Here is a 71,818-nt window from a genome sequence, read left to right on the forward strand (position 1 = left end):
TTAGTATGCAGCTCCCTTCTGAGGGAGGAGTTGCTCAGAAGTCGCTGGATTGAGCTAAGGGTCACTTGCCGCTCACAAAGCTTGCGTCCCGTATCGAACGAAATCCTTTGGCAGCGAAGCATACAGGCGGTCAACGTGGGGGAGGTACAAACCACAAGCTCAATCCAAAGGAGCGTGCATGCCTTGGAGGCAGCCGTCTGCTAGGCGCGAAACTGACAAGGCAGACACTTGGTTCTCACTTCGCTACTGTCCCGCATACAACGAAATGCTGTGGAAGCAGACCGTACAGGCAGTCAGGATGGCCGAGGTAAAGACCATGAGCTCAACTCTCAAACTGTGTATGCTTTGCAGGCCGATGTCTGCTAGGCGCTTATTCAGGGGAGCTAATAGAGCTACACTCAAACTGAACGAGGACGTTGGCAATCGCTCTATGGAACTCGGATACACGAGAGTGCAGGCCTGTCACTTCCACAAGATTTTCATGAAACCCCTTCCGGCACCTAACGTAACTATGCTACCACCTACGTCTACAGGCAGTCAGGATGCGGGAGGGTTCTGCCCTGACCTCAGCTCTCACAAGGAAGCATGCCTAGAAGCCAGCTTTCAACCAGCTGCCTTCTTATGGCAGTGAGAACGCAGCAGTATTCTGAGTCAGGAGGTTCCACGATTACCACTCTCCTGCACCTGGACATACCCCCCCCAGGTCTGCATTGTTCCACTTGTGTCTCAGAAGCCTCTGACAAACGTCTCTGGTGAAGATGTTGGAAACTCATTCTGCAGGCAGTGTGGAGCTGTGAGGGACTGAGTGTGAGCTCAACTCTCAGAAGTAAGTTGCCTCTGGACAGGGCGTTCAGCTAGCTTCTCACCTATGGAACTTAGCATGTAGCACCAGTCTCAGACAGAAATTACTAGGAAATCGCTGGATTGAGCTTGGAGGCACTTGTCTTGTGTGCCGGGACATTCCGCTTACCTCTCACAACACTTCAGTCACGCATCGAGCCTAGGCCTGTTTGCAGCGAAGTGTACGTGCAGGCAGGATGTGGGAAGTACAGGCCATCAGCTCAACACTCAAAAGTGTGTACGCCTGGGAGGCAGATGTCTGCTATCCACTCGTACATGGGAGGTAGAAAGTAGCTACACTCTGATAGAAGAAGGCCGTAGGAAATCGCTGTATTCAACTCAGATACGCGTGAGTTCAGGCCCAACGCTTCCACATGCTTTCCTCACCACGTCTCCCAGCACCTAACATAAGGATGTTAGCCTCCACGTCTACAGTCTTGGCAGGATGCGGGAGGGGTCCTGCCCTGAGCTCTGCTCTCCAAAGGAAGCATGCCTGCAGGCTAGCTTTCCACTAGCTGAGTTGTTATGGCCGTGAAAAAGAAGCAGCATCGTAAGTCAGGACGTTCCGTCAATACCCCTCTACCACCCCCGGAGACACAAACATTGAAGCCTGCACCTTGGCCCTTGCGTCCCACGAGCTTCCGACAAACAAGCCTAGTGAGGATATTCGTAACTCCACGTGCAGGCAGTGTGGAACTGGGAAGTACCGCGTGTCAGCTCACCACCTCACAGGAGGAAGTTCCCCAGAGAGATAGCTTTCAACAAGGTACTCGGGTTTGGAAGTTAGTATGCAGCTCCCTTCTGAGGGAGGAGTTGCTCAGAAGTCGCTGGATTGAGCTAAGGGTCACTTGCCGCTCACAAAGCTTGCGTCCCGTATCGAACGAAATCCTTTGGCAGCGAAGCATACAGGCGGTCAACGTGGGGGAGGTACAAACCACAAGCTCAATCCAAAGGAGCGTGCATGCCTTGGAGGCAGCCGTCTGCTAGGCGCGAAACTGACAAGGCAGACACTTGGTTCTCACTTCGCTACTGTCCCGCATACAACGAAATGCTGTGGAAGCAGACCGTACAGGCAGTCAGGATGGCCGAGGTAAAGGCCATGAGCTCAACTCTCAAACTGTGTATGCTTTGCAGGCCGATGTCTGCTAGGCGCTTATTCAGGGGAGCTAGAACCGAGCTACACTCAAACTGAACGAGGACGTTGGCAATCGCTCTATGGAACTCGGATACACGAGAGTGCAGGCCTGTCACTTCCACAAGGTTTTCACGAAACCCCTTCCGGCACCTAACGTATCTATGCTACGACCTACGTCTACAGGTAGTCAGGATGCGGGAGGGTTCTGCCCTGACCTCAGCTCTCACAAGGAAGCATGCCTAGAAGCCAGCTTTCAACCAGCTGCCTTCTTATGGCAGTGAGAACGCAGCAGTATTCTGAGTCAGGAGGTTCCACGATTACCACTCTCCTGCACCTGGACATACCCCCCCCAGGTCTGCATTGTTCCACTTGTGTCTCAGAAGCCTCTGACAAACGTCTCTGGTGAAGATGTTGGAAACTCATTCTGCAGGCAGTGTGGAGCTGTGAGGGACTGAGTGTGAGCTCAACTCTCAGAAGTAAGTTGCCTCTGGACAGGGCGTTCAGCTAGCTTCTCACCTATGGAACTTAGCATGTAGCACCAGTCTCAGACAGAAATTACTAGGAAATCGCTGGATTGAGCTTGGAGGCACTTGTCTTGTGTGCCGGGACATTCCGCTTACCTCTCACAACACTTCAGTCACGCATCGAGCCTAGGCCTGTTTGCAGCGAAGTGTACGTGCAGGCAGGATGTGGGAAGTACAGGCCATCAGCTCAACACTCAAAAGTGTGTACGCCTGGGAGGCAGATGTCTGCTATCCACTCGTACATGGGAGGTAGAAACTAGCTACACTCTGATAGAAGAAGGCCGTAGGAAATTGCTGTATTCAACTCAGATACGCGTGAGTTCAGGCCCAACGCTTCCACATGCTTTCCTCACCACGTCTCCCAGCACCTAACATAAGGATGTTAGCCTCCACGTCTACAGTCTGGCAGGATGCGGGAGGGGTCCTGCCCTGAGCTCTGCTCTCCAAAGGAAGCATGCCTGCAGGCTAGCTTTCCACTAGCTGAGTTGTTATGGCCGTGAAAAAGAAGCAGCATCGTAAGTCAGGACGTTCCGTCAATACCGCTCTACCACCCCCGGAGACACAAACATTGAAGCCTGCACCTTGGCCCTTGCGTCCCACGAGCTTCCGACAAACAAGCCTAGTGAGGATATTCGTAAGTCCACGTGCAGGCAGTGTGGAACTGGGAAGTACCGCGTGTCAGCTCACCACCTCACAGGAGGAAGTTCCCCAGAGAGATAGCTTTCAACAAGGTACTCGGGTTTGGAAGTTAGTATGCAGCTCCCTTCTGAGGGAGGAGTTGCTCAGAAGTCGCTGGATTGAGCTAAGGGTCACTTGCCGCTCACAAAGCTTGCGTCCCGTATCGAACGAAATCCTTTGGCAGCGAAGCATACAGGCGGTCAACGTGGGGGAGGTACAAACCACAAGCTCAATCCAAAGGAGCGTGCATGCCTTGGAGGCAGCCGTCTGCTAGGCGCGAAACTGACAAGGCAGACACTTGGTTCTCACTTCGCTACTGTCCCGCATACAACGAAATGCTGTGGAAGCAGACCGTACAGGCAGTCAGGATGGCCGAGGTAAAGGCCATGAGCTCAACTCTCAAACTGTGTATGCTTTGCAGGCCGATGTCTGCTAGGCGCTTATTCAGGGGAGCTAGAACCGAGCTACACTCAAACTGAACGAGGACGTTGGCAATCGCTCTATGGAACTCGGATACACGAGAGTGCAGGCCTGTCACTTCCACAAGGTTTTCACGAAACCCCTTCCGGCACCTAACGTAACTATGCTACGACCTACGTCTACAGGCAGTCAGGATGCGGGAGGGTTCTGCCCTGACCTCAGCTCTCACAAGGAAGCATGCCTAGAAGCCAGCTTTCAACCAGCTGCCTTCTTATGGCAGTGAGAACGCAGCAGTATTCTGAGTCAGGAGGTTCCACGATTACCACTCTCCTGCACCTGGACATACACCCCCCAGGTCTGCATTGTTCCACTTGTGTCTCAGAAGCCTCTGACAAACGTCTCTGGTGAAGATGTTGGAAACTCATTCTGCAGGCAGTGTGGAGCTGTGAGGGACTGAGTGTGAGCTCAACTCTCAGAAGTAAGTTGCCTCTGGACAGGGCGTTCAGCTAGCTTCTCACCTATGGAACTTAGCATGTAGCACCAGTCTCAGACAGAAATTACTAGGAAATCGCTGGATTGAGCTTGGAGGCACTTGTCTTGTGTGCCGGGACATTCCGCTTACCTCTCACAACACTTCAGTCACGCATCGAGCCTAGGCCTGTTTGCAGCGAAGTGTACGTGCAGGCAGGATGTGGGAAGTACAGGCCATCAGCTCAACACTCAAAAGTGTGTACGCCTGGGAGGCAGATGTCTGCTATCCACTCGTACATGGGAGGTAGAAACTAGCTACACTCTGATAGAAGAAGGCCGTAGGAAATCGCTGTATTCAACTCAGATACGCGTGAGTTCAGGCCCAACGCTTCCACATGCTTTCCTCACCACGTCTCCCAGCACCTAACATAAGGATGTTAGCCTCCACGTCTACAGTCTGGCAGGATGCGGGAGGGGTCCTGCCCTGAGCTCTGCTCTCCAAAGGAAGCATGCCTGCAGGCTAGCTTTCCACTAGCTGAGTTGTTATGGCCGTGAAAAAGAAGCAGCATCGTAAGTCAGGACGTTCCGTCAATACCGCTCTACCACCCCCGGAGACACAAACATTGAAGCCTGCACCTTGGCCCTTGCGTCCCACGAGCTTCCGACAAACAAGCCTAGTGAGGATATTCGTAACTCCACGTGCAGGCAGTGTGGAACTGGGAAGTACCGCGTGTCAGCTCACCACCTCACAGGAGGAAGTTCCCCAGAGAGATAGCTTTCAACAAGGTACTCGGGTTTGGAAGTTAGTATGCAGCTCCCTTCTGAGGGAGGAGTTGCTCAGAAGTCGCTGGATTGAGCTAAGGGTCACTTGCCGCTCACAAAGCTTGCGTCCCGTATCGAACGAAATCCTTTGGCAGCGAAGCATACAGGCGGTCAACGTGGGGGAGGTACAAACCACAAGCTCAATCCAAAGGAGCGTGCATGCCTTGGAGGCAGCCGTCTGCTAGGCGCGAAACTGACAAGGCAGACACTTGGTTCTCACTTCGCTACTGTCCCGCATACAACGAAATGCTGTGGAAGCAGACCGTACAGGCAGTCAGGATGGCCGAGGTAAAGGCCATGAGCTCAACTCTCAAACTGTGTATGCTTTGCAGGCCGATGTCTGCTAGGCGCTTATTCAGGGGAGCTAGAACCGAGCTACACTCAAACTGAACGAGGACGTTGGCAATCGCTCTATGGAACTCGGATACACGAGAGTGCAGGCCTGTCACTTCCACAAGGTTTTCACGAAACCCCTTCCGGCACCTAACGTAACTATGCTACGACCTACGTCTACAGGCAGTCAGGATGCGGGAGGGTTCTGCCCTGACCTCAGCTCTCACAAGGAAGCATGCCTAGAAGCCAGCTTTCAACCAGCTGCCTTCTTATGGCAGTGAGAACGCAGCAGTATTCTGAGTCAGGAGGTTCCACGATTACCACTCTCCTGCACCTGGACATACACCCCCCAGGTCTGCATTGTTCCACTTGTGTCTCAGAAGCCTCTGACAAACGTCTCTGGTGAAGATGTTGGAAACTCATTCTGCAGGCAGTGTGGAGCTGTGAGGGACTGAGTGTGAGCTCAACTCTCAGAAGTAAGTTGCCTCTGGACAGGGCGTTCAGCTAGCTTCTCACCTATGGAACTTAGCATGTAGCACCAGTCTCAGACAGAAATTACTAGGAAATCGCTGGATTGAGCTTGGAGGCACTTGTCTTGTGTGCAGGGACATTCGCTTACCTCTCACAACACTTCAGTCACGCATCGAGCCTAGGCCTGTTTGCAGCGAAGTGTACGTGCAGGCAGGATGTGGGAAGTACAGGCCATCAGCTCAACACTCAAAAGTGTGTACGCCTGGGAGGCAGATGTCTGCTATCCACTCGTACATGGGAGGTAGAAACTAGCTACACTCTGATAGAAGAAGGCCGTAGGAAATCGCTGTATTCAACTCAGATACGCGTGAGTTCAGGCCCAACGCTTCCACATGCTTTCCTCACCACGTCTCCCAGCACCTAACATAAGGATGTTAGCCTCCACGTCTACAGTCTTGGCAGGATGCGGGAGGGGTCCTGCCCTGAGCTCTGCTCTCCAAAGGAAGCATGCCTGCAGGCTAGCTTTCCACTAGCTGAGTTGTTATGGCCGTGAAAAAGAAGCAGCATCGTAAGTCAGGACGTTCCGTCAATACCGCTCTACCACCCCCGGAGACACAAACATTGAAGCCTGCACCTTGGCCCTTGCGTCCCACGAGCTTCCGACAAACAAGCCTAGTGAGGATATTCGTAAGTCCACGTGCAGGCAGTGTGGAACTGGGAAGTACCGCGTGTCAGCTCACCACCTCACAGGAGGAAGTTCCCCAGAGAGATAGCTTTCAACAAGGTACTCGGGTTTGGAAGTTAGTATGCAGCTCCCTTCTGAGGGAGGAGTTGCTCAGAAGTCGCTGGATTGAGCTAAGGGTCACTTGCCGCTCACAAAGCTTGCGTCCCGTATCGAACGAAATCCTTTGGCAGCGAAGCATACAGGCGGTCAACGTGGGGGAGGTACAAACCACAAGCTCAATCCAAAGGAGCGTGCATGCCTTGGAGGCAGCCGTCTGCTAGGCGCGAAACTGACAAGGCAGACACTTGGTTCTCACTTCGCTACTGTCCCGCATACAACAAAATGCTGTGGAAGCAGACCGTACAGGCAGTCAGGATGGCCGAGGTAAAGGCCATGAGCTCAACTCTCAAACTGTGTATGCTTTGCAGGCCGATGTCTGCTAGGCGCTTATTCAGGGGAGCTAGAACCGAGCTACACTCAAACTGAACGAGGACGTTGGCAATCGCTCTATGGAACTCGGATACACGAGAGTGCAGGCCTGTCACTTCCACAAGGTTTTCACGAAACCCCTTCCGGAACCTAACGTAACTATGCTACGACCTACGTCTACAGGCAGTCAGGATGCGGGAGGGTTCTGCCCTGACCTCAGCTCTCACAAGGAAGCATGCCTAGAAGCCAGCTTTCAACCAGCTGCCTTCTTATGGCAGTGAGAACGCAGCAGTATTCTGAGTCAGGAGGTTCCACGATTACCACTCTCCTGCACCTGGACATACCCCCCCCAGGTCTGCATTGTTCCACTTGTGTCTCAGAAGCCTCTGACAAACGTCTCTGGTGAAGATGTTGGAAACTCATTCTGCAGGCAGTGTGGAGCTGTGAGGGACTGAGTGTGAGCTCAACTCTCAGAAGTAAGTTGCCTCTGGACAGGGCGTTCAGCTAGCTTCTCACCTATGGAACTTAGCATGTAGCACCAGTCTCAGACAGAAATTACTAGGAAATCGCTGGATTGAGCTTGGAGGCACTTGTCTTGTGTGCCGGGACATTCCGCTTACCTCTCACAACACTTCAGTCACGCATCGAGCCTAGGCCTGTTTGCAGCGAAGTGTACGTGCAGGCAGGATGTGGGAAGTACAGGCCATCAGCTCAACACTCAAAAGTGTGTACGCCTGGGAGGCAGATGTCTGCTATCCACTCGTACATGGGAGGTAGAAAGTAGCTACACTCTGATAGAAGAAGGCCGTAGGAAATCGCTGTATTCAACTCAGATACGCGTGAGTTCAGGCCCAACGCTTCCACATGCTTTCCTCACCACGTCTCCCAGCACCTAACATAAGGATGTTAGCCTCCACGTCTACAGTCTTGGCAGGATGCGGGAGGGGTCCTGCCCTGAGCTCTGCTCTCCAAAGGAAGCATGCCTGCAGGCTAGCTTTCCACTAGCTGAGTTGTTATGGCCGTGAAAAAGAAGCAGCATCGTAAGTCAGGACGTTCCGTCAATACCGCTCTACCACCCCCGGAGACACAAACATTGAAGCCTGCACCTTGGCCCTTGCGTCCCACGAGCTTCCGACAAACAAGCCTAGTGAGGATATTCGTAACTCCACGTGCAGGCAGTGTGGAACTGGGAAGTACCGCGTGTCAGCTCACCACCTCACAGGAGGAAGTTCCCCAGAGAGATAGCTTTCAACAAGGTACTCGGGTTTGGAAGTTAGTATGCAGCTCCCTTCTGAGGGAGGAGTTGCTCAGAAGTCGCTGGATTGAGCTAAGGGTCACTTGCCGCTCACAAAGCTTGCGTCCCGTATCGAACGAAATCCTTTGGCAGCGAAGCATACAGGCGGTCAACGTGGGGGAGGTACAAACCACAAGCTCAATCCAAAGGAGCGTGCATGCCTTGGAGGCAGCCGTCTGCTAGGCGCGAAACTGACAAGGCAGACACTTGGTTCTCACTTCGCTACTGTCCCGCATACAACGAAATGCTGTGGAAGCAGACCGTACAGGCAGTCAGGATGGCCGAGGTAAAGGCCATGAGCTCAACTCTCAAACTGTGTATGCTTTGCAGGCCGATGTCTGCTAGGCGCTTATTCAGGGGAGCTAGAACCGAGCTACACTCAAACTGAACGAGGACGTTGGCAATCGCTCTATGGAACTCGGATACACGAGAGTGCAGGCCTGTCACTTCCACAAGGTTTTCACGAAACCCCTTCCGGCACCTAACGTAACTATGCTACGACCTACGTCTACAGGCAGTCAGGATGCGGGAGGGTTCTGCCCTGACCTCAGCTCTCACAAGGAAGCATGCCTAGAAGCCAGCTTTCAACCAGCTGCCTTCTTATGGCAGTGAGAACGCAGCAGTATTCTGAGTCAGGAGGTTCCACGATTACCACTCTCCTGCACCTGGACATACACCCCCCAGGTCTGCATTGTTCCACTTGTGTCTCAGAAGCCTCTGACAAACGTCTCTGGTGAAGATGTTGGAAACTCATTCTGCAGGCAGTGTGGAGCTGTGAGGGACTGAGTGTGAGCTCAACTCTCAGAAGTAAGTTGCCTCTGGACAGGGCGTTCAGCTAGCTTCTCACCTATGGAACTTAGCATGTAGCACCAGTCTCAGACAGAAATTACTAGGAAATCGCTGGATTGAGCTTGGAGGCACTTGTCTTGTGTGCCGGGACATTCCGCTTACCTCTCACAACACTTCAGTCACGCATCGAGCCTAGGCCTGTTTGCAGCGAAGTGTACGTGCAGGCAGGATGTGGGAAGTACAGGCCATCAGCTCAACACTCAAAAGTGTGTACGCCTGGGAGGCAGATGTCTGCTATCCACTCGTACATGGGAGGTAGAAAGTAGCTACACTCTGATAGAAGAAGGCCGTAGGAAATCGCTGTATTCAACTCAGATACGCGTGAGTTCAGGCCCAACGCTTCCACATGCTTTCCTCACCACGTCTCCCAGCACCTAACATAAGGATGTTAGCCTCCACGTCTACAGTCTGGCAGGATGCGGGAGGGGTCCTGCCCTGAGCTCTGCTCTCCAAAGGAAGCATGCCTGCAGGCTAGCTTTCCACTAGCTGAGTTGTTATGGCCGTGAAAAAGAAGCAGCATCGTAAGTCAGGACGTTCCGTCAATACCGCTCTACCACCCCCGGAGACACAAACATTGAAGCCTGCACCTTGGCCCTTGCGTCCCACGAGCTTCCGACAAACAAGCCTAGTGAGGATATTCGTAACTCCACGTGCAGGCAGTGTGGAACTGGGAAGTACCGCGTGTCAGCTCACCACCTCACAGGAGGAAGTTCCCCAGAGAGATAGCTTTCAACAAGGTACTCGGGTTTGGAAGTTAGTATGCAGCTCCCTTCTGAGGGAGGAGTTGCTCAGAAGTCGCTGGATTGAGCTAAGGGTCACTTGCCGCTCACAAAGCTTGCGTCCCGTATCGAACGAAATCCTTTGGCAGCGAAGCATACAGGCGGTCAACGTGGGGGAGGTACAAACCACAAGCTCAATCCAAAGGAGCGTGCATGCCTTGGAGGCAGCCGTCTGCTAGGCGCGAAACTGACAAGGCAGACACTTGGTTCTCACTTCGCTACTGTCCCGCATACAACGAAATGCTGTGGAAGCAGACCGTACAGGCAGTCAGGATGGCCGAGGTAAAGGCCATGAGCTCAACTCTCAAACTGTGTATGCTTTGCAGGCCGATGTCTGCTAGGCGCTTATTCAGGGGAGCTAGAACCGAGCTACACTCAAACTGAACGAGGACGTTGGCAATCGCTCTATGGAACTCGGATACACGAGAGTGCAGGCCTGTCACTTCCACAAGGTTTTCACGAAACCCCTTCCGGCACCTAACGTAACTATGCTACGACCTACGTCTACAGGCAGTCAGGATGCGGGAGGGTTCTGCCCTGACCTCAGCTCTCACAAGGAAGCATGCCTAGAAGCCAGCTTTCAACCAGCTGCCTTCTTATGGCAGTGAGAACGCAGCAGTATTCTGAGTCAGGAGGTTCCACGATTACCACTCTCCTGCACCTGGACATACCCCCCCCAGGTCTGCATTGTTCCACTTGTGTCTCAGAAGCCTCTGACAAACGTCTCTGGTGAAGATGTTGGAAACTCATTCTGCAGGCAGTGTGGAGCTGTGAGGGACTGAGTGTGAGCTCAACTCTCAGAAGTAAGTTGCCTCTGGACAGGGCGTTCAGCTAGCTTCTCACCTATGGAACTTAGCATGTAGCACCAGTCTCAGACAGAAATTACTAGGAAATCGCTGGATTGAGCTTGGAGGCACTTGTCTTGTGTGCAGGGACATTCGCTTACCTCTCACAACACTTCAGTCACGCATCGAGCCTAGGCCTGTTTGCAGCGAAGTGTACGTGCAGGCAGGATGTGGGAAGTACAGGCCATCAGCTCAACACTCAAAAGTGTGTACGCCTGGGAGGCAGATGTCTGCTATCCACTCGTACATGGGAGGTAGAAACTAGCTACACTCTGATAGAAGAAGGCCGTAGGAAATCGCTGTATTCAACTCAGATACGCGTGAGTTCAGGCCCAACGCTTCCACATGCTTTCCTCACCACGTCTCCCAGCACCTAACATAAGGATGTTAGCCTCCACGTCTACAGTCTTGGCAGGATGCGGGAGGGGTCCTGCCCTGAGCTCTGCTCTCCAAAGGAAGCATGCTTGCAGGCTAGCTTTCCACTAGCTGAGTTGTTATGGCCGTGAAAAAGAAGCAGCATCGTAAGTCAGGACGTTCCGTCAATACCGCTCTACCACCCCCGGAGACACAAACATTGAAGCCTGCACCTTGGCCCTTGCGTCCCACGAGCTTCCGACAAACAAGCCTAGTGAGGATATTCGTAAGTCCACGTGCAGGCAGTGTGGAACTGGGAAGTACCGCGTGTCAGCTCACCACCTCACAGGAGGAAGTTCCCCAGAGAGATAGCTTTCAACAAGGTACTCGGGTTTGGAAGTTAGTATGCAGCTCCCTTCTGAGGGAGGAGTTGCTCAGAAGTCGCTGGATTGAGCTAAGGGTCACTTGCCGCTCACAAAGCTTGCGTCCCGTATCGAACGAAATCCTTTGGCAGCGAAGCATACAGGCGGTCAACGTGGGGGAGGTACAAACCACAAGCTCAATCCAAAGGAGCGTGCATGCCTTGGAGGCAGCCGTCTGCTAGGCGCGAAACTGACAAGGCAGACACTTGGTTCTCACTTCGCTACTGTCCCGCATACAACGAAATGCTGTGGAAGCAGACCGTACAGGCAGTCAGGATGGCCGAGGTAAAGGCCATGAGCTCAACTCTCAAACTGTGTATGCTTTGCAGGCCGATGTCTGCTAGGCGCTTATTCAGGGGAGCTAGAACCGAGCTACACTCAAACTGAACGAGGACGTTGGCAATCGCTCTATGGAACTCGGATACACGAGAGTGCAGGCCTGTCACTTCCACAAGGTTTTCACGAAACCCCTTCCGGCACCTAACGTAACTATGCTACGACCTACGTCTACAGGCAGTCAGGATGCGGGAGGGTTCTGCCCTGACCTCAGCTCTCACAAGGAAGCATGCCTAGAAGCCAGCTTTCAACCAGCTGCCTTCTTATGGCAGTGAGAACGCAGCAGTATTCTGAGTCAGGAGGTTCCACGATTACCACTCTCCTGCACCTGGACATACCCCCCCCAGGTCTGCATTGTTCCACTTGTGTCTCAGAAGCCTCTGACAAACGTCTCTGGTGAAGATGTTGGAAACTCATTCTGCAGGCAGTGTGGAGCTGTGAGGGACTGAGTGTGAGCTCAACTCTCAGAAGTAAGTTGCCTCTGGACAGGGCGTTCAGCTAGCTTCTCACCTATGGAACTTAGCATGTAGCACCAGTCTCAGACAGAAATTACTAGGAAATCGCTGGATTGAGCTTGGAGGCACTTGTCTTGTGTGCAGGGACATTCGCTTACCTCTCACAACACTTCAGTCACGCATCGAGCCTAGGCCTGTTTGCAGCGAAGTGTACGTGCAGGCAGGATGTGGGAAGTACAGGCCATCAGCTCAACACTCAAAAGTGTGTACGCCTGGGAGGCAGATGTCTGCTATCCACTCGTACATGGGAGGTAGAAACTAGCTACACTCTGATAGAAGAAGGCCGTAGGAAATCGCTGTATTCAACTCAGATACGCGTGAGTTCAGGCCCAACGCTTCCACATGCTTTCCTCACCACGTCTCCCAGCACCTAACATAAGGATGTTAGCCTCCACGTCTACAGTCTTGGCAGGATGCGGGAGGGGTCCTGCCCTGAGCTCTGCTCTCCAAAGGAAGAATGCCTGCAGGCTAGCTTTCCACTAGCTGAGTTGTTATGGCCGTGAAAAAGAAGCAGCATCGTAAGTCAGGACGTTCCGTCAATACCGCTCTACCACCCCCGGAGACACAAACATTGAAGCCTGCACCTTGGCCCTTGCGTCCCACGAGCTTCCGACAAACAAGCCTAGTGAGGATATTCGTAACTCCACGTGCAGGCAGTGTGGAACTGGGAAGTACCGCGTTCAGCTCACCACCTCACAGGAGGAAGTTCCCCAGAGAGATAGCTTTCAACAAGGTACTCGGGTTTGGAAGTTAGTATGCAGCTCCCTTCTGAGGGAGGAGTTGCTCAGAAGTCGCTGGATTGAGCTAAGTGTCACTTGCCGCTCACAAAGCTTGCGTCCCGTACCGAACGAAATCCTTTGGCAGCGAAGCATACAGGCGGTCAACGTGGGGGAGGTACAAACCACAAGCTCAATCCAAAGGAGCGTGCATGCCTTGGAGGCAGCCGTCTGCTAGGCGCGAAACTGACAAGGCAGACACTTGGTTCTCACTTCGCTACTGTCCCGCATACAACGAAATGCTGTGGAAGCAGACCGTACAGGCAGTCAGGATGGCCGAGGTAAAGGCCATGAGCTCAACTCTCAAACTGTGTATGCTTTGCAGGCCGATGTCTGCTAGGCGCTTATTCAGGGGAGCTAGAACCGAGCTACACTCAAACTGAACGAGGACGTTGGCAATCGCTCTATGGAACTCGGATACACGAGAGTGCAGGCCTGTCACTTCCACAAGGTTTTCACGAAACCCCTTCCGGCACCTAACGTAACTATGCTACGACCTACGTCTACAGGCAGTCAGGATGCGGGAGGGTTCTGCCCTGACCTCAGCTCTCACAAGGAAGCATGCCTAGAAGCCAGCTTTCAACCAGCTGCCTTCTTACGGCAGTGAGAACGCAGCAGTATTCTGAGTCAGGAGGTTCCACGATTACCACTCTCCTGCACCTGGACATACCCCCCCCCAGGTCTGAATTGTTCCACTTGTGTCTCAGAAGCCTCTGACAAACGTCTCTGGTGAAGATGTTGGAAACTCATTCTGCAGGCAGTGTGGAGCTGTGAGGGACTGAGTGTGAGCTCAACTCTCAGAAGTAAGTTGCCTCTGGACAGGGCGTTCAGCTAGCTTCTCACCTATGGAACTTAGCATGTAGCACCAGTCTCAGACAGAAATTACTAGGAAATCGCTGGATTGAGCTTGGAGGCACTTGTCTTGTGTGCAGGGACATTCCGCTTACCTCTCACAACACTTCAGTCACGCATCGAGCCTAGGCCTGTTTGCAGCGAAGTGTACGTGCAGGCAGGATGTGGGAAGTACAGGCCATCAGCTCAACACTCAAAAGTGTGTACGCCTGGGAGGCAGATGTCTGCTATCCACTCGTACATGGGAGGTAGAAACTAGCTACACTCTGATAGAAGAAGGCCGTAGGAAATCGCTGTATTCAACTCAGATACGCGTGAGTTCAGGCCCAACGCTTCCACATGCTTTCCTCACCACGTCTCCCAGCACCTAACATAAGGATGTTAGCCTCCACGTCTACAGTCTTGGCAGGATGCGGGAGGGGTCCTGCCCTGAGCTCTGCTCTCCAAAGGAAGCATGCCTGCAGGCTAGCTTTCCACTAGCTGAGTTGTTAGGGCCGTGAAAAAGAAGCAGCATCGTAAGTCAGGACGTTCCGTCAATACCGCTCTACCACCCCCGGAGACACAAACATTGAAGCCTGCACCTTGGCCCTTGCGTCCCACGAGCTTCCGACAAACAAGCCTAGTGAGGATATTCGTAACTCCACGTGCAGGCAGTGTGGAACTGGGAAGTACCGCGTGTCAGCTCACCACCTCACAGGAGGAAGTTCCCCAGAGAGATAGCTTTCAACAAGGTACTCGGGTTTGGAAGTTAGTATGCAGCTCCCTTCTGAGGGAGGAGTTGCTCAGAAGTCGCTGGATTGAGCTAAGGGTCACTTGCCGCTCACAAAGCTTGCGTCCCGTATCGAACGAAATCCTTTGGCAGCGAAGCATACAGGCGGTCAACGTGGGGGAGGTACAAACCACAAGCTCAATCCAAAGGAGCGTGCATGCCTTGGAGGCAGCCGTCTGCTAGGCGCGAAACTGACAAGGCAGACACTTGGTTCTCACTTCGCTACTGTCCCGCATACAACGAAATGCTGTGGAAGCAGACCGTACAGGCAGTCAGGATGGCCGAGGTAAAGGCCATGAGCTCAACTCTCAAACTGTGTATGCTTTGCAGGCCGATGTCTGCTAGGCGCTTATTCAGGGGAGCTAGAACCGAGCTACACTCAAACTGAACGAGGACGTTGGCAATCGCTCTATGGAACTCGGATACACGAGAGTGCAGGCCTGTCACTTCCACAAGGTTTTCACGAAACCCCTTCCGGCACCTAACGTAACTATGCTACGACCTACGTCTACAGGCAGTCAGGATGCGGGAGGGTTCTGCCCTGACCTCAGCTCTCACAAGGAAGCATGCCTAGAAGCCAGCTTTCAACCAGCTGCCTTCTTATGGCAGTGAGAACGCAGCAGTATTCTGAGTCAGGAGGTTCCACGATTACCACTCTCCTGCACCTGGACATACACCCCCCAGGTCTGCATTGTTCCACTTGTGTCTCAGAAGCCTCTGACAAACGTCTCTGGTGAAGATGTTGGAAACTCATTCTGCAGGCAGTGTGGAGCTGTGAGGGACTGAGTGTGAGCTCAACTCTCAGAAGTAAGTTGCCTCTGGACAGGGCGTTCAGCTAGCTTCTCACCTATGGAACTTAGCATGTAGCACCAGTCTCAGACAGAAATTACTAGGAAATCGCTGGATTGAGCTTGGAGGCACTTGTCTTGTGTGCCGGGACATTCCGCTTACCTCTCACAACACTTCAGTCACGCATCGAGCCTAGGCCTGTTTGCAGCGAAGTGTACGTGCAGGCAGGATGTGGGAAGTACAGGCCATCAGCTCAACACTCAAAAGTGTGTACGCCTGGGAGGCAGATGTCTGCTATCCACTCGTACATGGGAGGTAGAAACTAGCTACACTCTGATAGAAGAAGGCCGTAGGAAATCGCTGTATTCAACTCAGATACGCGTGAGTTCAGGCCCAACGCTTCCACATGCTTTCCTCACCACGTCTCCCAGCACCTAACATAAGGATGTTAGCCTCCACGTCTACAGTCTGGCAGGATGCGGGAGGGGTCCTGCCCTGAGCTCTGCTCTCCAAAGGAAGCATGCCTGCAGGCTAGCTTTCCACTAGCTGAGTTGTTATGGCCGTGAAAAAGAAGCAGCATCGTAAGTCAGGACGTTCCGTCAATACCGCTCTACCACCCCCGGAGACACAAACATTGAAGCCTGCACCTTGGCCCTTGCGTCCCACGAGCTTCCGACAAACAAGCCTAGTGAGGATATTCGTAACTCCACGTGCAGGCAGTGTGGAACTGGGAAGTACCGCGTGTCAGCTCACCACCTCACAGGAGGAAGTTCCCCAGAGAGATAGCTTTCAACAAGGTACTCGGGTTTGGAAGTTAGTATGCAGCTCCCTTCTGAGGGAGGAGTTGCTCAGAAGTCGCTGGATTGAGCTAAGGGTCACTTGCCGCTCACAAAGCTTGCGTCCCGTATCGAACGAAATCCTTTGGCAGCGAAGCATACAGGCGGTCAACGTGGGGGAGGTACAAACCACAAGCTCAATCCAAAGGAGCGTGCATGCCTTGGAGGCAGCCGTCTGCTAGGCGCGAAACTGACAAGGCAGACACTTGGTTCTCACTTCGCTACTGTCCCGCATACAACGAAATGCTGTGGAAGCAGACCGTACAGGCAGTCAGGATGGCCGAGGTAAAGGCCATGAGCTCAACTCTCAAACTGTGTATGCTTTGCAGGCCGATGTCTGCTAGGCGCTTATTCAGGGGAGCTAGAACCGAGCTACACTCAAACTGAACGAGGACGTTGGCAATCGCTCTATGGAACTCGGATACACGAGAGTGCAGGCCTGTCACTTCCACAAGGTTTTCACGAAACCCCTTCCGGCACCTAACGTAACTATGCTACGACCTACGTCTACAGGCAGTCAGGATGCGGGAGGGTTCTGCCCTGACCTCAGCTCTCACAAGGAAGCATGCCTAGAAGCCAGCTTTCAACCAGCTGCCTTCTTATGGCAGTGAGAACGCAGCAGTATTCTGAGTCAGGAGGTTCCACGATTACCACTCTCCTGCACCTGGACATACCCCCCCCAGGTCTGCATTGTTCCACTTGTGTCTCAGAAGCCTCTGACAAACGTCTCTGGTGAAGATGTTGGAAACTCATTCTGCAGGCAGTGTGGAGCTGTGAGGGACTGAGTGTGAGCTCAACTCTCAGAAGTAAGTTGCCTCTGGACAGGGCGTTCAGCTAGCTTCTCACCTATGGAACTTAGCATGTAGCACCAGTCTCAGACAGAAATTACTAGGAAATCGCTGGATTGAGCTTGGAGGCACTTGTCTTGTGTGCCGGGACATTCCGCTTACCTCTCACAACACTTCAGTCACGCATCGAGCCTAGGCCTGTTTGCAGCGAAGTGTACGTGCAGGCAGGATGTGGGAAGTACAGGCCATCAGCTCAACACTCAAAAGTGTGTACGCCTGGGAGGCAGATGTCTGCTATCCACTCGTACATGGGAGGTAGAAACTAGCTACACTCTGATAGAAGAAGGCCGTAGGAAATCGCTGTATTCAACTCAGATACGCGTGAGTTCAGGCCCAACGCTTCCACATGCTTTCCTCACCACGTCTCCCAGCACCTAACATAAGGATGTTAGCCTCCACGTCTACAGTCTGGCAGGATGCGGGAGGGGTCCTGCCCTGAGCTCTTCTCTCCAAAGGAAGCATGCCTGCAGGCTAGCTTTCCACTAGCTGAGTTGTTATGGCCGTGAAAAAGAAGCAGCATCGTAAGTCTGGACGTTCCGTCAATACCGCTCTACCACCCCCGGAGACACAAACATTGAAGCCTGCACCTTGGCCCTTGCGTCCCACGAGCTTCCGACAAACAAGCCTAGTGAGGATATTCGTAACTCCACGTGCAGGCAGTGTGGAACTGGGAAGTACCGCGTGTCAGCTCACCACCTCACAGGAGGAAGTTCCCCAGAGAGATAGCTTTCAACAAGGTACTCGGGTTTGGAAGTTAGTATGCAGCTCCCTTCTGAGGGAGGAGTTGCTCAGAAGTCGCTGGATTGAGCTAAGTGTCACTTGCCGCTCACAAAGCTTGCGTCCCGTACCGAACGAAATCCTTTGGCAGCGAAGCATACAGGCGGTCAACGTGGGGGAGGTACAAACCACAAGCTCAATCCAAAGGAGCGTGCATGCCTTGGAGGCAGCCGTCTGCTAGGCGCGAAACTGACAAGGCAGACACTTGGTTCTCACTTCGCTACTGTCCCGCATACAACGAAATGCTGTGGAAGCAGACCGTACAGGCAGTCAGGATGGCCGAGGTAAAGGCCATGAGCTCAACTCTCAAACTGTGTATGCTTTGCAGGCCGATGTCTGCTAGGCGCTTATTCAGGGGAGCTAGAACCGAGCTACACTCAAACTGAACGAGGACGTTGGCAATCGCTCTATGGAACTCGGATACACGAGAGTGCAGGCCTGTCACTTCCACAAGGTTTTCACGAAACCCCTTCCGGCACCTAACGTAACTATGCTACGACCTACGTCTACAGGCAGTCAGGATGCGGGAGGGTTCTGCCCTGACCTCAGCTCTCACAAGGAAGCATGCCTAGAAGCCAGCTTTCAACCAGCTGCCTTCTTATGGCAGTGAGAACGCAGCAGTATTCTGAGTCAGGAGGTTCCACGATTACCACTCTCCTGCACCTGGACATACCCCCCCCCAGGTCTGAATTGTTCCACTTGTGTCTCAGAAGCCTCTGACAAACGTCTCTGGTGAAGATGTTGGAAACTCATTCTGCAGGCAGTGTGGAGCTGTGAGGGACTGAGTGTGAGCTCAACTCTCAGAAGTAAGTTGCCTCTGGACAGGGCGTTCAGCTAGCTTCTCACCTATGGAACTTAGCATGTAGCACCAGTCTCAGACAGAAATTACTAGGAAATCGCTGGATTGAGCTTGGAGGCACTTGTCTTGTGTGCAGGGACATTCCGCTTACCTCTCACAACACTTCAGTCACGCATCGAGCCTAGGCCTGTTTGCAGCGAAGTGTACGTGCAGGCAGGATGTGGGAAGTACAGGCCATCAGCTCAACACTCAAAAGTGTGTACGCCTGGGAGGCAGATGTCTGCTATCCACTCGTACATGGGAGGTAGAAACTAGCTACACTCTGATAGAAGAAGGCCGTAGGAAATCGCTGTATTCAACTCAGATACGCGTGAGTTCAGGCCCAACGCTTCCACATGCTTTCCTCACCACGTCTCCCAGCACCTAACATAAGGATGTTAGCCTCCACGTCTACAGTCTTGGCAGGATGCGGGAGGGGTCCTGCCCTGAGCTCTGCTCTCCAAAGGAAGCATGCCTGCAGGCTAGCTTTCCACTAGCTGAGTTGTTATGGCCGTGAAAAAGAAGCAGCATCGTAAGTCAGGACGTTCCGTCAATACCGCTCTACCACCCCCGGAGACACAAACATTGAAGCCTGCACCTTGGCCCTTGCGTCCCACGAGCTTCCGACAAACAAGCCTAGTGAGGATATTCGTAACTCCACGTGCAGGCAGTGTGGAACTGGGAAGTACCGCGTGTCAGCTCACCACCTCACAGGAGGAAGTTCCCCAGAGAGATAGCTTTCAACAAGGTACTCGGGTTTGGAAGTTAGTATGCAGCTCCCTTCTGAGGGAGGAGTTGCTCAGAAGTCGCTGGATTGAGCTAAGGGTCACTTGCCGCTCACAAAGCTTGCGTCCCGTATCGAACGAAATCCTTTGGCAGCGAAGCATACAGGCGGTCAACGTGGGGGAGGTACAAACCACAAGCTCAATCCAAAGGAGCGTGCATGCCTTGGAGGCAGCCGTCTGCTAGGCGCGAAACTGACAAGGCAGACACTTGGTTCTCACTTCGCTACTGTCCCGCATACAACGAAATGCTGTGGAAGCAGACCGTACAGGCAGTCAGGATGGCCGAGGTAAAGGCCATGAGCTCAACTCTCAAACTGTGTATGCTTTGCAGGCCGATGTCTGCTAGGCGCTTATTCAGGGGAGCTAGAACCGAGCTACACTCAAACTGAACGAGGACGTTGGCAATCGCTCTATGGAACTCGGATACACGAGAGTGCAGGCCTGTCACTTCCACAAGGTTTTCACGAAACCCCTTCCGGCACCTAACGTAACTATGCTACGACCTACGTCTACAGGCAGTCAGGATGCGGGAGGGTTCTGCCCTGACCTCAGCTCTCACAAGGAAGCATGCCTAGAAGCCAGCTTTCAACCAGCTGCCTTCTTACGGCAGTGAGAACGCAGCAGTATTCTGAGTCAGGAGGTTCCACGATTACCACTCTCCTGCACCTGGACATACCCCCCCCCAGGTCTGAATTGTTCCACTTGTGTCTCAGAAGCCTCTGACAAACGTCTCTGGTGAAGATGTTGGAAACTCATTCTGCAGGCAGTGTGGAGCTGTGAGGGACTGAGTGTGAGCTCAACTCTCAGAAGTAAGTTGCCTCTGGACAGGGCGTTCAGCTAGCTTCTCACCTATGGAACTTAGCATGTAGCACCAGTCTCAGACAGAAATTACTAGGAAATCGCTGGATTGAGCTTGGAGGCACTTGTCTTGTGTGCAGGGACATTCCGCTTACCTCTCACAACACTTCAGTCACGCATCGAGCCTAGGCCTGTTTGCAGCGAAGTGTACGTGCAGGCAGGATGTGGGAAGTACAGGCCATCAGCTCAACACTCAAAAGTGTGTACGCCTGGGAGGCAGATGTCTGCTATCCACTCGTACATGGGAGGTAGAAACTAGCTACACTCTGATAGAAGAAGGCCGTAGGAAATCGCTGTATTCAACTCAGATACGCGTGAGTTCAGGCCCAACGCTTCCACATGCTTTCCTCACCACGTCTCCCAGCACCTAACATAAGGATGTTAGCCTCCACGTCTACAGTCTTGGCAGGATGCGGGAGGGGTCCTGCCCTGAGCTCTGCTCTCCAAAGGAAGCATGCCTGCAGGCTAGCTTTCCACTAGCTGAGTTGTTAGGGCCGTGAAAAAGAAGCAGCATCGTAAGTCAGGACGTTCCGTCAATACCGCTCTACCACCCCCGGAGACACAAACATTGAAGCCTGCACCTTGGCCCTTGCGTCCCACGAGCTTCCGACAAACAAGCCTAGTGAGGATATTCGTAACTCCACGTGCAGGCAGTGTGGAACTGGGAAGTACCGCGTGTCAGCTCACCACCTCACAGGAGGAAGTTCCCCAGAGAGATAGCTTTCAACAAGGTACTCGGGTTTGGAAGTTAGTATGCAGCTCCCTTCTGAGGGAGGAGTTGCTCAGAAGTCGCTGGATTGAGCTAAGGGTCACTTGCCGCTCACAAAGCTTGCGTCCCGTATCGAACGAAATCCTTTGGCAGCGAAGCATACAGGCGGTCAACGTGGGGGAGGTACAAACCACAAGCTCAATCCAAAGGAGCGTGCATGCCTTGGAGGCAGCCGTCTGCTAGGCGCGAAACTGACAAGGCAGACACTTGGTTCTCACTTCGCTACTGTCCCGCATACAACGAAATGCTGTGGAAGCAGACCGTACAGGCAGTCAGGATGGCCGAGGTAAAGGCCATGAGCTCAACTCTCAAACTGTGTATGCTTTGCAGGCCGATGTCTGCTAGGCGCTTATTCAGGGGAGCTAGAACCGAGCTACACTCAAACTGAACGAGGACGTTGGCAATCGCTCTATGGAACTCGGATACACGAGAGTGCAGGCCTGTCACTTCCACAAGGTTTTCACGAAACCCCTTCCGGCACCTAACGTAACTATGCTACGACCTACGTCTACAGGCAGTCAGGATGCGGGAGGGTTCTGCCCTGACCTCAGCTCTCACAAGGAAGCATGCCTAGAAGCCAGCTTTCAACCAGCTGCCTTCTTATGGCAGTGAGAACGCAGCAGTATTCTGAGTCAGGAGGTTCCACGATTACCACTCTCCTGCACCTGGACATACACCCCCCAGGTCTGCATTGTTCCACTTGTGTCTCAGAAGCCTCTGACAAACGTCTCTGGTGAAGATGTTGGAAACTCATTCTGCAGGCAGTGTGGAGCTGTGAGGGACTGAGTGTGAGCTCAACTCTCAGAAGTAAGTTGCCTCTGGACAGGGCGTTCAGCTAGCTTCTCACCTATGGAACTTAGCATGTAGCACCAGTCTCAGACAGAAATTACTAGGAAATCGCTGGATTGAGCTTGGAGGCACTTGTCTTGTGTGCCGGGACATTCCGCTTACCTCTCACAACACTTCAGTCACGCATCGAGCCTAGGCCTGTTTGCAGCGAAGTGTACGTGCAGGCAGGATGTGGGAAGTACAGGCCATCAGCTCAACACTCAAAAGTGTGTACGCCTGGGAGGCAGATGTCTGCTATCCACTCGTACATGGGAGGTAGAAACTAGCTACACTCTGATAGAAGAAGGCCGTAGGAAATCGCTGTATTCAACTCAGATACGCGTGAGTTCAGGCCCAACGCTTCCACATGCTTTCCTCACCACGTCTCCCAGCACCTAACATAAGGATGTTAGCCTCCACGTCTACAGTCTGGCAGGATGCGGGAGGGGTCCTGCCCTGAGCTCTGCTCTCCAAAGGAAGCATGCCTGCAGGCTAGCTTTCCACTAGCTGAGTTGTTATGGCCGTGAAAAAGAAGCAGCATCGTAAGTCAGGACGTTCCGTCAATACCGCTCTACCACCCCCGGAGACACAAACATTGAAGCCTGCACCTTGGCCCTTGCGTCCCACGAGCTTCCGACAAACAAGCCTAGTGAGGATATTCGTAACTCCACGTGCAGGCAGTGTGGAACTGGGAAGTACCGCGTGTCAGCTCACCACCTCACAGGAGGAAGTTCCCCAGAGAGATAGCTTTCAACAAGGTACTCGGGTTTGGAAGTTAGTATGCAGCTCCCTTCTGAGGGAGGAGTTGCTCAGAAGTCGCTGGATTGAGCTAAGGGTCACTTGCCGCTCACAAAGCTTGCGTCCCGTATCGAACGAAATCCTTTGGCAGCGAAGCATACAGGCGGTCAACGTGGGGGAGGTACAAACCACAAGCTCAATCCAAAGGAGCGTGCATGCCTTGGAGGCAGCCGTCTGCTAGGCGCGAAACTGACAAGGCAGACACTTGGTTCTCACTTCGCTACTGTCCCGCATACAACGAAATGCTGTGGAAGCAGACCGTACAGGCAGTCAGGATGGCCGAGGTAAAGGCCATGAGCTCAACTCTCAAACTGTGTATGCTTTGCAGGCCGATGTCTGCTAGGCGCTTATTCAGGGGAGCTAGAACCGAGCTACACTCAAACTGAACGAGGACGTTGGCAATCGCTCTATGGAACTCGGATACACGAGAGTGCAGGCCTGTCACTTCCACAAGGTTTTCACGAAACCCCTTCCGGCACCTAACGTAACTATGCTACGACCTACGTCTACAGGCAGTCAGGATGCGGGAGGGTTCTGCCCTGACCTCAGCTCTCACAAGGAAGCATGCCTAGAAGCCAGCTTTCAACCAGCTGCCTTCTTATGGCAGTGAGAACGCAGCAGTATTCTGAGTCAGGAGGTTCCACGATTACCACTCTCCTGCACCTGGACATACCCCCCCCAGGTCTGCATTGTTCCACTTGTGTCTCAGAAGCCTCTGACAAACGTCTCTGGTGAAGATGTTGGAAACTCATTCTGCAGGCAGTGTGGAGCTGTGAGGGACTGAGTGTGAGCTCAACTCTCAGAAGTAAGTTGCCTCTGGACAGGGCGTTCAGCTAGCTTCTCACCTATGGAACTTAGCATGTAGCACCAGTCTCAGACAGAAATTACTAGGAAATCGCTGGATTGAGCTTGGAGGCACTTGTCTTGTGTGCCGGGACATTCCGCTTACCTCTCACAACACTTCAGTCACGCATCGAGCCTAGGCCTGTTTGCAGCGAAGTGTACGTGCAGGCAGGATGTGGGAAGTACAGGCCATCAGCTCAACACTCAAAAGTGTGTACGCCTGGGAGGCAGATGTCTGCTATCCACTCGTACATGGGAGGTAGAAACTAGCTACACTCTGATAGAAGAAGGCCGTAGGAAATCGCTGTATTCAACTCAGATACGCGTGAGTTCAGGCCCAACGCTTCCACATGCTTTCCTCACCACGTCTCCCAGCACCTAACATAAGGATGTTAGCCTCCACGTCTACAGTCTGGCAGGATGCGGGAGGGGTCCTGCCCTGAGCTCTTCTCTCCAAAGGAAGCATGCCTGCAGGCTAGCTTTCCACTAGCTGAGTTGTTATGGCCGTGAAAAAGAAGCAGCATCGTAAGTCTGGACGTTCCGTCAATACCGCTCTACCACCCCCGGAGACACAAACATTGAAGCCTGCACCTTGGCCCTTGCGTCCCACGAGCTTCCGACAAACAAGCCTAGTGAGGATATTCGTAACTCCACGTGCAGGCAGTGTGGAACTGGGAAGTACCGCGTGTCAGCTCACCACCTCACAGGAGGAAGTTCCCCAGAGAGATAGCTTTCAACAAGGTACTCGGGTTTGGAAGTTAGTATGCAGCTCCCTTCTGAGGGAGGAGTTGCTCAGAAGTCGCTGGATTGAGCTAAGTGTCACTTGCCGCTCACAAAGCTTGCGTCCCGTACCGAACGAAATCCTTTGGCAGCGAAGCATACAGGCGGTCAACGTGGGGGAGGTACAAACCACAAGCTCAATCCAAAGGAGCGTGCATGCCTTGGAGGCAGCCGTCTGCTAGGCGCGAAACTGACAAGGCAGACACTTGGTTCTCACTTCGCTACTGTCCCGCATACAACGAAATGCTGTGGAAGCAGACCGTACAGGCAGTCAGGATGGCCGAGGTAAAGGCCATGAGCTCAACTCTCAAACTGTGTATGCTTTGCAGGCCGATGTCTGCTAGGCGCTTATTCAGGGGAGCTAGAACCGAGCTACACTCAAACTGAACGAGGACGTTGGCAATCGCTCTATGGAACTCGGATACACGAGAGTGCAGGCCTGTCACTTCCACAAGGTTTTCACGAAACCCCTTCCGGCACCTAACGTAACTATGCTACGACCTACGTCTACAGGCAGTCAGGATGCGGGAGGGTTCTGCCCTGACCTCAGCTCTCACAAGGAAGCATGCCTAGAAGCCAGCTTTCAACCAGCTGCCTTCTTATGGCAGTGAGAACGCAGCAGTATTCTGAGTCAGGAGGTTCCACGATTACCACTCTCCTGCACCTGGACATACCCCCCCCCAGGTCTGAATTGTTCCACTTGTGTCTCAGAAGCCTCTGACAAACGTCTCTGGTGAAGATGTTGGAAACTCATTCTGCAGGCAGTGTGGAGCTGTGAGGGACTGAGTGTGAGCTCAACTCTCAGAAGTAAGTTGCCTCTGGACAGGGCGTTCAGCTAGCTTCTCACCTATGGAACTTAGCATGTAGCACCAGTCTCAGACAGAAATTACTAGGAAATCGCTGGATTGAGCTTGGAGGCACTTGTCTTGTGTGCAGGGACATTCCGCTTACCTCTCACAACACTTCAGTCACGCATCGAGCCTAGGCCTGTTTGCAGCGAAGTGTACGTGCAGGCAGGATGTGGGAAGTACAGGCCATCAGCTCAACACTCAAAAGTGTGTACGCCTGGGAGGCAGATGTCTGCTATCCACTCGTACATGGGAGGTAGAAACTAGCTACACTCTGATAGAAGAAGGCCGTAGGAAATCGCTGTATTCAACTCAGATACGCGTGAGTTCAGGCCCAACGCTTCCACATGCTTTCCTCACCACGTCTCCCAGCACCTAACATAAGGATGTTAGCCTCCACGTCTACAGTCTTGGCAGGATGCGGGAGGGGTCCTGCCCTGAGCTCTGCTCTCCAAAGGAAGCATGCCTGCAGGCTAGCTTTCCACTAGCTGAGTTGTTATGGCCGTGAAAAAGAAGCAGCATCGTAAGTCAGGACGTTCCGTCAATACCGCTCTACCACCCCCGGAGACACAAACATTGAAGCCTGCACCTTGGCCCTTGCGTCCCACGAGCTTCCGACAAACAAGCCTAGTGAGGATATTCGTAACTCCACGTGCAGGCAGTGTGGAACTGGGAAGTACCGCGTGTCAGCTCACCACCTCACAGGAGGAAGTTCCCCAGAGAGATAGCTTTCAACAAGGTACTCGGGTTTGGAAGTTAGTATGCAGCTCCCTTCTGAGGGAGGAGTTGCTCAGAAGTCGCTGGATTGAGCTAAGGGTCACTTGCCGCTCACAAAGCTTGCGTCCCGTATCGAACGAAATCCTTTGGCAGCGAAGCATACAGGCGGTCAACGTGGGGGAGGTACAAACCACAAGCTCAATCCAAAGGAGCGTGCATGCCTTGGAGGCAGCCGTCTGCTAGGCGCGAAACTGACAAGGCAGACACTTGGTTCTCACTTCGCTACTGTCCCGCATACAACGAAATGCTGTGGAAGCAGACCGTACAGGCAGTCAGGATGGCCGAGGTAAAGGCCATGAGCTCAACTCTCAAACTGTGTATGCTTTGCAGGCCGATGTCTGCTAGGCGCTTATTCAGGGGAGCTAGAACCGAGCTACACTCAAACTGAACGAGGACGTTGGCAATCGCTCTATGGAACTCGGATACACGAGAGTGCAGGCCTGTCACTTCCACAAGGTTTTCACGAAACCCCTTCCGGCACCTAACGTAACTATGCTACGACCTACGTCTACAGGCAGTCAGGATGCGGGAGGGTTCTGCCCTGACCTCAGCTCTCACAAGGAAGCATGCCTAGAAGCCAGCTTTCAACCAGCTGCCTTCTTATGGCAGTGAGAACGCAGCAGTATTCTGAGTCAGGAGGTTCCACGATTACCACTCTCCTGCACCTGGACATACCCCCCCCAGGTCTGCATTGTTCCACTTGTGTCTCAGAAGCCTCTGACAAACGTCTCTGGTGAAGATGTTGGAAACTCATTCTGCAGGCAGTGTGGAGCTGTGAGGGACTGAGTGTGAGCTCAACTCTCAGAAGTAAGTTGCCTCTGGACAGGGCGTTCAGCTAGCTTCTCACCTATGGAACTTAGCATGTAGCACCAGTCTCAGACAGAAATTACTAGGAAATCGCTGGATTGAGCTTGGAGGCACTTGTCTTGTGTGCAGGGACATTCGCTTACCTCTCACAACACTTCAGTCACGCATCGAGCCTAGGCCTGTTTGCAGCGAAGTGTACGTGCAGGCAGGATGTGGGAAGTACAGGCCATCAGCTCAACACTCAAAAGTGTGTACGCCTGGGAGGCAGATGTCTGCTATCCACTCGTACATGGGAGGTAGAAACTAGCTACACTCTGATAGAAGAAGGCCGTAGGAAATCGCTGTATTCAACTCAGATACGCGTGAGTTCAGGCCCAACGCTTCCACATGCTTTCCTCACCACGTCTCCCAGCACCTAACATAAGGATGTTAGCCTCCACGTCTACAGTCTTGGCAGGATGCGGGAGGGGTCCTGCCCTGAGCTCTGCTCTCCAAAGGAAGCATGCCTGCAGGCTAGCTTTCCACTAGCTGAGTTGTTATGGCCGTGAAAAAGAAGCAGCATCGTAAGTCAGGACGTTCCGTCAATACCGCTCTACCACCCCCGGAGACACAAACATTGAAGCCTGCACCTTGGCCCTTGCGTCCCACGAGCTTCCGACAAACAAGCCTAGTGAGGATATTCGTAACTCCACGTGCAGGCAGTGTGGAACTGGGAAGTACCGCGTGTCAGCTCACCACCTCACAGGAGGAAGTTCCCCAGAGAGATAGCTTTCAACAAGGTACTCGGGTTTGGAAGTTAGTATGCAGCTCCCTTCTGAGGGAGGAGTTGCTCAGAAGTCGCTGGATTGAGCTAAGGGTCACTTGCCGCTCACAAAGCTTGCGTCCCGTATCGAACGAAATCCTTTGGCAGCGAAGCATACAGGCGGTCAACGTGGGGGAGGTACAAACCACAAGCTCAATCCAAAAGAGCGTGCATGCCTTGGAGGCAGCCGTCTGCTAGGCGCGAAACTGACAAGGCAGACACTTGGTTCTCACTTCGCTACTGTCCCGCATACAACGAAATGCTGTGGAAGCAGACCGTACAGGCAGTCAGGATGGCCGAGGTAAAGGCCATGAGCTCAACTCTCAAACTGTGTATGCTTTGCAGGCCGATGTCTGCTAGGCGCTTATTCAGGGGAGCTAGAACCGAGCTACACTCAAACTGAACGAGGACGTTGGCAATCGCTCTATGGAACTCGGATACACGAGAGTGCAGGCCTGTCACTTCCACAAGGTTTTCACGAAACCCCTTCCGGCACCTAACGTAACTATGCTACGACCTACGTCTACAGGCAGTCAGGATGCGGGAGGGTTCTGCCCTGACCTCAGCTCTCACAAGGAAGCATGCCTAGAAGCCAGCTTTCAACCAGCTGCCTTCTTATGGCAGTGAGAACGCAGCAGTATTCTGAGTCAGGAGGTTCCACGATTACCACTCTCCTGCACCTGGACATACCCCCCCCAGGTCTGCATTGTTCCACTTGTGTCTCAGAAGCCTCTGACAAACGTCTCTGGTGAAGATGTTGGAAACTCATTCTGCAGGCAGTGTGGAGCTGTGAGGGACTGAGTGTGAGCTCAACTCTCAGAAGTAAGTTGCCTCTGGACAGGGCGTTCAGCTAGCTTCTCACCTATGGAACTTAGCATGTAGCACCAGTCTCAGACAGAAATTACTAGGAAATCGCTGGATTGAGCTTGGAGGCACTTGTCTTGTGTGCCGGGACATTCCGCTTACCTCTCACAACACTTCAGTCACGCATCGAGCCTAGGCCTGTTTGCAGCGAAGTGTACGTGCAGGCAGGATGTGGGAAGTACAGGCCATCAGCTCAACACTCAAAAGTGTGTACGCCTGGGAGGCAGATGTCTGCTATCCACTCGTACATGGGAGGTAGAAACTAGCTACACTCTGATAGAAGAAGGCCGTAGGAAATCGCTGTATTCAACTCAGATACGCGTGAGTTCAGGCCCAACGCTTCCACATGCTTTCCTCACCACGTCTCCCAGCACCTAACATAAGGATGTTAGCCTCCACGTCTACAGTCTTGGCAGGATGCGGGAGGGGTCCTGCCCTGAGCTCTGCTCTCCAAAGGAAGCATGCCTGCAGGCTAGCTTTCCACTAGCTGAGTTGTTATGGCCGTGAAAAAGAAGCAGCATCGTAAGTCAGGACCTTCCGTCAATACCGCTCTACCACCCCCGGAGACACAAACATTGAAGCCTGCACCTTGGCCCTTGCGTCCCACGAGCTTCCGACAAACAAGCCTAGTGAGGATATTCGTAACTCCACGTGCAGGCAGTGTGGAACTGGGAAGTACCGCGTGTCAGCTCACCACCTCACAGGAGGAAGTTCCCCAGAGAGATAGCTTTCAACAAGGTACTCGGGTTTGGAAGTTAGTATGCAGCTCCCTTCTGAGGGAGGAGTTGCTCAGAAGTCGCTGGATTGAGCTAAGGGTCACTTGCCGCTCACAAAGCTTGCGTCCCGTATCGAACGAAATCCTTTGGCAGCGAAGCATACAGGCGGTCAACGTGGGGGAGGTACAAACCACAAGCTCAATCCAAAGGAGCGTGCATGCCTTGGAGGCAGCCGTCTGCTAGGCGCGAAACTGACAAGGCAGACACTTGGTTCTCACTTCGCTACTGTCCCGCATACAACGAAATGCTGTGGAAGCAGACCGTACAGGCAGTCAGGATGGCCGAGGTAAAGGCCATGAGCTCAACTCTCAAACTGTGTATGCTTTGCAGGCCGATGTCTGCTAGGCGCTTATGCAGGGGAGCTAGAACCGAGCTACACTCAAACTGAACGAGGACGTTGGCAATCGCTCTATGGAACTCGGATACACGAGAGTGCAGGCCTGTCACTTCCACAAGGTTTTCACGAAACCCCTTCCGGCACCTAACGTAACTATGCTACGACCTACGTCTACAGGCAGTCAGGATGCGGGAGGGTTCTGCCCTGACCTCAGCTCTCACAAGGAAGCATGCCTAGAAGCCAGCTTTCAACCAGCTGCCTTCTTATGGCAGTGAGAACGCAGCAGTATTCTGAGTCAGGAGGTTCCACGATTACCACTCTCCTGCACCTGGACATACCCCCCCCAGGTCTGAATTGTTCCACTTGTGTCTCAGAAGCCTCTGACAAACGTCTCTGGTGAAGATGTTGGAAACTCATTCTGCAGGCAGTGTGGAGCTGTGAGGGACTGAGTGTGAGCTCAACTCTCAGAAGTAAGTTGCCTCTGGACAGGGCGTTCAGCTAGCTTCTCACCTATGGAACTTAGCATGTAGCACCAGTCTCAGACAGAAATTACTAGGAAATCGCTGGATTGAGCTTGGAGGCACTTGTCTTGTGTGCAGGGACATTCCGCTTACCTCTCACAACACTTCAGTCACGCATCGAGCCTAGGCCTGTTTGCAGCGAAGTGTACGTGCAGGCAGGATGTGGGAAGTACAGGCCATCAGCTCAACACTCAAAAGTGTGTACGCCTGGGAGGCAGATGTCTGCTATCCACTCGTACATGGGAGGTAGAAACTAGCTACACTCTGATAGAAGAAGGCCGTAGGAAATCGCTGTATTCAACTCAGATACGCGTGAGTTCAGGCCCAACGCTTCCACATGCTTTCCTCACCACGTCTCCCAGCACCTAACATAAGGATGTTAGCCTCCACGTCTACAGTCTTGGCAGGATGCGGGAGGGGTCCTGCCCTGAGCTCTGCTCTCCAAAGGAAGCATGCCTGCAGGCTAGCTTTCCACTAGCTGAGTTGTTATGGCCCTGAAAAAGAAGCAGCATCGTAAGTCAGGACGTTCCGTCAATACCGCTCTACCACCCCCGGAGACACAAACATTGAAGCCTGCACCTTGGCCCTTGCGTCCCACGAGCTTCCGACAAACAAGCCTAGTGAGGATATTCGTAACTCCACGTGCAGGCAGTGTGGAACTGGGAAGTACCGCGTGTCAGCTCACCACCTCACAGGAGGAAGTTCCCCAGAGAGATAGCTTTCAACAAGGTACTCGGGTTTGGAAGTTAGTATGCAGCTCCCTTCTGAGGGAGGAGTTGCTCAGAAGTCGCTGGATTGAGCTAAGGGTCACTTGCCGCTCACAAAGCTTGCGTCCCGTACCGAACGAAATCCTTTGGCAGCGAAGCATACAGGCGGTCAACGTGGGGGAGGTACAAACCACAAGCTCAATCCAAAGGAGCGTGCATGCCTTGGAGGCAGCCGTCTGCTAGGCGCGAAACTGACAAGGCAGACACTTGGTTCTCACTTCGCTACTGTCCCGCAGACAACGAAATGCTGTGGAAGCAGACCGTACAGGCAGTCAGGATGGCCGAGGTAAAGGCCATGAGCTCAACTCTCAAACTGTGTATGCTTTGCAGGCCGATGTCTGCTAGGCGCTTATTCAGGGGAGCTAGAACCGAGCTACACTCAAACTGAACGAGGACGTTGGCAATCGCTCTATGGAACTCGGATACACGAGAGTGCAGGCCTGTCACTTCCACAAGGTTTTCACGAAACCCCTTCCGGCACCTAACGTAACTATGCTACGACCTACGTCTACAGGCAGTCAGGATGCGGGAGGGTTCTGCCCTGACCTCAGCTCTCACAAGGAAGCATGCCTAGAAGCCAGCTTTCAACCAGCTGCCTTCTTATGGCAGTGAGAACGCAGCAGTATTCTGAGTCAGGAGGTTCCACGATTACCACTCTCCTGCACCTGGACATACCCCCCCCAGGTCTGCATTGTTCCACTTGTGTCTCAGAAGCCTCTGACAAACGTCTCTGGTGAAGATGTTGGAAACTCATTCTGCAGGCAGTGTGGAGCTGTGAGGGACTGAGTGTGAGCTCAACTCTCAGAAGTAAGTTGCCTCTGGACAGGGCGTTCAGCTAGCTTCTCACCTATGGAACTTAGCATGTAGCACCAGTCTCAGACAGAAATTACTAGGAAATCGCTGGATTGAGCTTGGAGGCACTTGTCTTGTGTGCCGGGACATTCCGCTTACCTCTCACAACACTTCAGTCACGCATCGAGCCTAGGCCTGTTTGCAGCGAAGTGTACGTGCAGGCAGGATGTGGGAAGTACAGGCCATCAGCTCAACACTCAAAAGTGTGTACGCCTGGGAGGCAGATGTCTGCTATCCACTCGTACATGGGAGGTAGAAACTAGCTACACTCTGATAGAAGAAGGCCGTAGGAAATCGCTGTATTCAACTCAGATACGCGTGAGTTCAGGCCCAACGCTTCCACATGCTTTCCTCACCACGTCTCCCAGCACCTAACATAAGGATGTTAGCCTCCACGTCTACAGTCTTGGCAGGATGCGGGAGGGGTCCTGCCCTGAGCTCTGCTCTCCAAAGGAAGCATGCCTGCAGGCTAGCTTTCCACTAGCTGAGTTGTTATGGCCCTGAAAAAGAAGCAGCATCGTAAGTCAGGACGTTCCGTCAATACCGCTCTACCACCCCCGGAGACACAAACATTGAAGCCTACACCTTGGCCCTTGCGTCCCACGAGCTTCCGACAAACAAGCCTAGTGAGGATATTCGTAACTCCACGTGCAGGCAGTGTGGAACTGGGAAGTACCGCGTGTCAGCTCACCACCTCACAGGAGGAAGTTCCCCAGAGAGATAGCTTTCAACAAGGTACTCGGGTTTGGAAGTTAGTATGCAGCTCCCTTCTGAGGGAGGAGTTGCTCAGAAGTCGCTGGATTGAGCTAAGGGTCACTTGCCGCTCACAAAGCTTGCGTCCCGTACCGAACGAAATCCTTTGGCAGCGAAGCATACAGGCGGTCAACGTGGGGGAGGTACAAACCACAAGCTCAATCCAAAGGAGCGTGCATGCCTTGGAGGCAGCCGTCTGCTAGGCGCGAAACTGACAAGGCAGACACTTGGTTCTCACTTCGCTACTGTCCCGCAGACAACGAAATGCTGTGGAAGCAGACCGTACAGGCAGTCAGGATGGCCGAGGTAAAGGCCATGAGCTCAACTCTCAAACTGTGTATGCTTTGCAGGCCGATGTCTGCTAGGCGCTTATGCAGGGGAGCTAGAACCGAGCTACACTCAAACTGAACGAGGACGTTGGCAATCGCTCTATGGAACTCGGATACACGAGAGTGCAGGCCTGTCACTTCCACAAGGTTTTCACGAAACCCCTTCCGGAACCTAACGTAACTATGCTACGACCTACGTCTACAGGCAGTCAGGATGCGGGAGGGTTCTGCCCTGACCTCAGCTCTCACAAGGAAGCATGCCTAGAAGCCAGCTTTCAACCAGCTGCCTTCTTATGGCAGTGAGAACGCAGCAGTATTCTGAGTCAGGAGGTTCCACGATTACCACTCTCCTGCACCTGGACATACCCCCCCCCCAGGTCTGCATTGTTCCACTTGTGTCTCAGAAGCCTCTGACAAACGTCTCTGGTGAAGATGTTGGAAACTCATTCTGCAGGCAGTGTGGAGCTGTGAGGGACTGAGTGTGAGCTCAACTCTCAGAAGTAAGTTGCCTCTGGACAGGGCGTTCAGCTAGCTTCTCACCTATGGAACTTAGCATGTAGCACCAGTCTCAGACAGAAATTACTAGGAAATCGCTGGATTGAGCTTGGAGGCACTTGTCTTGTGTGCCGGGACATTCCGCTTACCTCTCACAACACTTCAGTCACGCATCGAGCCTAGGCCTGTTTGCAGCGAAGTGTACGTGCAGGCAGGATGTGGGAAGTACAGGCCATCAGCTCAACACTCAAAAGTGTGTACGCCTGGGAGGCAGATGTCTGCTATCCACTCGTACATGGGAGGTAGAAACTAGCTACACTCTGATAGAAGAAGGCCGTTGGAAATCGCTGTATTCAACTCAGATACGCGTGAGTTCAGGCCCAACGCTTCCACATGCTTTCCTCACCACGTCTCCCAGCACCTAACATAAGGATGTTAGCCTCCACGTCTACAGTCTTGACAGGATGCGGGAGGGGTCCTGCCCTGAGCTCTGCTCTCCAAAGGAAGCATGCCTGCAGGCTAGCTTTCCACTAGCTGAGTTGTTATGGCCGTGAAAAAGAAGCAGCATCGTAAGTCAGGACGTTCCGTCAATACCACTCTACCACCCCCGGAGACAAAAACATTGAAGCCTGCACCTTGGCCCTTGCGTCCCACGAGCTTCCGACAAACAAGCCTAGTGAGGATATTCGTAACTCCACGTGCAGGCAGTGTGGAACTGGGAAGTACCGCGTGTCAGCTCACCACCTCACAGGAGGAAGTTCCCCAGAGAGATAGCTTTCAACAAGGTACTCGGGTTTGGAAGTTAGTATGCAGCTCCCTTCTGAGGGAGGAGTTGCTCAGAAGTCGCTGGATTGAGCTAAGGGTCACTTGCCGCTCACAAAGCTTGCGTCCCGTATCGAACGAAATCCTTTGGCAGCGAAGCATACAGGCGGTCAACGTGGGGGAGGTACAAACCCCAAGCTCAATACAAAGGAGCGTGCATGCCTTGGAGGCAGCCGTCTGCTAGGCGCGAAACTGACAAGGCAGACACTTGGTTCTCACTTCGCTACTGTCCCGCATACAACGAAATGCTGTGGAAGCAGACCGTACAGGCAGTCAGGATGGCCGAGGTAAAGGCCATGAGCTCAACTCTCAAACTGTGTATGCTTTGCAGGCCGATGTCTGCTAGGCGCTTATTCAGGGGAGCTAGAACCGAGCTACACTCAAACTGAACGAGGACGTTGGCAATCGCTCTATGGAACTCGGATACACGAGAGTGCAGGCCTGTCACTTCCACAAGATTTTCACGAAACCCCTTCCGGCACCTAACGTAACTATGCTACGACCTACGTCTACAGGCAGTCAGGATGCGGGAGGGTTCTGCCCTGACCTCAGCTCTCACAAGGAAGCATGCCTAGAAGCCAGCTTTCAACCAGCTGCCTTCTTATGGCAGTGAGAACGCAGCAGTATTCTGAGTCAGGAGGTTCCACGATTACCACTCTCCTGCACCTGGACATACCCCCCCAGGTCTGCATTGTTCCACTTGTGTCTCAGAAGCCTCTGACAAACGTCTCTGGTGAAGATGTTGGAAACTCATTCTGCAGGCAGTGTGGAGCTGTGAGGGACTGAGTGTGAGCTCAACTCTCAGAAGTAAGTTGCCTCTGGACAGGGCGTTCAGCTAGCTTCTCACCTATGGAACTTAGCATGTAGCACCAGTCTCAGACAGAAATTACTAGGAAATCGCTGGATTGAGCTTGGAGGCACTTGTCTTGTGTGCCGGGACATTCCGCTTACCTCTCACAACACTTCAGTCACGCATCGAGCCTAGGCCTGTTTGCAGCGAAGTGTACGTGCAGGCAGGATGTGGGAAGTACAGGCCATCAGCTCAACACTCAAAAGTGTGTACGCCTGGGAGGCAGATGTCTGCTATCCACTCGTACATGGGAGGTAGAAACTAGCTACACTCTGATAGAAGAAGGCCGTAGGAAATCGCTGTATTCAACTCAGATACGCGTGAGTTCAGGCCCAACGCTTCCACATGCTTTCCTCACCACGTCTCCCAGCACCTAACATAAGGATGTTAGCCTCCACGTCTACAGTCTTGGCAGGATGCGGGAGGGGTCCTGCCCTGAGCTCTGCTCTCCAAAGGAAGCATGCCTGCAGGCTAGCTTTCCACTAGCTGAGTTGTTATGGCCGTGAAAAAGAAGCAGCATCGTAAGTCAGGACGTTCCGTCAATACCGCTCTACCACCCCCGGAGACACAAACATTGAAGCCTGCACCTTGGCCCTTGCGTCCCACGAGCTTCCGACAAACAAGTCTAGTGAGGATATTCGTAACTCCACGTGCAGGCAGTGTGGAACTGGGAAGTACCGCGTGTTAGCTCACCACCTCACAGGAGGAAGTTCCCCAGAGAGATAGCTTTCAACAAGGTACTCGGGTTTGGAAGTTAGTATGCAGCTCCCTTCTGAGGGAGGAGTTGCTCAGAAGTCGCTGGATTGAGCTAAGGGTCACTTGCCGCTCACAAAGCTTGCGTCCCGTATCGAACGAAATCCTTTGGCAGCGAAGCATACAGGCGGTCAACGTGGGGGAGGTACAAACCACAAGCTCAATCCAAAGGAGCGTGCATGCCTTGGAGGCAGCCGTCTGCTAGGCGCGAAACTGACAAGGCAGACACTTGGTTCTCACTTCGCTACTGTCCCGCATACAACGAAATGCTGTGGAAGCAGACCGTACAGGCAGTCAGGATGGCCGAGGTAAAGGCCATGAGCTCAACTCTCAAACTGTGTATGCTTTGCAGGCCGATGTCTGCTAGGCGCTTATTCAGGGGAGCTAGAACCGAGCTACACTCAAACTGAACGAGGACGTTGGCAATCGCTCTATGGAACTCGGATACACGAGAGTGCAGGCCTGTCACTTCCACAAGATTTTCACGAAACCCCTTCCGGCACCTAACGTAACTATGCTACGACCTACGTCTACAGGCAGTCAGGATGCGGGAGGGTTCTGCCCTGACCTCAGCTCTCACAAGGAAGCATGCCTAGAAGCCAGCTTTCAACCAGCTGCCTTCTTATGGCAGTGAGAACGCAGCAGTATTCTGAGTCAGGAGGTTCCACGATTACCACTCTCCTGCACCTGGACATACCCCCCCCCAGGTCTGCATTGTTCCACTTGTGTCTCAGAAGCCTCTGACAAACGTCTCTGGTGAAGATGTTGGAAACTCATTCTGCAGGCAGTGTGGAGCTGTGAGGGACTGAGTGTGAGCTCAACTCTCAGAAGTAAGTTGCCTCTGGAAAGGGCGTTCAGCTAGCTTCTCACCTATGGAACTTAGCATGTAGCACCAGTCTCAGACAGAAATTACTAGGAAATCGCTGGATTGAGCTTGGAGGCACTTGTCTTGTGTGCCGGGACATTCCGCTTACCTCTCACAACACTTCAGTCACGCATCGAGCCTAGACCTGTTTGCAGCGAAGTGTACGTGCAGGCAGGATGTGGGAAGTACAGGCCATCAGCTCAACACTCAAAAGTGTGTACGCCTGGGAGGCAGATGTCTGCTATCCTCTCGTACATGGGAGGTAGAAACTAGCTACACTCTGATAGAAGAAGGCCGTAGGAAATCGCTGTATTCAACTCAGATACGCGTGAGTTCAGGCCCAACGCTTCCACATGCTTTCCTCACCACGTCTCCCAGCACCTAACATAAGGATGTTAGCCTCCACGTCTACAGTCTGGCAGGATGCGGGAGGGGTCCTGCCCTGAGCTCTGCTCTCCAAAGGAAGCATGCCTGCAGGCTAGCTTTCCACTAGCTGAGTTGTTATGGCCGTGAAAAAGAAGCAGCATCGTAAGTCAGGACGTTCCGTCAATACCGCTCTACCACCCCCGGAGACACAAACATTGAAGCCTGCACCTTGGCCCTTGCGTCCCACGAGCTTCCGACAAACAAGTCTAGTGAGGATATTCGTAACTCCACGTGCAGGCAGTGTGGAACTGGGAAGTACGGCGTGTCAGCTCACCTCACAGGAGGAAGTTCCCCAGAGAGATAGCTTTCAACAAGGTACTCGGGTTTGGAAGTTAATATGCAGCTCCCTTCTGAGGGAGGAGTTGCTCAGAAGTCGCTGGATTGAGCTAAGGGTCACTTGCCGCTCACAAAGCTTGCGTCCCGTATCGAACGAAATCCTTTGGCAGCGAAGCATACAGGCGGTCAACGTGGGGGAGGTACAAACCACAAGCTCAATCCAAAGGAGCGTGCATTCCTTGGAGGCAGCCGTCTGCTAGGCGCGAAACTGACAAGGCAGACACTTGGTTCTCACTTCGCTACTGTCCCGCATACAACGAAATGCTGTGGAAGCAGACCGTACAGGCAGTCAGGATGGCCGAGGTAAAGGCCATGAGCTCAACTCTCAAACTGTGTGTGCTTTGCAGGCCGATGTCTGCTAGGCGCTTATTCAGGGGAGCTAGAACCGAGCTACACTCAAACTGAACGAGGACGTTGGCAATCGCTCTATGGAACTCGGATACACGAGAGTGCAGGCCTGTCACTTCCACAAGGTTTTCACGAAACCCCTTCCGGCACCTAACGTAACTATGCTACGACCTACGTCTACAGGCAGTCAGGATGCGGGAGGGTTCTGCCCTGACCTCAGCTCTCACAAGGAAGCATGCCTAGAAGCCAGCTTTCAACCAGCTGCCTTCTTATGGCAGTGAGAACGCAGCAGTATTCTGAGTCAGGAGGTTCCACGATTACCACTCTCCTGCACCTGGACATACCCCCCCCAGGTCTGCATTGTTCCACTTGTGTCTCAGAAGCCTCTGACAAACGTCTCTGGTGAAGATGTTGGAAACTCATTCTGCAGGCAGTGTGGAGCTGTGAGGGACTGAGTGTGAGCTCAACTCTCAGAAGTAAGTTGCCTCTGGACAGGGCGTTCAGCTAGCTTCTCACCTATGGAACTTAGCATGTAGCACCAGTCTCAGACAGAAATTACTAGGAAATCGCTGGATTGAGCTTGGAGGCACTTGTCTTGTGTGCCGGGACATTCCGCTTACCTCTCAAAACACTTCAGTCACGCATCGAGCCTAGGCCTTTTTGCAGCGAAGTGTACGTGCAGGCAGGATGTGGGAAGTACAGGCCATCAGCTCAACACTCAAAAGTGTGTACGCCTGGGAGGCAGATGTCTGCTATCCACTCGTACATGGGAGGTAGAAACTAGCTACACTCTGATAGAAGAAGGCCGTAGGAAATCGCTGTATTCAACTCAGATACGCGTGAGTTCAGGCCCAACGCTTCCACATGCTTTCCTCACCACGTCTCCCAGCACCTAACATAAGGATGTTAGCCTCCACGTCTACAGTCTGGCAGGATGCGGGAGGGGTCCTGCCCTGAGCTCTGCTCTCCAAAGGAAGCATGCCTGCAGGCTAGCTTTCCACTAGCTGAGTTGTTATGGCCGTGAAAAAGAAGCAGCATCGTAAGTCAGGACGTTCCGTCAATACCGCTCTACCACCCCCGGAGACACAAAGATTGAAGCCTGCACCTTGGCCCTTGCGTCCCACGAGCTTCCGACAAACAAGCCTAGTGAGGATATTCGTAACTCCACGTGCAGGCAGTGTGGAACTGGGAAGTACCGCGTGTCAGCTCACCTCACAGGAGGAAGTGCCCCAGAGAGATAGCTTTCAACAAGGTACTCGGGTTTGGAAGTTAGTATGCAGCTCCCTTCTGAGGGAGGAGTTGCTCAGAAGTCGCTGGATTGAGCTAAGGGTCACTTGCCGCTCACAAAGCTTGCGTCCCGTATCGAACGAAATCCTTTGGCAGCGAAGCATACAGGCGGTCAACGTGGGGGAGGTACAAACCACAAGCTCAATCCAAAGGAGCGTGCATGCCTTGGAGGCAGCCGTCTGCTAGGCGCGAAACTGACAAGGCAGAAACTTGGTTCTCACTTCGCTACTGTCCCGCATACAACAAAATGCTGTGGAAGCAGACCGTACAGGCAGTCAGGATGGCCGAGGTAAAGGCCATGAGCTCAACTCTCAAACTGTGTATGCTTTGCAGGCCGATGTCTGCTAGGCGCTTATTCAGGGGAGCTAGAACCGAGCTACACTGAAACTGAACGAGGACGTTGGCAATCGCTCTATGGAACTCGGATACACGAGAGTGCAGGCCTGTCACTTCCACAAGGTTTTCACGAAACCCCTTCCGGCACCTAACGTAACTATGCTACGACCTACGTCTACAGGCAGTCAGGATGCGGGAGGGTTCTGCCCTGACCTCAGCTCTCACAAGGAAGCATGCCTAGAAGCCAACTTTCAACCAGCTGCCTTCTTATGGCAGTGAGAACGCAGCAGTATTCTGAGTCAGGAGGTTCCACGATTACCACTCTCCTGCACCTGGACATACCCCCCCCAGGTCTGCATTGTTCCACTTGTGTCTCAGAAGCCCCTGACAAACGTCTCTGGTGAAGATGTTGGAAACTCATTCTGCAGGCAGTGTGGAGCTGTGAGGGACTGAGTGTGAGCTCAACTCTCAGAAGTAAGTTGCCTCTGGACAGGGCGTTCAGCTAGCTTCTCACCTATGGAACTTAGCATGTAGCACCAGTCTCAGACAGAAATTACTAGGAAATCGCTGGATTGAGCTTGGAGGCACTTGTCTTGTGTGCCGGGACATTCCGCTTACCTCTCACAACACTTCAGTCACGCATCGAGCCTAGACCTGTTTGCAGCGAAGTGTACGTGCAGGCAGGATGTGGGAAGTACAGGCCATCAGCTCAACACTCAAAAGTGTGTACGCCTGGGAGGCAGATGTCTGCTATCCACTCGTACATGGGAGGTAGAAACTAGCTACACTCTGATAGAAGAAGGCCGTAGGAAATGGCTGTATTCAACTCAGATACACGTGAGTTCAGGCCCAACGCTTCCACATGCTTTCCTCACCACGTCTCCCAGCACCTAACATAAGGATGTTAGCCTCCACGTCTACAGTCTTGGCAGGATGCGGGAGGGGTCCTGCCCTGAGCTCTGCTCTCCAAAGGAAGCATGCCTGCAGGCTAGCTTTCCACTAGCTGAGTTGTTATGGCCGTGAAAAAGAAGCAGCATCGTAAGTCAGGACGTTCCGTCAATACCGCTCTACCACCCCCGGAGACACAAACATTGAAGCCTGCACCTTGGCCCTTGCGTCCCACGAGCTTCCGACAAACAAGCCTAGTGTGGATATTCGTAACTCCACGTGCAGGCAGTGTGAAACTGGGAAGTACCGCGTGTCAGCTCACCTCACAGGAGGAAGTTCCCCAGAGAGATAGCTTTCAACAAGGTACTCGGGTTTGGAAGTTAGTATGCAGCTCCCTTCTGAGGGAGGAGTTGCTCAGAAGTCGCTGGATTGAGCTAAGGGTCACTTGCCGCTCACAAAGCTTGCGTCCCGTATCGAACGAAATCCTTTGGCAGCGAAGCATACAGGCGGTCAACGTGGGGGAGGTACAAACCACAAGCTCAATCCAAAGGAGCGTGCATGCATTGGAGGCAGCCGTCTGCTAGGCGCGAAACTGACAAGGCAGACACTTGGTTCTCACTTCGCTACTGTCCCGCAGACAACGAAATGCTGTGGAAGCAGACCGTACAGGCAGTCAGGATGGCCGAGGTAAAGGCCATGAGCTCAACTCTCAAACTGTGTATGCTTTGCAGGCCGATGTCTGCTAGGCGCTTATTCAGGGGAGCTAGAACCGAGCTACACTCAAACTGAACGAGGACGTTGGCAATCGCTCTATGGAACTCGGATACACGAGAGTGCAGGCCTGTCACTTCCACAAGGTTTTCACGAAACCCCTTCCGGCACCTAACGTAACTATGCTACGACCTACGTCTACAGGCAGTCAGGATGCGGGAGGGTTCTGCCCTGACCTCAGCTCTCACAAGGAAGCATGCCTAGAAGCCAGCTTTCAACCAGCTGCCTTCTTATGGCAGTGAGAACGCAGCAGTATTCTGAGTCAGGAAGTTCCACGATTACGACTCTCCTGCACCTGGACATACCCCCCCAGGTCTGCATTGTTCCACTTGTGTCTCAGAAGCCTCTGACAAACGTCTCTGGTGAAGATGTTGGAAACTCATTCTGCAGGCAGTGTGGAGCTGTGAGGGACTGAGTGTGAGCTCAACTCTCAGAAGTAAGTTGCCTCTGGACAGGGCGTTCAGCTAGCTTCTCACCTATGGAACTTAGCATGTAGCACCAGTCTCAGACAGAAATTACTAGGAAATCGCTGGATTGAGCTTGGAGGCACTTGTCTTGTGTGCCGGGACATTCCGCTTACCTCTCACAACACTTCAGTCACGCATCGAGCCTAGGCCTGTTTGCAGCGAAGTGTACGTGCAGGCAGGATGTGGGAAGTACAGGCCATCAGCTCAACACTCAAAAGTGTGTACGCCTGGGAGGCAGATGTCTGCTATCCACTCGTACATGGAAGGTAGAAACTAGCTACACTCTGATAGAAGAAGGCCGTAGGAAATCGCTGTATTCAACTCAGATACGCGTGAGTTCAGGCCCAACGCTTCCACATGCTTTCCTCACCACGTCTCCCAGCACCTAACATAAGGATGTTAGCCTCCACGTCTACAGTCTTGGCAGGATGCGGGAGGGGTCCTGCCCTGAGCTCTGCTCTCCAAAGGAAGCATGCCTGCAGGCTAGCTTTCCACTAGCTGAGTTGTTATGGCCGTGAAAAAGAAGCAGCATCGTAAGTCAGGACGTTCCGTCAATACCGCTCTACCACCCCCGGAGACACAAACATTGAAGCCTGCACCTTGGCCCTTGCATCCCACGAGCTTCCGACAAACAAGTCTAGTGAGGATATTCGTAACTCCACGTGCAGGCAGTATGGAACTGGGAAGTACCGCGTGTCAGCTCACCACCTCACAGGAGGAAGTTCCCCAGAGAGATAGCTTTCAACAAGGTACTCGGGTTTGGAAGTTAGTATGCAGCTCCCTTCTGAGGGAGGAGTTGCTCAGAAGTCGCTGGATTGAGCTAAGGGTCACTTGCCGCTCACAAAGCTTGCGTCCCGTATCGAACGAAATCCTTTGGCAGCGAAGCATACAGGCGGTCAACGTGGGGGAGGTACAAACCACAAGCTCAATCCAAAGGAGCGTGCATGCCTTGGAGGCAGCCGTCTGCTAGGCGCGAAACTGACAAGGCAGACACTTGGTTCTCACTTCGCTACTGTCCCGCATACAACGAAATGCTGTGGAAGCAGACCGTACAGGCAGTCAGGATGGCCGAGGTAAAGGCCATGAGCTCAACTCTCAAACTGTGTATGCTTTGCAGGCCGATGTCTGCTAGGCGCTTATTCAGGGGAGCTAGAACCGAGCTACACTCAAACTGAACGAGGACGTTGGCAATCGCTCTATGGAACTCGGATACACGAGAGTGCAGGCCTGTCACTTCCACAAGGTTTTCACGAAACCCCTTCCGGCACCTAACGTAACTATGCTACGACCTACGTCTACAGGCAGTCAGGATGCGGGAGGGTTCTGCCCTGACCTCAGCTCTCACAAGGAAGCATGCCTAGAAGCCAGCTTTCAACCAGCTGCCTTCTTATGGCAGTGAGAACGCAGCAGTATTCTGAGTCAGGAGGTTCCACGATTACGACTCTCCTGCACCTGGACATACCCCCCAAGGTCTGCATTGTTCCACTTGTGTCTCAGAAGCCTCTGACAAACGTCTCTGGTGAAGATGTTGGAAACTCATTCTGCAGGCAGTGTGGAGCTGTGAGGGACTGAGTGTGAGCTCAACTCTCAGAAGTAAGTTGCCTCTGGACAGGGCGTTCAGCTAGCTTCTCACCTATGGAACTTAGCATGTAGCACCAGTCTCAGACAGAAATTACTAGGAAATCGCTGGATTGAGCTTGGAGGCACTTGTCTTGTGTGCCGGGACATTCCGCTTACCTCTCACAACACTTCAGTCACGCATCGAGCCTAGGCCTGTTTGCAGCGAAGTGTACGTGCAGGCAGGATGTGGGAAGTACAGGCCATCAGCTCAACACTCAAAAGTGTGTACGCCTGGGAGGCAGATGTCTGCTATCCACTCGTACATGGGAGGTAGAAACTAGCTACACTCTGATAGAAGAAGGCCGTAGGAAATCGCTGTATTCAACTCAGATACGCGTGAGTTCAGGCCCAACGCTTCCACATGCTTTCCTCACCACGTCTCCCAGCACCTAACATAAGGATGTTAGCCTCCACGTCTACAGTCTTGGCAGGATGCGGGAGGGGTCCTGCCCTGAGCTCTGCTCTCCAAAGGAAGCATGCCTGCAGGCTAGCTTTCCACTAGCTGAGTTGTTATGGCCGTGAAAAAGAAGCAGCATCGTAAGTCAGGATGTTCCGTCAATACCGCTCTACCACCCCCGGAGACACAAACATTGAAGCCTGCACCTTGGCCCTTGCGTCCCACGAGCTTCCGACAAACAAGCCTAGTGAGGATATTCGTAACTCCACGTGCAGGCAGTGTGGAACTGGGAAGTACCGCGTGTCAGCTCACCTCACAGGAGGAAGTGCCCCAGAGAGATAGCTTTCAACAAGGTACTCGGGTTTGGAAGTTAGTATGCAGCTCCCTTCTGAGGGAGGAGTTGCTCAGAAGTCGCTGGATTGAGCTAAGGGTCACTTGCCGCTCACAAAGCTTGCGTCCCGTATCGAACGAAATCCTTTGGCAGCGAAGCATACAGGCGGTCAACGTGGGGGAGGTACAAACCACAAGCTCAATCCAAAGGAGCGTGCATGCCTTGGAGGCAGCCGTCTGCTAGGCGCGAAACTGACAAGGCAGACACTTGGTTCTCACTTCGCTACTGTCCCGCATACAACGAAATGCTGTGGAAGCAGACCGTACAGGCAGTCAGGATGGCCGAGGTAAAGGCCATGAGCTCAACTCTCAAACTGTGTATGCTTTGCAGGCCGATGTCTGCTAGGCGCTTATTCAGGGGAGCTAGAACCGAGCTACACTCAAACTGAACGAGGACGTTGGCAATCGCTCTATGGAACTCGGATACACGAGAGTGCAGGCCTGTCACTTCCACAAGGTTTTCACGAAACCCCTTCCGGCACCTAACGTAACTATGCTACGACCTACGTCTACAGGCAGTCAGGATGCGGGAGGGTTCTGCCCTGACCTCAGCTCTCACAAGGAAGCATGCCTAGAAGCCAGCTTTCAACCAGCTGCCTTCTTATGGCAGTGAGAACGCAGCAGTATTCTGAGTCAGGAGGTTCCACGATTACCACTCTCCTGCACCTGGACATACCCCCCCCAGGTCTGCATTGTTCCACTTGTGTCTCAGAAGCCTCTGACAAACGTCTCTGGTGAAGATGTTGGAAACTCATTCTGCAGGCAGTGTGGAGCTGTGAGGGACTGAGTGTGAGCTCAACTCTCAGAAGTAAGTTGCCTCTGGACAGGGCGTTCAGCTAGCTTCTCACCTATGGAACTTAGCATGTAGCACCAGTCTCAGACAGAAATTACTAGGAAATCGCTGGATTGAGCTTGGAGGCACTTGTCTTGTGTGCCGGGACATTCCGCTTACCTCTCACAACACTTCAGTCACGCATCGAGCCTAGGCCTGTTTGCAGCGAAGTGTACGTGCAGGCAGGATGTGGGAAGTACAGGCCATCAGCTCAACACTCAAAAGTGTGTACGCCTGGGAGGCAGATGTCTGCTATCCACTCGTACATGGGAGGTAGAAACTAGCTACACTCTGATAGAAGAAGGCCGTAGGAAATCGCTGTATTCAACTCAGATACGCGTGAGTTCAGGCCCAACGCTTCCACATGCTTTCCTCACCACGTCTCCCAGCACCTAACATAAGGATGTTAGCCTCCACGTCTACAGTCTGGCAGGATGCGGGAGGGGTCCTGCCCTGAGCTCTGCTCTCCAAAGGAAGCATGCCTGCAGGCTAGCTTTCCACTAGCTGAGTTGTTATGGCCGTGAAAAAGAAGCAGCATCGTAAGTCAGGACGTTCCGTCAATACCGCTCTACCACCCCCGGAGACACAAACATTGAAGCCTGCACCTTGGCCCTTGCGTCCCACGAGCTTCCGACAAACAAGCCTAGTGAGGATATTCGTAACTCCACGTGCAGGCAGTGTGGAACTGGGAAGTACCGCGTGTCAGCTCACCTCACAGGAGGAAGTTCCCCAGAGAGATAGCTTTCAACAAGGTACTCGGGTTTGGAAGTTAGTATGCAGCTCCCTTCTGAGGGAGGAGTTGCTCAGAAGTCGCTGGATTGAGCTAAGGGTCACTTGCCGCTCACAAAGCTTGCGTCCCGTATCGAACGAAATCCTTTGGCAGCGAAGCATACAGGCGGTCAACGTGGGGGAGGTACAAACCACAAGCTCAATCCAAAGGAGAGTGCATGCCTTGGAGGCAGCCGTCTGCTAGGCGCGAAACTGACAAGGCAGACACTTGGTTCTCACTTCGCTACTGTCCCGCATACAACAAAATGCTGTGGAAGCAGACCGTACAGGCAGTCAGGATGGCCGAGGTAAAGGCCATGAGCTCAACTCTCAAACTGTGTATGCTTTGCAGGCCGATGTCTGCTAGGCGCTTATTCAGGGGAGCTAGAACCGAGCTACACTCAAACTGAACGAGGACGTTGGCAATCGCTCTATGGAACTCGGATACACGAGAGTGCAGGCCTGTCACTTCCACAAGATTTTCACGAAACCCCTTCCGGCACCTAACGTAACTATGCTACGACCTACGTCTACAGGCAGTCAGGATGCGGGAGGGTTCTGCCCTGACCTCAGCTCTCACAAGGAAGCATGCCTAGAAGCCAGCTTTCAACCAGCTGCCTTCTTATGGCAGTGAGAACGCAGCAGTATTCTGAGTCAGGAGGTTCCACGATTACCACTCTCCTGCACCTGGACATACCCCCCCCCAGGTCTGCATTGTTCCACTTGTGTCTCAGAAGCCTCTGACAAACGTCTCTGGTGAAGATGTTGGAAACTCATTCTGCAGGCAGTGTGGAGCTGTGAGGGACTGAGTGTGAGCTCAACTCTCAGAAGTAAGTTGCCTCTGGACAGGGCGTTCAGCTAGCTTCTCACCTATGGAACTTAGCATGTAGCACCAGTCTCAGACAGAAATTACTAGGAAATCGCTGGATTGAGCTTGGAGGCACTTGTCTTGTGTGCCGGGACATTCCGCTTACCTCTCACAACACTTCAGTCACGCATCGAGCCTAGGCCTGTTTGCAGCGAAGTGTACGTGCAGGCAGGATGTGGGAAGTACAGGCCATCAGCTCAACACTCAAAAGTGTGTACGCCTGGGAGGCAGATGTCTGCTATCCACTCGTACATGGGAGGTAGAAACTAGCTACACTCTGATAGAAGAAGGCCGTAGGAAATCGCTGTATTCAACTCAGATACGCGTGAGTTCAGGCCCAACGCTTCCACATGCTTTCCTCACCACGTCTCCCAGCACCTAACATAAGGATGTTAGCCTCCACGTCTACAGTCTGGCAGGATGCGGGAGGGGTCCTGCCCTGAGCTCTGCTCTCCAAAGGAAGCATGCCTGCAGGCTAGCTTTCCACTAGCTGAGTTGTTATGGCCGTGAAAAAGAAGCAGCATCGTAAGTCAGGACGTTCCGTCAATACCGCTCTACCACCCCCGGAGACACAAACATTGAAGCCTGCACCTTGGCCCTTGCGTCCCACGAGCTTCCGGCAAACAAGCCTAGTGAGGATATTCGTAACTCCACGTGCAGGCAGTTTGGAACTGGGAAGTACCGCGTGTCAGCTCACCACCTCACAGGAGGAAGTTCCCCAGAGAGATAGCTTTCAACAAGGTACTCGGGTTTGGAAGTTAGTATGCAGCTCCCTTCTGAGGGAGGAGTTGCTCAGAAGTCGCTGGATTGAGCTAAGGGTCACTTGCCGCTCACAAAGCTTGCGTCCCGTATCGAACGAAATCCTTTGGCAGCGAAGCATAGAGGCGGTCAACGTGGGGGAGGTACAAACCACAAGCTCAATCCAAAGGAGCGTGCATGCCTTGGAGGCAGCCGTCTGCTAGGCGCGAAACTGACAAGGCAGACACTTGGTTCTCACTTCGCTACTGTCCCGCATACAACGAAATGCTGTGGAAGCAGACCGTACAGGCAGTCAGGATGGCCGAGGTAAAGGCCATGAGCTCAACTCTCAAACTGTGTATGCTTTGCAGGCCGATGTCTGCTAGGCGCTTATTCAGGGGAGCTAGAACCGAGCTACACTCAAACTGAACGAGGACGTTGGCAATCGCTCTATGGAACTCGGATACACGAGAGTGCAGGCCTGTCACTTCCACAAGATTTTCACGAAACCCCTTCCGGCACCTAACGTAACTATGCTACGACCTACGTCTACAGGCAGTCAGGATGCGGGAGGGTTCTGCCCTGACCTCAGCTCTCACAAGGAAGCATGCCTAGAAGCCAGCTTTCAACCAGCTGCCTTCTTATGGCAGTGAGAACGCAGCAGTATTCTGAGTCAGGAGGTTCCACGATTACCACTCTCCTGCACCTGGACATACCCCCCCCAGGTCTGCATTGTTCCACTTGTGTCTCAGAAGCCTCTGACAAACGTCTCTGGTGAAGATGTTGGAAACTCATTCTGCAGGCAGTGTGGAGCTGTGAGGGACTGAGTGTGAGCTCAACTCTCAGAAGTAAGTTGCCTCTGGACAGGGCGTTCAGCTAGCTTCTCACCTATGGAACTTAGCATGTAGCACCAGTCTCAGACAGAAATTACTAGGAAATCGCTGGATTGAGCTTGGAGGCACTTGTCTTGTGTGCCGGGACATTCCGCTTACCTCTCACAACACTTCAGTCACGCATCGAGCCTAGGCCTGTTTGCAGCGAAGTGTACGTGCAGGCAGGATGTGGGAAGTACAGGCCATCAGCTCAACACTCAAAAGTGTGTACGCCTGGGAGGCAGATGTCTGCTATCCACTCGTACATGGGAGGTAGAAACTAGCTACACTCTGATAGAAGAAGGCCGTAGGAAATCGCTGTATTCAACTCAGATACGCGTGAGTTCAGGCCCAACGCTTCCACATGCTTTCCTCACCACGTCTCCCAGCACCTAACATAAGGATGTTAGCCTCCACGTCTACAGTCTTGGCAGGATGCGGGAGGGGTCCTGCCCTGAGCTCTGCTCTCCAAAGGAAGCATGCCTGCAGGCTAGCTTTCCACTAGCTGAGTTGTTATGGCCGTGAAAAAGAAGCAGCATCGTAAGTCAGGACGTTCCGTCAATACCGCTCTACCACCCCCGGAGACACAAACATTGAAGCCTGCACCTTGGCCCTTGCGTCCCACGAGCTTCCGACAAACAAGCCTAGTGAGGATATTCGTAACTCCACGTGCAGGCAGTGTGGAACTGGGAAGTACCGCGTGTCAGCTCACCTCACAGGAGGAAGTTCCCCAGAGAGATAGCTTTCAACAAGGTACTCGGGTTTGGAAGTTAGTATGCAGCTCCCTTCTGAGGGAGGAGTTGCTCAGAAGTCGCTGGATTGAGCTAAGGGTCACTTGCCGCTCACAAAGCTTGCGTCCCGTATCGAACGAAATCCTTTGGCAGCGAAGCATACAGGCGGTCAACGTGGGGGAGGTACAAACCACAAGCTCAATCCAAAGGAGCGTGCATGCCTTGGAGGCAGCCGTCTGCTAGGCGCGAAACTGACAAGGCAGACACTTGGTTCTCACTTCGCTACTGTCCCGCATACAACGAAATGCTGTGGAAGCAGACCGTACAGGCAGTCAGGATGGCCGAGGTAAAGGCCATGAGCTCAACTCTCAAACTGTGTATGCTTTGCAGGCCGATGTCTGCTAGGCGCTTATTCAGGGGAGCTAGACCCGAGCTACACTCAAACTGAACGAGGACGTTGGCAATCGCTCTATGGAACTCGGATACACGAGAGTGCAGGCCTGTCACTTCCACAAGATTTTCACGAAACCCCTTCCGGCACCTAACGTAACTATGCTACGACCTACGTCTACAGGCAGTCAGGATGCGGGAGGGTTCTGCCCTGACCTCAGCTCTCACAAGGAAGCATGCCTAGAAGCCAGCTTTCAACCAGCTGCCTTCTTATGGCAGTGAGAACGCAGCAGTATTCTGAGTCAGGAGGTTCCACGATTACCACTCTCCTGCACCTGGACATACCCCCCCCAGGTCTGCATTGTTCCACTTGTGTCTCAGAAGCCTCTGACAAACGTCTCTGGTGAAGATGTTGGAAACTCATTCTGCAGGCAGTGTGGAGCTGTGAGGGACTGAGTGTGAGCTCAACTCTCAGAAGTAAGTTGCCTCTGGACAGGGCGTTCAGCTAGCTTCTCACCTATGGAACTTAGCATGTAGCACCAGTCTCAGACAGAAATTACTAGGAAATCGCTGGATTGAGCTTGGAGGCACTTGTCTTGTGTGCCGGGACATTCCGCTTACCTCTCACAACACTTCAGTCACGCATCGAGCCTAGGCCTGTTTGCAGCGAAGTGTACGTGCAGGCAGGATGTGGGAAGTACAGGCCATCAGCTCAACACTCAAAAGTGTGTACGCCTGGGAGGCAGATGTCTGCTATCCACTCGTACATGGGAGGTAGAAACTAGCTACACTCTGATAGAAGAAGGCCGTAGGAAATCGCTGTATTCAACTCAGATACGCGTGAGTTCAGGCCCAACGCTTCCACATGCTTTCCTCACCACGTCTCCCAGCACCTAACATAAGGATGTTAGCCTCCACGTCTACAGTCTGGCAGGATGCGGGAGGGGTCCTGCCCTGAGCTCTGCTCTCCAAAGGAAGCATGCCTGCAGGCTAGCTTTCCACTAGCTGAGTTGTTATGGCCGTGAAAAAGAAGCAGCATCGTAAGTCAGGACGTTCCGTCAATACCGCTCTACCACCCCCGGAGACACAAACATTGAAGCCTGCACCTTGGCCCTTGCGTCCCACGAGCTTCCGACAAACAAGCCTAGTGAGGATATTCGTAACCCCACGTGCAGGCAGTGTGGAACTGGGAAGTACCGCGTGTCAGCTCACCTCACAGGAGGAAGTTCCCCAGAGAGATAGCTTTCAACAAGGTACTCGGGTTTGGAAGTTAGTATGCAGCTCCCTTCTGAGGGAGGAGTTGCTCAGAAGTCGCTGGATTGAGCTAAGGGTCACTTGCCGCTCACAAAGCTTGCGTCCCGTATCGAACGAAATCCTTTGGCAGCGAAGCATACAGGCGGTCAACGTGGGGGAGGTACAAACCACAAGCTCAATCCAAAGGAGCGTGCATGCCTTGGAGGCAGCCGTCTGCTAGGCGCGAAACTGACAAGGCAGACACTTGGTTCTCACTTCGCTACTGTCCCGCATACAACAAAATGCTGTGGAAGCAGACCGTACAGGCAGTCAGGATGGCCGAGGTAAAGGCCATGAGCTCATCTCTCAAACTGTGTATGCTTTGCAGGCCGATGTCTGCTAGGCGCTTATTCAGGGGAGCTAGAACCGAGCTACACTCAAACTGAACGAGGACGTTGGCAATCGCTCTATGGAACTCGGATACACGAGAGTGCAGGCCTGTCACTTCCACAAGATTTTCACGAAACCCCTTCTGGCACCTAACGTAACTATGCTACGACCTACGTCTACAGGCAGTCAGGATGCGGGAGGGTTCTGCCCTGACCTCAGCTCTCACAAGGAAGCATGCCTAGAAGCCAGCTTTCAACCAGCTGCCTTCTTATGGCAGTGAGAACGCAGCAGTATTCTGAGTCAGGAGGTTCCACGATTACCACTCTCCTGCACCTGGACATACCCCCCCCAGGTCTGCATTGTTCCACTTGTGTCTCAGAAGCCTCTGACAAACGTCTCTGGTGAAGATGTAGGAAACTCATTCTGCAGGCAGTGTGGAGCTGTGAGGGACTGAGTGTGAGCTCAACTCTCAGAAGTAAGTTGCCTCTGGACAGGGCGTTCAGCTAGCTTCTCACCTATGGAACTTAGCATGTAGCACCAGTCTCAGACAGAAATTACTAGGAAATCGCTGGATTGAGCTTGGAGGCACTTGTCTTGTGTGCCGGGACATTCCGCTTACCTCTCACAACACTTCAGTCACGCATCGAGCCTAGGCCTGTTTGCAGCGAAGTGTACGTGCAGGCAGGATGTGGGAAGTACAGGCCATCAGCTCAACACTCAAAAGTGTGTACGCCTGGGAGGCAGATGTCTGCTATCCACTCGTACATGGGAGGTAGAAACTAGCTACACTCTGATAGAAGAAGGCCGTAGGAAATCGCTGTATTCAACTCAGATACGCGTGAGTTCAGGCCCAACGCTTCCACATGCTTTCCTCACCACGTCTCCCAGCACCTAACATAAGGATGTTAGCCTCCACGTCTACAGTCTGGCAGGATGCGGGAGGGGTCCTGCCCTGAGCTCTGCTCTCCAAAGGAAGCATGCCTGCAGGCTAGCTTTCCACTAGCTGAGTTGTTATGGCCGTGAAAAAGAAGCAGCATCGTAAGTCAGGACGTTCCGTCAATACCGCTCTACCACCCCCGGAGACACAAACATTGAAGCCTGCACCTTGGCCCTTGCGTCCCACGAGCTTCCGGCAAACAAGCCTAGTGAGGATATTCGTAACTCCACGTGCAGGCAGTTTGGAACTGGGAAGTACCGCGTGTCAGCTCACCACCTCACAGGAGGAAGTTCCCCAGAGAGATAGCTTTCAACAAGGTACTCGGGTTTGGAAGTTAGTATGCAGCTCCCTTCTGAGGGAGGAGTTGCTCAGAAGTCGCTGGATTGAGCTAAGGGTCACTTGCCGCTCACAAAGCTTGCGTCCCGTATCGAACGAAATCCTTTGGCAGCGAAGCATAGAGGCGGTCAACGTGGGGGAGGTACAAACCACAAGCTCAATCCAAAGGAGCGTGCATGCCTTGGAGGCAGCCGTCTGCTAGGCGCGAAACTGACAAGGCAGACACTTGGTTCTCACTTCGCTACTGTCCCGCATACAACGAAATGCTGTGGAAGCAGACCGTACAGGCAGTCAGGATGGCCGAGGTAAAGGCCATGAGCTCAACTCTCAAACTGTGTATGCTTTGCAGGCCGATGTCTGCTAGGCGCTTATTCAGGGGAGCTAGAACCGAGCTACACTCAAACTGAACGAGGACGTTGGCAATCGCTCTATGGAACTCGGATACACGAGAGTGCAGGCCTGTCACTTCCACAAGATTTTCACGAAACCCCTTCCGGCACCTAACGTAACTATGCTACGACCTACGTCTACAGGCAGTCAGGATGCGGGAGGGTTCTGCCCTGACCTCAGCTCTCACAAGGAAGCATGCCTAGAAGCCAGCTTTCAACCAGCTGCCTTCTTATGGCAGTGAGAACGCAGCAGTATTCTGAGTCAGGAGGTTCCACGATTACCACTCTCCTGCACCTGGACATACCCCCCCCAGGTCTGCATTGTTCCACTTGTGTCTCAGAAGCCTCTGACAAACGTCTCTGGTGAAGATGTTGGAAACTCATTCTGCAGGCAGTGTGGAGCTGTGAGGGACTGAGTGTGAGCTCAACTCTCAGAAGTAAGTTGCCTCTGGACAGGGCGTTCAGCTAGCTTCTCACCTATGGAACTTAGCATGTAGCACCAGTCTCAGACAGAAATTACTAGGAAATCGCTGGATTGAGCTTGGAGGCACTTGTCTTGTGTGCCGGGACATTCCGCTTACCTCTCACAACACTTCAGTCACGCATCGAGCCTAGGCCTGTTTGCAGCGAAGTGTACGTGCAGGCAGGATGTGGGAAGTACAGGCCATCAGCTCAACACTCAAAAGTGTGTACGCCTGGGAGGCAGATGTCTGCTATCCACTCGTACATGGGAGGTAGAAACTAGCTACACTCTGATAGAAGAAGGCCGTAGGAAATCGCTGTATTCAACTCAGATACGCGTGAGTTCAGGCCCAACGCTTCCACATGCTTTCCTCACCACGTCTCCCAGCACCTAACATAAGGATGTTAGCCTCCACGTCTACAGTCTTGGCAGGATGCGGGAGGGGTCCTGCCCTGAGCTCTGCTCTCCAAAGGAAGCATGCCTGCAGGCTAGCTTTCCACTAGCTGAGTTGTTATGGCCGTGAAAAAGAAGCAGCATCGTAAGTCAGGACGTTCCGTCAATACCGCTCTACCACCCCCGGAGACACAAACATTGAAGCCTGCACCTTGGCCCTTGCGTCCCACGAGCTTCCGACAAACAAGCCTAGTGAGGATATTCGTAACTCCACGTGCAGGCAGTGTGGAACTGGGAAGTACCGCGTGTCAGCTCACCTCACAGGAGGAAGTTCCCCAGAGAGATAGCTTTCAACAAGGTACTCGGGTTTGGAAGTTAGTATGCAGCTCCCTTCTGAGGGAGGAGTTGCTCAGAAGTCGCTGGATTGAGCTAAGGGTCACTTGCCGCTCACAAAGCTTGCGTCCCGTATCGAACGAAATCCTTTGGCAGCGAAGCATACAGGCGGTCAACGTGGGGGAGGTACAAACCACAAGCTCAATCCAAAGGAGCGTGCATGCCTTGGAGGCAGCCGTCTGCTAGGCGCGAAACTGACAAGGCAGACACTTGGTTCTCACTTCGCTACTGTCCCGCATACAACGAAATGCTGTGGAAGCAGACCGTACAGGCAGTCAGGATGGCCGAGGTAAAGGCCATGAGCTCAACTCTCAAACTGTGTATGCTTTGCAGGCCGATGTCTGCTAGGCGCTTATTCAGGGGAGCTAGACCCGAGCTACACTCAAACTGAACGAGGACGTTGGCAATCGCTCTATGGAACTCGGATACACGAGAGTGCAGGCCTGTCACTTCCACAAGATTTTCACGAAACCCCTTCCGGCACCTAACGTAACTATGCTACGACCTACGTCTACAGGCAGTCAGGATGCGGGAGGGTTCTGCCCTGACCTCAGCTCTCACAAGGAAGCATGCCTAGAAGCCAGCTTTCAACCAGCTGCCTTCTTATGGCAGTGAGAACGCAGCAGTATTCTGAGTCAGGAGGTTCCACGATTACCACTCTCCTGCACCTGGACATACCCCCCCCAGGTCTGCATTGTTCCACTTGTGTCTCAGAAGCCTCTGACAAACGTCTCTGGTGAAGATGTTGGAAACTCATTCTGCAGGCAGTGTGGAGCTGTGAGGGACTGAGTGTGAGCTCAACTCTCAGAAGTAAGTTGCCTCTGGACAGGGCGTTCAGCTAGCTTCTCACCTATGGAACTTAGCATGTAGCACCAGTCTCAGACAGAAATTACTAGGAAATCGCTGGATTGAGCTTGGAGGCACTTGTCTTGTGTGCCGGGACATTCCGCTTACCTCTCACAACACTTCAGTCACGCATCGAGCCTAGGCCTGTTTGCAGCGAAGTGTACGTGCAGGCAGGATGTGGGAAGTACAGGCCATCAGCTCAACACTCAAAAGTGTGTACGCCTGGGAGGCAGATGTCTGCTATCCACTCGTACATGGGAGGTAGAAACTAGCTACACTCTGATAGAAGAAGGCCGTAGGAAATCGCTGTATTCAACTCAGATACGCGTGAGTTCAGGCCCAACGCTTCCACATGCTTTCCTCACCACGTCTCCCAGCACCTAACATAAGGATGTTAGCCTCCACGTCTACAGTCTTGGCAGGATGCGGGAGGGGTCCTGCCCTGAGCTCTGCTCTCCAAAGGAAGCATGCCTGCAGGCTAGCTTTCCACTAGCTGAGTTGTTATGGCCGTGAAAAAGAAGCAGCATCGTAAGTCAGGATGTTCCGTCAATACCGCTCTACCACCCCCGGAGACACAAACATTGAAGCCTGCACCTTGGCCCTTGCGTCCCACGAGCTTCCGACAAACAAGCCTAGTGAGGATATTCGTAACTCCACGTGCAGGCAGTGTGGAACTGGGAAGTACCGCGTGTCAGCTCACCTCACAGGAGGAAGTGCCCCAGAGAGATAGCTTTCAACAAGGTACTCGGGTTTGGAAGTTAGTATGCAGCTCCCTTCTGAGGGAGGAGTTGCTCAGAAGTCGCTGGATTGAGCTAAGGGTCACTTGCCGCTCACAAAGCTTGCGTCCCGTATCGAACGAAATCCTTTGGCAGCGAAGCATACAGGCGGTCAACGTGGGGGAGGTACAAACCACAAGCTCAATCCAAAGGAGCGTGCATGCCTTGGAGGCAGCCGTCTGCTAGGCGCGAAACTGACAAGGCAGACACTTGGTTCTCACTTCGCTACTGTCCCGCATACAACGAAATGCTGTGGAAGCAGACCGTACAGGCAGTCAGGATGGCCGAGGTAAAGGCCATGAGCTCAACTCTCAAACTGTGTATGCTTTGCAGGCCGATGTCTGCTAGGCGCTTATTCAGGGGAGCTAGAACCGAGCTACACTCAAACTGAACGAGGACGTTGGCAATCGCTCTATGGAACTCGGATACACGAGAGTGCAGGCCTGTCACTTCCACAAGGTTTTCACGAAACCCCTTCCGGCACCTAACGTAACTATGCTACGACCTACGTCTACAGGCAGTCAGGATGCGGGAGGGTTCTGCCCTGACCTCAGCTCTCACAAGGAAGCATGCCTAGAAGCCAGCTTTCAACCAGCTGCCTTCTTATGGCAGTGAGAACGCAGCAGTATTCTGAGTCAGGAGGTTCCACGATTACCACTCTCCTGCACCTGGACATACCCCCCCCAGGTCTGCATTGTTCCACTTGTGTCTCAGAAGCCTCTGACAAACGTCTCTGGTGAAGATGTTGGAAACTCATTCTGCAGGCAGTGTGGAGCTGTGAGGGACTGAGTGTGAGCTCAACTCTCAGAAGTAAGTTGCCTCTGGACAGGGCGTTCAGCTAGCTTCTCACCTATGGAACTTAGCATGTAGCACCAGTCTCAGACAGAAATTACTAGGAAATCGCTGGATTGAGCTTGGAGGCACTTGTCTTGTGTGCCGGGACATTCCGCTTACCTCTCACAACACTTCAGTCACGCATCGAGCCTAGGCCTGTTTGCAGCGAAGTGTACGTGCAGGCAGGATGTGGGAAGTACAGGCCATCAGCTCAACACTCAAAAGTGTGTACGCCTGGGAGGCAGATGTCTGCTATCCACTCGTACATGGGAGGTAGAAACTAGCTACACTCTGATAGAAGAAGGCCGTAGGAAATCGCTGTATTCAACTCAGATACGCGTGAGTTCAGGCCCAACGCTTCCACATGCTTTCCTCACCACGTCTCCCAGCACCTAACATAAGGATGTTAGCCTCCACGTCTACAGTCTGGCAGGATGCGGGAGGGGTCCTGCCCTGAGCTCTGCTCTCCAAAGGAAGCATGCCTGCAGGCTAGCTTTCCACTAGCTGAGTTGTTATGGCCGTGAAAAAGAAGCAGCATCGTAAGTCAGGACGTTCCGTCAATACCGCTCTACCACCCCCGGAGACACAAACATTGAAGCCTGCACCTTGGCCCTTGCGTCCCACGAGCTTCCGACAAACAAGCCTAGTGAGGATATTCGTAACTCCACGTGCAGGCAGTGTGGAACTGCGAAGTACCGCGTGTCAGCTCACCTCACAGGAGGAAGTTCCCCAGAGAGATAGCTTTCAACAAGGTACTCGGGTTTGGAAGTTAGTATGCAGCTCCCTTCTGAGGGAGGAGTTGCTCAGAAGTCGCTGGATTGAGCTAAGGGTCACTTGCCGCTCACAAAGCTTGTGTCCCGTATCGAACGAAATCCTTTGGCAGCGAAGCATACAGACAGTCAACGTGGGGGAGGTACAAACCACAAGCTCAATCCAAAGGAGCGAGCATGCCTTGGAGGCAGCCGTCTGCTAGGTGCGAAACTGACAAGGCAGACACTTGGTTCTCACTTCGCTACTGTCCCGCAAAGAACGAAATGCTGTGGAAGCAGACCGTACAGGCAGTCAGGATGGCCGAGGTAAAGGCCATGAGCTCAACTCTCAAACTGTGTATGCTTTGCAGGCCGATGTCTGCTAGGCGCTTATTCAAGGGAGCTAGAACCGAGCTACACTCAAACTGAACGAGGACGTTGGCAATCGCTCTATGGAAATCGGATACACGAGAGTGCAGGCCTGTCACTTCCACAAGGTTTTCACGAAACCCCTTCCGGCACCTAACGTAACTATGCTACGACCTACGTCTACAGGCAGTCCGGATGCGGGAGGGTTCTGCCCTGACCTCAGCTCTCACAAGCAAGCATGCCTAGAAGCCAGCTTTCAACCAGCTGCCTTCTTATGGCAGTGAGAACGCAGCAGTATTCTGAGTCAGGAGGTTCCACGATTACCACTCTCTGGAACCTGGACATACACCCCCCAGGTCTGCATTGTTCCACTTGTGTCTCAGAAGCCTCTGACAAACGTCTCTGGTGAAGATGTTGGAAACTCATTCTGCAGGCAGTGTGGAGCTGTGAGGGACTGAGTGTGAGCTCAACTCTCAGAAGTAAGTTGCCTCTGGACAGGGCGTTCAGCTAGCTTCTCACCTATGGAACTTAGCATGTAGCACCAGTCTCAGACAGAAATTACTAGGAAATCGCTGCATTGAGCTTGGAGGCACTTGTCTTGTGTGCCGGGACATTCCGCTTACCTCTCACAACACTTCAGTCACGCATCGAGCCTAGGCCTGTTTGCAGCGAAGTGTACGTGCAGGCAGGATGTGGGAAGTACAGGCCATCAGCTCAACACTCCAAAGTGTGTACGCCTGGGAGGCAGATGTCTGCTATCCACTCGTACATGGGAGGTAGAAACTAGCTACACTCTGATAGAAGAAGGCCGTAGGAAATCGCTGTATTCAACTCAGATACGCGTGAGTTCAGGCCCAACGCTTCCACATGCTTTCCTCACCACGTCTCCCAGCACCTAACATAAGGATGTTAGCCTCCACGTCTACAGTCTGGCAGGATGCGGGAGGGGTCCTGCCCTGAGCTCTGCTCTCCAAAGGAAGCATGCCTGCAGGCTAGCTTTCCACTAGCTGAGTTGTTATGGCCGTGAAAAAGAAGCAGCATCGTAAGTCAGGACGTTCCGTCAATACCGCTCTACCACCCCCGGAGACACAAACATTGAAGCCTGCACCTTGGCCCTTGCGTCCCACGAGCTTCCGACAAACAAGTCTAGTGAGGATATTCGTAACTCCACGTGCAGGCAGTGTGGAACTGGGAAGTACCGCGTGTCAGCTCACCACCTCACAGGAGGAAGTTCCCCAGAGAGATAGCTTTCAACAAGGTACTCGGGTTTGGAAGTTAGTATGCAGCTCCCTTCTGAGGGAGGAGTTGCTCAGAAGTCGCTGGATTGAGCTAAGGGTCACTTGCCGCTCACAAAGCTTGCGTCCCGTATCGAACGAAATCCTTTGGCAGCGAAGCATACAGGCGGTCAACGTGGGGGAGGTACAAACCACAAGCTCAATCCAAAGGAGCGTGCATGCCTTGGAGGCAGCCGTCTGCTAGGCGCGAAACTGACAAGGCAGACACTTGGTTCTCACTTCGCTACTGTCCCGCATACAACGAAATGCTGTGGAAGCAGACCGTACAGGCAGTCAGGATGGCCGAGGTAAAGGCCATGAGCTCAACTCTCAAACTGTGTATGCTTTGCAGGCCGATGTCTGCTAGGCGCTTATTCAGGGGAGCTAGAACCGAGCTACACTCAAACTGAACGAGGACGTTGGCAATCGCTCTATGGAACTCGGATACACGAGAGTGCAGGCCTGTCACTTCCACAAGGTTTTCACGAAACCCCTTCCGGCACCTAACGTAACTATGCTACGACCTACGTCTACAGGCAGTCAGGATGCGGGAGGGTTCTGCCCTGACCTCAGCTCTCACAAGGAAGCATGCCTAGAAGCCAGCTTTCAACCAGCTGCCTTCTTATGGCAGTGAGAACGCAGCAGTATTCTGAGTCAGGAGGTTCCACGATTACCACTCTCCTGCACCTGGACATACCCCCCCCAGGTCTGCATTGTTCCACTTGTGTCTCAGAAGCCTCTGACAAACGTCTCTGGTGAAGATGTTGGAAACTCATTCTGCAGGCAGTGTGGAGCTGTGAGGGACTGAGTGTGAGCTCAACTCTCAGAAGTAAGTTGCCTCTGGACAGGGCGTTCAGCTAGCTTCTCACCTATGGAACTTAGCATGTAGCACCAGTCTCAGACAGAAATTACTAGGAAATCGCTGGATTGAGCTTGGAGGCACTTGTCTTGTGTGCCGGGACATTCCGCTTACCTCTCACAACACTTCAGTCACGCATCGAGCCTAGGCCTGTTTGCAGCGAAGTGTACGTGCAGGCAGGATGTGGGAAGTACAGGCCATCAGCTCAACACTCAAAAGTGTGTACGCCTGGGAGGGAGATGTCTGCTATCCACTCGTACATGGGAGGTAGAAACTAGCTACACTCTGATAGAAGAAGGCCGTAGGAAATCGCTGTATTCAACTCAGATACGCGTGAGTTCAGGCCCAACGCTTCCACATGCTTTCCTCACCACGTCTCCCAGCACCTAACATAAGGATGTTAGCCTCCACGTCTACAGTCTGGCAGGATGCGGGAGGGGTCCTGCCCTGAGCTCTGCTCTCCAAAGGAAGCATGCCTGCAGGCTAGCTTTCCACTAGCTGAGTTGTTATGGCCGTGAAAAAGAAGCAGCATCGTAAGTCAGGACGTTCCGTCAATACCGCTCTACCACCCCCGGAGACACAAACATTGAAGCCTGCACCTTGGCCCTTGCGTCCCACGAGCTTCCGACAAACAAGTCTAGTGAGGATATTCGTAACTCCACGTGCAGGCAGTGTGGAACTGGGAAGTACCGCGTGTCAGCTCACCACCTCACAGGAGGAAGTTCCCCAGAGAGATAGCTTTCAACAAGGTACTCGGGTTTGGAAGTTAGTATGCAGCTCCCTTCTGAGGGAGGAGTTGCTCAGAAGTCGCTGGATTGAGCTAAGGGTCACTTGCCGCTCACAAAGCTTGCGTCCCGTATCGAACGAAATCCTTTGGCAGCGAAGCATACAGGCGGTCAACGTGGGGGAGGTACAAACCACAAGCTCAATCCAAAGGAGCGTGCATGCCTTGGAGGCAGCCGTCTGCTAGGTGCGAAACTGACAAGGCAGACACTTGGTTCTCACTTCGCTACTGTCCCGCATACAACGAAATGCTGTGGAAGCAGACCGTACAGGCAGTCAGGATGGCCGAGGTAAAGGCCATGAGCTCAACTCTCAAACTGTGTATGCTTTGCAGGCCGATGTCTGCTAGGCGCTTATTCAGGGGAGCTAGAACCGAGCTACACTCAAACTGAACGAGGACGTTGGCAATCGCTCTATGGAACTCGGATACACGAGAGTGCAGGCCTGTCACTTCCACAAGATTTTCACGAAACCCCTTCCGGCACCTAACGTAACTATGCTACGACCTACGTCTACAGGCAGTCAGGATGCGGGAGGGTTCTGCCCTGACCTCAGCTCTCACAAGGAAGCATGCCTAGAAGCCAGCTTTCAACCAGCTGCCTTCTTATGGCAGTGAGAACGCAGCAGTATTCTGAGTCAGGAGGTTCCACGATTACCACTCTCCTGCACCTGGACATACCCCCCCCAGGTCTGCATTGTTCCACTTGTGTCTCAGAAGCCTCTGACAAACGTCTCTGGTGAAGATGTTGGAAACTCATTCTGCAGGCAGTGTGGAGCTGTGAGGGACTGAGTGTGAGCTCAACTCTCAGAAGTAAGTTGCCTCTGGACAGGGCGTTCAGCTAGCTTCTCACCTATGGAACTTAGCATGTAGCACCAGTCTCAGACAGAAATTACTAGGAAATCGCTGGATTGAGCTTGGAGGCACTTGTCTTGTGTGCCGGGACATTCCGCTTACCTCTCACAACACTTCAGTCACGCATCGAGCCTAGGCCTGTTTGCAGCGAAGTGTACGTGCAGGCAGGATGTGGGAAGTACAGGCCATCAGCTCAACACTCAAAAGTGTGTACGCCTGGGAGGCAGATGTCTGCTATCCACTCGTACATGGGAGGTAGAAACTAGCTACACTCTGATAGAAGAAGGCCGTAGGAAATCGCTGTATTCAACTCAGATACGCGTGAGTTCAGGCCCAACGCTTCCACATGCTTTCCTCACCACGTCTCCCAGCACCTAACATAAGGATGTTAGCCTCCACGTCTACAGTCTTGGCAGGATGCGGGAGGGGTCCTGCCCTGAGCTCTGCTCTCCAAAGGAAGCATGCCTGCAGGCTAGCTTTCCACTAGCTGAGTTGTTATGGCCGTGAAAAAGAAGCAGCATCGTAAGTCAGGACGTTCCGTCAATACCGCTCTACCACCCCCGGAGACACAAACATTGAAGCCTGCACCTTGGCCCTTGCGTCCCACGAGCTTCCGACAAACAAGCCTAGTGAGGATATTCGTAACTCCACGTGCAGGCAGTGTGGAACTGGGAAGTACCGCGTGTCAGCTCACCACCTCACAGGAGGAAGTTCCCCAGAGAGATAGCTTTCAACAAGGTACTCGGGTTTGGAAGTTAGTATGCAGCTCCCTTCTGAGGGAGGAGTTGCTCAGAAGTCGCTGGATTGAGCTAAGGGTCACTTGCCGCTCACAAAGCTTGCGTCCCGTATCGAACGAAATCCTTTGGCAGCGAAGCATACAGGCGGTCAACGTGGGGGAGGTACAAACCACAAGCTCAATCCAAAGGAGCGTGCATGCCTTGGAGGCAGCCGTCTGCTAGGCGCGAAACTGACAAGGCAGACACTTGGTTCTCACTTCGCTACTGTCCCGCATACAACGAAATGCTGTGGAAGCAGACCGTACAGGCAGTCAGGATGGCCGAGGTAAAGGCCATGAGCTCAACTCTCAAACTGTGTATGCTTTGCAGGCCGATGTCTGCTAGGCGCTTATTCAGGGGAGCTAGAACCGAGCTACACTCAAACTGAACGAGGACGTTGGCAATCGCTCTATGGAACTCGGATACACGAGAGTGCAGGCCTGTCACTTCCACAAGGTTTTCACGAAACCCCTTCCGGCACCTAACGTAACTATGCTACGACCTACGTCTACAGGCAGTCAGGATGCGGCAGGGTTCTGCCCTGACCTCAGCTCTCACAAGGAAGCATGCCTAGAAGCCAGCTTTCAACCAGCTGCCTTCTTATGGCAGTGAGAACGCAGCAGTATTCTGAGTCAGGAGGTTCCACGATTACCACTCTCCTGCACCTGGACATACCTTCCCCAGGTCTGCATTGTTCCACTTGTGTCTCAGAAGCCTCTGACAAACGTCTCTGGTGAAGATGTTGGAAACTCATTCTGCAGGCAGTGTGGAGCTGTGAGGGACTGAGTGTGAGCTCAACTCTCAGAAGTAAGTTGCCTCTGGACAGGGCGTTCAGCTAGCTTCTCACCTATGGAACTTAGCATGTAGCACCAGTCTCAGACAGAAATTACTAGGAAATCGCTGGATTGAGCTTGGAGGCACTTGTCTTGTGTGCCGGGACATTCCGCTTACCTCTCACAACACTTCAGTCACGCATCGAGCCTAGGCCTGTTTGCAGCGAAGTGTACGTGCAGGCAGGATGTGGGAAGTACAGGCCATCAGCTCAACACTCAAAAGTGTGTACGCCTGGGAGGCAGATGTCTGCTATCCACTCGTACATGGGAGGTAGAAACTAGCTACACTCTGATAGAAGAAGGCCGTTGGAAATCGCTGTATTCAACTCAGATACGCGTGAGTTCAGGCCCAACGCTTCCACATGCTTTCCTCACCACGTCTCCCAGCACCTAACATAAGGATGTTAGCCTCCACGTCTACAGTCTTGACAGGATGCGGGAGGGGTCCTGCCCTGAGCTCTGCTCTCCAAAGGAAGCATGCCTGCAGGCTAGCTTTCCACTAGCTGAGTTGTTATGGCCGTGAAAAAGAAGCAGCATCGTAAGTCAGGACGTTCCGTCAATACCACTCTACCACCCCCGGAGACAAAAACATTGAAGCCTGCACCTTGGCCCTTGCGTCCCACGAGCTTCCGACAAACAAGCCTAGTGAGGATATTCGTAACTCCACGTGCAGGCAGTGTGGAACTGGGAAGTACCGCGTGTAAGCTCACCACCTCACAGGAGGAAGTTCCCCAGAGAGATAGCTTTCAACAAGGTACTCGGGTTTGGAAGTTAGTATGCAGCTCCCTTCTGAGGGAGGAGTTGCTCAGAAGTCGCTGGATTGAGCTAATGGTCACTTGCCGCTCACAAAGCTTGCGTCCCGTATCGAACGAAATCCTTTGGCAGCGAAGCATACAGGCGGTCAACGTGGGGGAGGTACAAACCACAAGCTCAATCCAAAGGAGCGTGCATGCCTTGGAGGCAGCCGTCTGCTAGGCGCGAAACTGACAAGGCAGACACTTGGTTCTCACTTCGCTACTGTCCCGCATACAACGAAATGCTGTGGAAGCAGACCGTACAGGCAGTCAGGATGGCCGAGGTAAAGGCCATGAGTTCAACTCTCAAACTGTGTATGCTTTGCAGGCCGATGTCTGCTAGGCGCTTATTCAGGGGAGCTAGAACCGAGCTACACTCAAACTGAACGAGGACGTTGGCAATCGCTCTATGGAACTCGGATACACGAGAGTGCAGGCCTGTCACTTCCACAAGATTTTCACGAAACCCCTTCCGGCACCTAACGTAACTATGCTACGACCTACGTCTACAGGCAGTCAGGATGCGGGAGGGTTCTGCCCTGACCTCAGCTCTCACAAGGAAGCATGCCTAGAAGCCAGCTTTCAACCAGCTGCCTTCTTATGGCAGTGAGAACGCAGCAGTATTCTGAGTCAGGAGGTTCCACGATTACCACTCTCCTGCCCCTGGACATACCCCCCCCCAGGTCTGCATTGTTCCACTTGTGTCTCAGAAGCCTCTGACAAACGTCTCTGGTGAAGATGTTGGAAACTCATTCTGCAGGCAGTGTGGAGCTGTGAGGGACTGAGTGTGAGCTCAACTCTCAGAAGTAAGTTGCCTCTGGACAGGGCGTTCAGCTAGCTTCTCACCTATGGAACTTAGCATGTAGCACCAGTCTCAGACAGAAATTACTAGGAAATCGCTGGATTGAGCTTGGAGGCACTTGTCTTGTGTGCCGGGACATTCCGCTTACCTCTCACAACACTTCAGTCACGCATCGAGCCTAGGCCTGTTTGCAGCGAAGTGTACGTGCAGGCAGGATGTGGGAAGTACAGGCCATCAGCTCAACACTCAAAAGTGTGTACGCCTGGGAGGCAGATGTCTGCTATCCACTCGTACATGGGAGGTAGAAACTAGCTACACTCTGATAGAAGAAGGCCGTTGGAAATCGCTGTATTCAACTCAGATACGCGTGAGTTCAGGCCCAACGCTTCCACATGCTTTCCTCACCACGTCTCCCAGCACCTAACATAAGGATGTTAGCCTCCACGTCTACAGTCTTGGCAGGATGCGGGAGGGGTCCTGCCCTGAGCTCTGCTCTCCAAAGGAAGCATGCCTGCAGGCTAGCTTTCCACTAGCTGAGTTGTTATGGCCGTGAAAAAGAAGCAGCATCGTAAGTCAGGACGTTCCGTCAATACCGCTCTACCACCCCCGGAGACACAAACATTGAAGCCTGCACCTTGGCCCTTGCGTCCCACGAGCTTCCGACAAACAAGCCTAGTGAGGATATTCGTAACTCCACGTGCAGGCAGTGTGGAACTGGGAAGTACCGCGTGTCAGCTCACCACCTCACAGGAGGAAGTTCCCCAGAGAGATAGCTTTCAACAAGGTACTCGGGTTTGGAAGTTAGTATGCAGCTCCTTTCTGAGGGAGGAGTTGCTCAGAAGTCGCTGGATTGAGCTAAGGGTCACTTGCCGCTCACAAAGCTTGCGTCCCGTATCGAACGAAATCCTTTGGCAGCGAAGCATACAGGCGGTCAACGTGGGGGAGGTAGAAACCACAAGCTCAATCCAAAGGAGCGTGCATGCCTTGGAGGCAGCCGTCTGCTAGGCGCGAAACTGACAAGGCAGACACTTGGTTCTCACTTCGCTACTGTCCCGCATACAACGAAATGCTGTGGAAGCAGACCGTACAGGCAGTCAGGATGGCCGAGGTAAAGGCCATGAGCTCAACTCTCAAACTGTGTATGCTTTGCAGGCCGATGTCTGCTAGGCGCTTATTCAGGGGAGCTAGAACCGAGCTACACTCAAACTGAACGAGGACGTTGGCAATCGCTCTATGGAACTCGGATACACGAGAGTGCAGGCCTGTCACTTCCACAAGATTTTCACGAAACCCCTTCCGGCACCTAACGTAACTATGCTACGACCTACGTCTACAGGCAGTCAGGATGCGGGAGGGTTCTGCCCTGACCTCAGCTCTCACAAGGAAGCATGCCTAGAAGCCAGCTTTCAACCAGCTGCCTTCTTATGGCAGTGAGAACGCAGCAGTATTCTGAGTCAGGAGGTTCCACGATTACCACTCTCCTGCACCTGGACATACCCCCCCCCAGGTCTGCATTGTTCCACTTGTGTCTCAGAAGCCTCTGACAAACGTCTCTGGTGAAGATGTTGGAAACTCATTCTGCAGGCAGTGTGGAGCTGTGAGGGACTGAGTGTGAGCTCAACTCTCAGAAGTAAGTTGCCTCTGGACAGGGCGTTCAGCTAGCTTCTCACCTATGGAACTTAGCATGTAGCACCAGTCTCAGACAGAAATTACTAGGAAATCGCTGGATTGAGCTTGGAGGCACTTGTCTTGTGTGCCGGGACATTCCGCTTACCTCTCACAACACTTCAGTCACGCATCGAGCCTAGGCCTGTTTGCAGCGAAGTGTACGTGCAGGCAGGATGTGGGAAGTACAGGCCATCAGCTCAACACTCAAAAGTGTGTACGCCTGGGAGGCAGATGTCTGCTATCCACTCGTACATGGGAGGTAGAAACTAGCTACACTCTGATAGAAGAAGGCCGTAGGAAATCGCTGTATTCAACTCAGATACGCGTGAGTTCAGGCCCAACGCTTCCACATGCTTTCCTCACCACGTCTCCCAGCACCTAACATAAGGATGTTAGCCTCCACGTCTACAGTCTGGCAGGATGCGGGAGGGGTCCTGCCCTGAGCTCTGCTCTCCAAAGGAAGCATGCCTGCAGGCTAGCTTTCCACTAGCTGAGTTGTTACGGCCGTGAAAAAGAAGCAGCATCGTAAGTCAGGACGTTCCGTCAATACCGCTCTACCACCCCCGGAGACACAAACATTGAAGCCTGCACCTTGGCCCTTGCGTCCCACGAGCTTCCGACAAACAAGCCTAGTGAGGATATTCGTAACTCCACGTGCAGGCAGTGTGGAACTGGGAAGTACCGCGTGTCAGCTCACCACCTCACAGGAGGAAGTTCCCCAGAGCGATAACTTTCAACAAGGTACTCGGGTTTGGAAGTTAGTATGCAGCTCCCTTCTGAGGGAGGAGTTGCTCAGAAGTCGCTGGATTGAGCTAAGGGTCACTTGCCGCTCACAAAGCTTGCGTCCCGTATCGAACGAAATCCTTTGGCAGCGAAGCATACAGGCGGTCAACGTGGGGAAGGTACAAACCACAAGCTCAATCCAAAGGAGCGTGCATGCCTTGGAGGCAGCCGTCTGCTAGGCGCGAAACTGACGAGGCAGACACTTGGTTCTCACTTCGCTACTGTCCCGCATACAACGAAATGCTGTGGAAGCAGACCGTACAGGCAGTCAGGATTGCCGAGGTAAAGGCCATGAGCTCAACTCTCAAACTGTGTATGCTTTGCAGGCCGATGTCTGCTAGGCGCTTATTCAGGGGAGCTAGAACCGAGCTACACTCAAACTGAACGAGGACGTTGGCAATCGCTCTATGGAACTCGGATACACGAGAGTGCAGGCCTGTCACTTCCACAAGGTTTTCACGAAACCCCTTCCGGCACCTAACGTAACTATGCTACGACCTACGTCTACAGGCAGTCAGGATGCGGGAGGGTTCTGCCCTGACCTCAGCTCTCACAAGGAAGCATGCCTAGAAGCCAGCTTTCAACCAGCTGCCTTCTTATGGCAGTGAGAACGCAGCAGTATTCTGAGTCAGGAGGTTCCACGATTACCACTCTCCTGCACCTGGACATACCCCCCCCAGGTCTGCATTGTTCCACTTGTGTCTCAGAAGCCTCTGACAAACGTCTCTGGTGAAGATGTTGGAAACTCATTCTGCAGGCAGTGTGGAGCTGTGAGGGACTGAGTGTGAGCTCAACTCTCAGAAGTAAGTTGCCTCTGGACAGGGCGTTCAGCTAGCTTCTCACCTATGGAACTTAGCATGTAGCACCAGTCTCAGACAGAAATTACTAGGAAATCGCTGAATTGAGCTTGGAGGCACTTGTCTTGTGTGCCGGGACATTCCGCTTACCTCTCACAACACTTCAGTCACGCATCGAGCCTAGGCCTGTTTGCAGCGAAGTGTACGTGCAGGCAGGATGTGGGAAGTACAGGCCATCAGCTCAACACTCAAAAGTGTGTACGCCTGGGAGGCAGATGTCTGCTATCCACTCGTACATGGGAGGTAGAAACTAGCTACACTCTGATAGAAGAAGGCCGTAGGAAATCGCTGTATTCAACTCAGATACGCGTGAGTTCAGGCCCAACGCTTCCACATGCTTTCCTCACCACGTCTCCCAGCACCTAACATAAGGATGTTAGCCTCCACGTCTACAGTCTGGCAGGATGCGGGAGGGGTCCTGCCCTGAGCTCTGCTCTCCAAAGGAAGCAGGCCTGCAGGCTAGCTTTCCACTAGCTGAGTTGTTATGGCCGTGAAAAAGAAGCAGCATCGTAAGTCAGGACGTTCCGTCAATACCGCTCTACCACCCCCGGAGACACAAACATTGAAGCCTGCACCTTGGCCCTTGCGTCCCACGAGCTTCCGACAAACAAGCCCAGTGAGGATATTCGTAACTCCACGTGCAGGCAATGTGGAACTGGGATGAACCGAGTGTCAGCTCACCTCACAGGAGGAAGTTCCCCAGAGAGATAGCTTTCAACAAGGTACTCGGGTTTGGAAGTTAGTATGCAGCTCCCTTCTGAGGGAGGAGTTGCTCAGAAGTCGCTGGATTGAGCTAAGGGTCACTTGCCGCTCACAAAGCTTGCGTCCCGTATCGAACGAAATCCTTTGGCAGCGAAGCATACAGGCGGTCAACGTGGGGGAGGTAGAAACCACAAGCTCAATCCAAAGGAGCGTGCATGCCTTGGAGGCAGCCGTCTGCTAGGCGCGAAACTGACAAGGCAGACACTTGGTTCTCACTTCGCTACTGTCCCGCATACAACGAAATGCTGTGGAAGCAGACCGTACAGGCAGTCAGGATGGCCGAGGTAAAGGCCATGAGCTCAACTCTCAAACTGTGTATGCTTTGCAGGCCGATGTCTGCTAGGCGCTTATTCAGGGGAGCTAGAACCGAGCTACACTCAAACTGAACGAGGACGTTGGCAATCGCTCTATGGAACTCGGATACACGAGAGTGCAGGCCTGTCACTTCCACAAGATTTTCACGAAACCCCTTCCGGCACCTAACGTAACTATGCTACGACCTACGTCTACAGGCAGTCAGGATGCGGGAGGGTTCTGCCCTGACCTCAGCTCTCACAAGGAAGCATGCCTAGAAGCCAGCTTTCAACCAGCTGCCTTCTTATGGCAGTGAGAACGCAGCAGTATTCTGAGTCAGGAGGTTCCACGATTACCACTCTCCTGCACCTGGACATACCCCCCCCCAGGTCTGCATTGTTCCACTTGTGTCTCAGAAGCCTCTGACAAACGTCTCTGGTGAAGATGTTGGAAACTCATTCTGCAGGCAGTGTGGAGCTGTGAGGGACTGAGTGTGAGCTCAACTCTCAGAAGTAAGTTGCCTCTGGACAGGGCGTTCAGCTAGCTTCTCACCTATGGAACTTAGCATGTAGCACCAGTCTCAGACAGAAATTACTAGGAAATCGCTGGATTGAGCTTGGAGGCACTTGTCTTGTGTGCCGGGACATTCCGCTTACCTCTCACAACACTTCAGTCACGCATCGAGCCTAGACCTGTTTGCAGCGAAGTGTACGTGCAGGCAGGATGTGGGAAGTACAGGCCATCAGCTCAACACTCAAAAGTGTGTACGCCTGGGAGGCAGATGTCTGCTATCCTCTCGTACATGGGAGGTAGAAACTAGCTACACTCTGATAGAAGAAGGCCGTAGGAAATCGCTGTATTCAACTCAGATACGCGTGAGTTCAGGCCCAACGCTTCCACATGCTTTCCTCACCACGTCTCCCAGCACCTAACATAAGGATGTTAGCCTCCACGTCTACAGTCTGGCAGGATGCGGGAGGGGTCCTGCCCTGAGCTCTGCTCTCCAAAGGAAGCATGCCTGCAGGCTAGCTTTCCACTAGCTGAGTTGTTATGGCCGTGAAAAAGAAGCAGCATCGTAAGTCAGGACGTTCCGTCAATACCGCTCTACCACCCCCGGAGACACAAACATTGAAGCCTGCACCTTGGCCCTTGCGTCCCACGAGCTTCCGACAAACAAGTCTAGTGAGGATATTCGTAACTCCACGTGCAGGCAGTGTGGAACTGGGAAGTACGGCGTGTCAGCTCACCTCACAGGAGGAAGTTCCCCAGAGAGATAGCTTTCAACAAGGTACTCGGGTTTGGAACTTAATATGCAGCTCCCTTCTGAGGGAGGAGTTGCTCAGAAGTCGCTGGATTGAGCTAAGGGTCACTTGCCGCTCACAAAGCTTGCGTCCCGTATCGAACGAAATCCTTTGGCAGCGAAGCATACAGGCGGTCAACGTGGGGGAGGTACAAACCACAAGCTCAATCCAAAGGAGCGTGCATGCCTTGGAGGCAGCCGTCTGCTAGGCGCGAAACTGACAAGGCAGACACTTGGTTCTCACTTCGCTACTGTCCCGCATACAACGAAATGCTGTGGAAGCAGACCGTACAGGCAGTCAGGATGGCCGAGGTAAAGGCCATGAGCTCAACTCTCAAACTGTGTGTGCTTTGCAGGCCGATGTCTGCTAGGCGCTTATTCAGGGGAGCTAGAACCGAGCTACACTCAAACTGAACGAGGACGTTGGCAATCGCTCTATGGAACTCGGATACACGAGAGTGCAGGCCTGTCACTTCCACAAGGTTTTCACGAAACCCCTTCCGGCACCTAACGTAACTATGCTACGACCTACGTCTACAGGCAGTCAGGATGCGGGAGGGTTCTGCCCTGACCTCAGCTCTCACAAGGAAGCATGCCTAGAAGCCAGCTTTCAATCAGCTGCCTTCTTATGGCAGTGAGAACGCAGCAGTATTCTGAGTCAGGAGGTTCCACGATTACCACTCTCCTGCACCTTGACATACCCCCCCCCAGGTCTGCATTGTTCCACTTGTGTCTCAGAAGCCTCTGACAAACGTCTCTGGTGAAGATGTTGGAAACTCATTCTGCAGGCAGTGTGGAGCTGTGAGGGACTGAGTGTGAGCTCAACTCTCAGAAGTAAGTTGCCTCTGGACAGGGCGTTCAGCTAGCTTCTCACCTATGGAACTTAGCATGTAGCACCAGTCTCAGACAGAAATTACTAGGAAATCGCTGGATTGAGCTTGGAGGCACTTGTCTTGTGTGCCGGGACATTCCGCTTACCTCTCACAACACTTCAGTCACGCATCGAGCCTAGGCCTGTTTGCAGCGAAGTGTACGTGCAGGCAGGATGTGGGAAGTACAGGCCATCAGCTCAACACTCAAAAGTGTGTACGCCTGGGAGGCAGATGTCTGCTATCCACTCGTACATGGGAGGTAGAAACTAGCTACACTCTGATAGAAGAAGGCCGTTGGAAATCGCTGTATTCAACTCAGATACGCGTGAGTTCAGGCCCAACGCTTCCACATGCTTTCCTCACCACGTCTCCCAGCACCTAACATAAGGATGTTAGCCTCCACGTCTACAGTCTGGCAGGATGCGGGAGGGGTCCTGCCCTGAGCTCTGCTCTCCAAAGGAAGCATGCCTGCAGGCTAGCTTTCCACTAGCTGAGTTGTTATGGCCGTGAAAAAGAAGCAGCATCGTAAGTCAGGACGTTCCGTCAATACCGCTCTACCACCCCCGGAGACACAAACATTGAAGCCTGCACCTTGGCCCTTGCGTCCCACGAGCTTCCGACAAACAAGCCTAGTGAGGATATTCGTAACTCCACGTGCAGGCAGTGTGGAACTGGGAAGTACCGCGTGTCAGCTCACCTCACAGGAGGAAGTGCCCCAGAGAGATAGCTTTCAACAAGGTACTCGGGTTTGGAAGTTAGTATGCAGCTCCCTTCTGAGGGAGGAGTTGCTCAGAAGTCGCTGGATTGAGCTAAGGGTCACTTGCCGCTCACAAAGCTTGCGTCCCGTATCGAACGAAATCCTTTGGCAGCGAAGCATACAGGCGGTCAACGTGGGGGAGGTACAAACCACAAGCTCAATCCAAAGGAGCGTGCATGCCTTGGAGGCAGCCGTCTGCTAGGCGCGAAACTGACAAGGCAGACACTTGGTTCTCACTTCGCTACTGTCCCGCATACAACAAAATGCTGTGGAAGCAGACCGTACAGGCAGTCAGGATGGCCGAGGTAAAGGCCATGAGCTCAACTCTCAAACTGTGTATGCTTTGCAGGCCGATGTCTGCTAGGCGCTTATT

The sequence above is a fragment of the Canis aureus genome, unplaced genomic scaffold (genome assembly GCF_053574225.1).
Source record: "Canis aureus isolate CA01 unplaced genomic scaffold, VMU_Caureus_v.1.0 NW_027326501.1_RagTag, whole genome shotgun sequence".
Lineage (NCBI taxonomy): Eukaryota > Metazoa > Chordata > Mammalia > Carnivora > Canidae > Canis > Canis aureus.